The following is a 72,089-nucleotide window of genomic DNA, read 5'->3' as shown; positions in this document are numbered from 1 at the left end:
TTTTTTGACAAATCATCAGCAAAGTTTTGTGTCATTAGTTCGCCTGTAAGTAGCCTTACTAATTACTAGGAGTGGTTACTTGCCTGAACAGCAAGCCGGACACTCATCTTCTGGAAGGCGTTCGGGAAGATGTGAGCCCTTGTGAGCTTCGGGACAGCCCGAAGGCCAGCCTGTTGCTCCTCGTACTCCAGCAGCGCAGGGTAGTGGAAGTGATGGACCTCATGTCCTTCCGGTAGCTGCGATAAAAAGGTGAAGCCACTCCTCGCAAAGGGAGTAACCTGACGTAGATACGAATTACTGCTTGCCAGAAACTTTCCAACCTTCCGAAGATTGTTCCTTATGCATTTGAAGACATGCGGTGGATCAATTAGTGCCTGCACTGTCCGTGAAGGGTCACATGGATGCTGGAATGAAGTTTGCAGCTGTTTATGGTCACTGTTTATCCCTGAAAAGAACACATCAATGCAGTTAGTAGTGTTCAATTCTCAATTTGACAAATATAACTCGTGTCCCCAGATACTAACCCAAGCTCCTTAAAGCTGAACGATTTGGTGTTGAATTGTCGCATGTAACAGCCTCGACAATAGCGCCATCGTTCGAAAGGTGCACAATGCACTGGAGCAACAACTTCGCTACTATTGAACCAGGGGATGCACCGGAGGAACAAAAGGTCCCAACAGTCTGCGACCACCCTCCAAAAATTGGTCGGAAGAGAAAGACCAGGACGTGATCGCCATCTTTCTCACAGTCCGAGGGTCTTGTGTGCTCAGCGAAGTTAACTTTTCCGAGCAGAGTCATGTCCGACTCCCTAATGTGCACACTCTTTCTTACGCTCATTTCATCGAACATCAGGACACCTGTAAAAAAATACATCTTATTAGACATGCACCACATATGAGATATGAAGTCATAGAATGCAGTAGTAAGTTTGTGCATTGTTCCAAACCTCGACGCTCTCGCTCAGGAAGTACTTGCAGCTTGTCTTTGAGAATGGTGAATAGACTGCTGTCAAAACCAAAGTCAGCCTTGAGGCTCCTCAGGTACGTGTAGAGGGTGCGAGGGTTGGGCAAGGGAAGGTACTCATTCTCGTGAAGGAATGTATAGTAGTATACTTAATCTTCAGTAGCAGGCAGTCATAAATCCATGCTTTTTTGTACCTAAAGAGAGTGCAAGCTCGTTGTGCATTCAGGTAAACCGAGGCTGGTGAGTGAACAGTGCAAGTGCATAACCACAGCAAGCAGAAAAAAGAAGATGCACGACATGCATCACACCATCTTTCCTCATACCGCAATACACAACCACCGCGTTTAAAAATGCCTTGTCATTTTCAATATTAACATGCACCCCTACTCCAGTACGAGAGCAAGAGACAGCTTGCATTGTGCGATCATGCAAAGCGGGCAATTTAGGATTACTCTGACATGCAATGCTAGCGTGCACTGCTCTTAAAGAATATGCACAAGACAGTGGCACGAAAAAGATGTGCGATTATATTCATAGCTTCGTGGCAGTTATGTGCGACTGAAGATTACCTGGCAGCTTTCGGAGATTTCGCGTTTGCCTTCATGATGCACTGATCGTAAATAAGCTTCTCGCGGGTAGATAGCTTGTCCAGGTTTTGCAAGAGTCTTGCATTTTTGTTGGCCAGGACTCTCATCTTCGCAAGCTGTTTCTGACACCGTTCAAGTCGTTGCCGCGTACTCGAAAGCTGCGCCTTTAGCGCCTGCACTTCAAGAAACGAACACACTGCCTGTTCCGTTTGGCAGGCCTGATCTGCGTGTCCGCTATCGCTGGCTGCTGCATCTGTAATACAAATCAATAACACTGTTCAGAAGCACCTCAATGCCACCAGCCGCTTACACAGGGTCATGCGACTGTGGTAACAAAGTAACGCCGCGACTAAACCGGCTCAAGAGCTTACCGTCACTGGCTTCTACTGCCTAGTCGGTGTTGACATTTTGGCATTCCACTGCTGCGCATTCCGGTGACAATTCGCGCCGCCTCTTCGCTGGTTGCCTTTGAGTCGCAGGCCGTGAACGTGGTTTCGGCTTTGTCAGGTACGCCGGGAGCCCGTCAAAAATTCTTGGAATGGCGTTCGTGCGAAGCCTCGGTCTCTCTCGCTGAAGCGACACGACCACCCCGTTCACGATGTGCTCGTCGGTTCTCACAACGTCACTAGCATCAAAATGCTTTTCGCACACCCGAACGTTCTCACTTTCGAAGCCGAAACCGCCAGCTTCCAACCGCGGTATAGCTCGTTTCCATTTCTCTCGGAGTTCGGCGCTACTTGGGAAACAGAAGAGCGACGCCTTTTCTTTGTTGCTTCGGTATCTGGAGCTGCAACCCGTCGCACAGCATGTCTTAGGCATTGCTCATTCGAATTTTCATGCCGTCTACCTTGAGCACGGTGCACTGGCACATGAAGTTCGCGTTTCGCTGATGCAGAAACCGCGAGCTTTCACTACACAACGCCTTCGGGATGCCGCCGCGGCCAGTGCGTTCCGCCGGGCGCAGCGGGGCGATGGCCCCTCTAGGACGGCCTGCGCCGCGTAGCGGCCGCTCTTGGCACCATGTCAAGCTCTCCCTTAGAGTGAAGAAGTTTTGTGACCAGAACGGTATTAAGGGACTGTGGTTGTACCCACTGCCAGTTATCGAGGCATCACGCTTCAGCTTAAGCTGTTTGACCATTTGTACGGAGTGTATCGCCTCCCTGGTCTATCTCGTCTTTCAAAAGTGCCCTTAATAATGCAATGGAACTGCGTCGGTCTTCTAAAACGTCTGTGCGAACTCAACCTTTCCCTGCGCGACATTCCAATACCGATTCTAGCCCTCTCTGAAGCGGGTCTTCCGAATTCCAGGACGCTCCCAGGGTACACCCGACACGGCAACCCGAGCATAACGTCGTTTGCAAATGGAAGCGCAATGATATACATAAGGCGGGAAATACCTCACGTCGCCTTACCAGTGCAAAACCTCTGTTCCAACTCACTGGAAGTCGCTGCTATGCAAGTGTGCCTGGGAAATCGAAAACTGAGTGTGGTATCGGTGTACATAGGCCCACGAAAAAAGGTCTCCATGGAGACTTTCCTAAAGGACCTTTGCACTCGATGTCCCGCTTCTCGAATAATCTGTGGTGATTTTAACGCACACCATCCACTCTTGGGAAATAAGAGTGTAGATTTTCGAGGCAAGAAACTTCTAGCAGCTGCGGATGCTGCCGACTTATGTGTGGCGAACGATGGCAAACCTACATTTTTCAGGCCACCAGATTCATGGAGTGCAATAGACCTTGTACTTTACTCCACGGACCTTCTGGTATCATCGACCACGGCTCCAGACAGGATGGGCAGCGACCATTTCCCCATCTTCACCAATATCCTGGGATTTCGAACTGCTGGTCGACAATTCTGCAACGTAACGCGCTGGGACACCTACAGAGAAGCGTTGGACAAATCCACTGGTGAGCTGTTCGCAGATATGTTGCAAAGCAAGCGAGCAGCAACTTTGTTGCTGAAACTGCGCGACCATTTTCCTGCTCCTGACTTGAAATTGAAGAACCTCTGCGCAGCACGTAGACGGGCGTAGCGGCAAATAATGAGAACAAAAGGAAATCCGTCTGCGAAAACCGAATATAACAGGATAAACGCTGCGATTCGCCGTCATACAAAAAAATTAAGACGAAATCAATGGGCCGCTTTCTGTGAGAGTTTATCAACGTTTACGCCCTTGACAAAGATATGGGCAGTAATAAGTAGTCTTTCTGGGAAGATCCGAACACACAGGCCATTCGAAACACTCGTTTTGAAACAAGGGATAGATTTGCAAACCCTTGCAGAGGATTTCGCAGACGTGTACACATCTGGTAGATCAGCAGGAGCGGCGATTCCTCTGTCACCCCAGTTTTTTCCCACGATGAATACGCCATTCACCTTTCGAGAGCTGGATATGGCACTTAGCAAATTAAGAAGATGCTGTGCCGTGGGTCCCGATTTGATCAGCAATTAAATGCTGACATACCTACCATATGAGCGAAAAAGGGCCCTTTTGGACATACTTAATCATGTCTGGAGCACGAGAGGGATCCCATTTTTTGGAAGACAGCATAGGTGGTGCCAGTCCTAAAGTCCGGAAAGGGTCCTGCGAGCCTCGCGTCATACTGACCGGTATCTCTTACATTATGCGTGTCCAAGTTGATGGAAAGATTAATATGTACAATATTAACTTGGTACCTTGAACAAGGAAGACGATGGCCATCGTGTATGACCGGATTTCGCCCACGCCTGAGTGCCCAGGACAGTGTTTTGGACCTAATAAGCCACATCGAGCACCACCACGTCAGCTGACTCTCGACACTCGCCGTCTTCATGGACGTTGCCAAGGCATATGATTGCGTGCTTCAGGCAGGCATCGTGAACGGGCTCCAAGCCATGGGTGTGTCGGGAAATGTTCTTCGGTTCGTACATGAATTTCTCAGAGACCGCTGTGTCCGTGTTAAGCTTGGAAATGTAACGAGCGAAGAGAGACGCGTTTCCTTTGGCATCCCACAAGGAAGTGTTCTATCTCCCTTGCTTTGTAACGCTGCCATGGCCAGCCTTCTCGACACTACACTTAGCTCTGAAAGCAGTTAAAATATCCATCTATGCCGATGACATCTTCATTTGGATCTCAGGGTACCAGCACAAACGTTTGGCCTGGATAGCACAGAGCGCTATTTCAATCATTGAGCGTCACTTGTTGACACTTAGCCTTTCTTTATGAGCGGAAAAATCGGCCTTCATGCTCTTCCCGGGAGCGCGACGGAAGTCAACACGTCTGTCGCTGAATATTCGAGGTCACTCAATTCGCTGTGCAACAAGTGTCCGTTTCCTGGGCATTACCATCGACAACAAGCTATTATGGCGACGTGCGGTTGATGGTATAGTCACTGCATCAGTGCAAAGGATCAACGCTCTTCGTCGCATGGCAGGGGTCCGTTAAGGCAACAATCCTATGTCCATGCTTAAATTGAATGATGCGCTTATAACAAGCCGCAGTTCTTTTCAGCTGCCCCTGATATCACCATCATCAAGCCTGTTAGAATGCCTAGAGGCAGTGCACAGAAAGAGTCTTCGCTTGGCGATGGGAGTTCCTCAGGCGGCTTCAAGCACGAAGGTCACCAATGAAGCCGAGTCTCTTCCGCTCCGCCTTTTGGCGTCTCAGGCCTTATTGACGCAGCTGTCAAGACTGGGCGAGTCCTTCGCAGGCACGGCGCTTCTCCGGCGGCTAAGAGCAAGAAATGGCTCACATTTCAATATTTATGGTGCACATGGATCTAAAACAGTCACAAAATGATTGAAACATGAAAGGTCACCAAGACCTAGTGGTTTGAACAAACTTTCCAGGTCTGCTGTGTACGTATTCAGAGAATACATGCTGATTTTGAAGACAGTGGCAAAAAGGGAAAAAATCAAGTTGAACCTGAAGTAAGAACGTTTTCACCAAGTTTAACGGAGGCACACTAAATTTCGTTGTGCAAATATATATGCATAGTCGAAGTCACATGACAGTCTGTAGACCTCCTTTCATAACTGCACATGCATACAAGTGCTCCATGAGCAAACAGTACTGCCATACGAATAAAAATTAGGAAAGATCTGGAGCATGAGGAGCAGACCTCAGCAACAGCATATATGCTGTTGCTGAGGTCTGAAACGGCGAGAAGTTGAACTATAGTTCAACTTCTCGCTGTTTCTGATATCTTGCCTCCCCTTCCTGATTACGTTACTCCCGCAACAACGTTACAGTAATAACAGTGAAGCATTAGAGGTGCTCCACTCTCATATCTTTTTTCCCCAACCATGTCCTCGCATACAATAAATTTTCTCACAATGGATGCAGGGCGTGGCACTGTTTCTAATTTATGACTTCTACGAAGGCGTCAAGCAGCAGGGCACACTCCTCGCTAGTGGTCTCGTCGATTCTCTCCCGGAGCGTGAAGTTGGATCAAGCCCAAAGCAGGTATTGTGGGTGCTTCACTTCTTAACCACATTTGCGAAAAAATCATGAACTGTTTGCTGAAAAAATACATGCAACACGTCTAAAAAAATGTGTAGTTTATGATGCATTGATGTTGTAACCTTAGAGTTATTCCGAAGATATCTTCCGTGCTAATTTCGTGGTCATTGGGAGAATTTTAACAGAAAAGTGGTTGAGAGCAGAGATAAGTCCTTGGAGATCGTCGTACGCTCACTTCATTGCCGAGCCACGAGAGCGAAGCCTCACGAGAGGTAGAGCATGGGCGGTTTTTTTTTATTATAATAAAGAGCCCTGGCATGGGTACTGCTAAGTGGGCAAAAAGAAAGGCTAGTGTAGCTATAGCCGTGTCTGGTATACAGCAATGGTGGCGACGTGGAGACGTTAGTTGACGAAGATGGGTGAAGAGGAGGAGAACGAAAGCGAGGCTACGGCGAGAGTGGTGCAGCTAGAGTTGTGCAGACGAGCTGGGAGCACGGAGCTCGGTGTGCTCTCCTGTTCTCTCTTCCCCGCCACGCGTAGTGTTCGTTCTGAAATGCTCCGTTTGTGCCGTTGCAGAAAATGCTAATCAGTGTGGTACCACCAGCTTTCCTGCTTAATCCGCCTTCGCAACGTTAAGTTGGGAAAGCTGCTTCATTTTTTGTTCCTTCAGCTGAAGAGCCTCATCAGTGACAACGTTCAATTCTTCGATCACTTATTTGGTCGAGCTGGTGGCTTTTGAGCTCCAGAGAGAGAGAGAGAAACAACTTTATTTTCAAGCTCAGGGCTTTTTCTATACCAAGACACCAGAAAAGTATCGGGACATGCTTCGTCCAGTCAGTGAACAGTCTGCGACAATATTCTGTGATGTAATTGCCGGCAAAACAAATAAATCCTATATTCTAAAGAAGTGGATTGCGCAGGATCCGCGCATCGGTTTCCGCTCGCTTTATAACCTTAGGCGTGCACGCTTTCCTGGACATTTCCACAAACTGCGCACGAAACGCCATCGCTCATGATAAGACATTACCTTCCTGAAAAAAAAAACAAAAAAGTGTGTTTCTTATATTTTTCGGTGAGTCACAACTTACCTCGAACACGACACTTTTTAAGGTAACACGTTAAGTCCACCTCGATGAAATAGTGGCTACGGTTCTCGGCTGCTGACCCGAAGACTGCGGATTTGATTCCTTTCACGGCAGTTGCATCTCGATGGAGGCTGAATGATAAAAGCCGGTGTACTTGTAATATGCGGTGTCAGTGCATGTTAAAGATTACCAGACAGAGATAACCGAAAGGTCCGGCGCCATTTGCTCTCATGACGGCTCTCATATTCATATGGTGGTTTTGGAACAGAAAATTCCTGATATTCTTGTTATCAAGATACGTTACCATGCTTTTCGGTCCCATGACTTTCTGACAAGAATATAGTGATTTGCAAACTCAGTTTACGTGTCTTTTCAAAGGGGTTCATATATGTTGCGAGTCAGAAACCCGAAAAAGATTTGAAAGACTGTGCTTTTTTTTTCGAAGGGCTCATAAACGCGGCGCACAATTTCATGGTGGTCACAGTTTACGTTGATGACTTTATAATCTTTTCTGCTACTACATATGCATTTACACAAGGTATGGGGGAATTTCCACAGTATTACCTATTTAAGTTTAGGTATTTTGAATCACAAATTTTACATTGTAACCCGCTTACAATCAAGAATTCATAATATATCAGCAGTCGCTGACTAATACTGATATTTCTTTGTGCAAAGCCCTAAGTGCTGACTCTCAATGATGCCAACACGCTCTTGTAGGTGGTGCCGATTGATGAGCATGGCGAAGCGGTCGGCGACACGCTACTCGAAGAAAGTCCTGAAAACCACGCCCTCCCTTCAGGCGACACCATTGATTCACGTACGACTGACAAGTCAACGAATCCAGCATAGACCGGACAGCCAAACTGCATTGGCAGTAGAACGAATGCATGATAGTGACGCATGAAACCACTTTTATACATAGACGATACCGTTCTACGAAGTGTTTTAAGGTCTTGTGATCTGTATAATCTATAAAAAAGTACATAAAAATTTCTGATTTTATTATGAGCTGAAATTTGTGTAATTACTGCAAAAAAGTCTGTCCATTCTTCCGTCCATCCATCTGCCTGCTGTCTGGTCGTCTATCTGTCCTTATGTCTGTCTGTCCGTTAATTGTTGTGTCTGGTCGTCCATCTGTCGGTCTGTCTTTTCGGCTGTCCGTCTATCCGCCTGACCGTGTGCTTGTATGTCTGTCCGTCCATTCATCCATCCGTCCGTTCATACATCTAGTCAACACTTCGAGTTCCGCCATCTCGAATCTTTTCATCATATATTCCTCATATACAAGTATCGCCTTACTGCGGGCATTCCAAGGACTAAAATGAGAGGCGGTGACTATAAACAGGAGACGCACGAATCACGCCTTAACTATCTTTGCCCCCAAAACCGTTCGGCATCGGTGTCATGAGTGGTCTCTATTGGCTGGGCTATCAGTTACGTCGTTTTCAGTTTCTAACCCAAGCACACACGACATTGGCTACAATGAGAGTGATGTCATCCAACCCGTCGCCGCCGTGGCATCTAGCACGTGCGCTTCAGCTGCTACGGAGACCTTTTACATGGGTAACCACGGACAACTTTGGAGGAACGCCGACAGTGGAAACGTGTGGGAGCTCCCATTCGCCGGGCCGGTGGTGCAGTCCACACATAAGAAAAGGCCCGAGAGGCCGAGTGCAGGCAGCAACTGCGCACGTATGATCCGGCAGCCTTCCAAGCCACGCTAAATCGCCAACAAAAATGCAAGCTCTGGTGGAACGCGGATCCTGCAAACCACACCGCCAAGTTAGCTTGAGATGTCAAACGCTTGCAACAACGCGCACCGAACAAGCGGTGTTGCGGCCACAACAGCATCAACGTGATGACTGCGGGAGTGCGTTCCCCGGAGTGAATCCCTGCTTTCCGCGGGAGTTTCTCCAGCGGCAGTTTGGTTTCGGCTGTGACGTCAGTGACTGTCGGTGGTTCGAGAACAACTAGTGATAAACGCATGGAGAAAAAGTGCCGCCACATCCACGAATTGAATGATGATGAGTGGGCGAAGCTCCGGAGGTAAACCTGGTAAACCATGAATCCTCCGTACATTTTGCCCACTCAATTTTATTGCAACACTCCCCCTAGCGTACGTCGCCGCACTATATCGAACGATGACACGCGCCATATGTGGCATCATTCCTATTTTATAACACCTCGCATTTTTCATAATCAACTACACGTACCGCCGTCTAGTTTATAACATCTTGCATCTTTTAGATGGATGGATGGATGGATGGATGGATGGATGGATGGATGGATGGATGGATGGATGGATGGACGGACGGACGGACGGACGGACGGACGGACGGACGGAGGGACGGACGGAGGGACGGACGGACGGACGGACGGATGGATGGATGGATGGATGGATGGATGGATGGATGGATGGATGGATGGATGGATGAATGGACGGATGGACGGACGGATGGACGGATGGACGGATGGATATGGCTGTACCCTTTAGATCGGGCGGTGGCTAGCGTAATACTTAATGCCGGATGGATGGATGGATGGATATGGCTGTACCCATTAGATCGGGCGGTGGCTAGCGCCACCAAGCCGTAATACCTAATGAACCGAAAACTATATTTTTTTTCCTTAACAAGTGAGTTTGAGGATTCTACTTTGCAGTGAAGAGTTTAATTTTCACTCGTGCCTTGACTTTAGCCACCAATCAGATAACCTCCTTCTAGTTAAGTCTACCCGCTTAAAGTTTATTTTGCCCTCCCGGTCCCTAAACCCCAGTGCTTTGAAAAACTCTGCGCCATCATCCTGAACAATAGGGTGAAGCCCTTTACAGAACATTATCAAGTGTTCGGCAGTTTCTTCTTCCTCTCCACACGCACTGCATACTGTGTCTACCCCTTCGTATTTGGCCCGATATGTCTTGGTTCGTAGTACTCCCGTCCTGGCCTCAAACAGTAGAGAACTACCCCGAGTATTATCATAGATCCTTTCCTTGGCAATTTCCTGCTTAAAAGTTCGATAGATCTCTAGTGCGGACTTCTTAATCATGCCCATTCTCCACATGTCAGTCTCCGTTTCCTTCACTTTCTTCTTAACCGATAGTTCTTTTTGGTTTGGCCACCTGCTGTTTTCTAAATATTTACCAGTCAACTTCCTGGTTCGCTTCCTCCATTTTGTATCGACATTCTTCATGTACAAGTAGCTGAAAACCTTCCTAGCCCAACGCTCTTCCCCCATTTCTCTCAATCGCTTCTCAAATTTTATCTTGCTGCTAGCTTCCCTGCCCTCAAATGATGTCCATCCCATATCACCTTGTACTCCCTGATTTGGTGTATTCCCGTGAGCTCCTAAAGCAAGCCTACCTATTCCACGTTGCTTAATTTCTAATCTTGCTTGAACTTCTGATCTCATGCACAAGACCGCATTGCCGAACGTCAGCCCAGGAACCATGACCCCTTTCCATATTCCTCTCACAACATCATACCTATTGTAATTCCACAGTGCCCTATTTTTCATGACTGCTGCATTCCTGTTACCTTTAGTCGTCACGTATATTTCGTGTTCCCTCAGATACTCGGTCCCATTGCTTATCCATACGCCCAGATATTTGTATTTATCTGTTATCTCTAGCGTGACCTCCTGTATTCTAAGCTCACTATCTTCGTTATCATTGAAAATCATGACTGCTGATTTTTCCCTACTGAATCTAAAATCTAACCTATCTCCCTCATTACCGCAGATGTCCGTCAATCTCTGCAAATCTTCCTTGTTGTTGGCCATTAGCACTATATCATCTGCGTACATTAATGCTGGTAGTGCCTGATCAATAAGTTTTCCTTGTTTGACTAAAGAGAGGTTGAAGCCCAGTCCACTTCCCTCTAATTTTGCCTCTAATCCTTGTAGGTACATCATGAATAATAAGGGTGACAGGGGGCACCCCTGCCTAAGCCCCCGTTTTACCTCTGCAGGCTTGGATACCTGTTTTTCCCACTTTATAACTACCTTGTTACCTTTATAGACACCCTTTAAAAGATTAGTGACTACATGTTCCACGCCTAGTGTGTCCATTATTCCCCACAATTCCTCTTGAACCACGCTATCGTACGCTCCCTTGATATCCAAAAATGCTAGCCACAGGGGCCTATGTTCTTTTTCTGCTATTTCGATGCACTGCGTCAGTGAGAACAGATTGTCCTCCAACCTCCTGTATTTCCGAAACCCATTCTGCAGTTCCCCCAGCACCCCCTCATTCTCTATCCACGCCTGCAGTCTTTCCTTTATAATCTGCATCGCCAGCCTGTAGACCACTGATGTCACTGTTATAGGACGGTAGTTGTTTATGTCAGCTTTGTCCCCCTTTCCTTTATAGATCATGCTCATCCTGCTAAGTTTCCATCCATCGGGAACTTCACCATCGATTATTATTGTACTCACTGCCTCTCTCAAAGCCTGCTTAGACTTCGGACCTAATGTCTTTATCAGCCTAATTGGAATGCCATCTGGGCCTGTTGATGTACTACTAGGTACCCTTTTCTAAGCCCTTTCCCACTCTTGTTGTGAAAATGGAGCCATTGCACCACTTGATTCGTCCTTGTCTATTGTGGTGCATAAAGTACTTCTTTGTTGAATTTTTTCTGTCACCCTTGTTCTTATATATTCAATAGCTTCGTCCCCTTCTAGCCTAGCACCTTGGGCTGTAGTTATAAAGCTCTGCTCTAGGCTTGTCTCACTTCTTAGGGAGTTTAGATGGTTCCAAAATTTTGCAGCTGCCTTTCTATCTTTTTTATGTACTTCTGCCAGCCACTGAGCTCCCTTCCTTCTAATCTTTTCATTGATCAGAAGGGATGCATCCCTTCTACAGCTTAGAAAGGTTGCCCATTTTCTTTCAACATCATCTGTCGGTTCACCCCGCTGCTTAGCATGTCTGTCTTCCCTAGAGGCTTCCTGACGTTTTGCTATGGCTCTCTTAACTTCCTCATCCCACCAACTTTTGGGTTTGTGTCTTCTTTTCCGGGGTGACTTGTCACGCGTCTTAGCAAGCTCTAGCTCAAAGAGTCTAATTAGATTCGTGTATGTCCACACTGTCTTATTATCCTCCGTGATTACTTTCTCAATTTGTTTAGTGGCTATTTCAATTTGCCTTTCTGGATAAAAATTTTCCTGTAGTTGCTCATCTTGTCTCCTTCCCACTTTCACTGCTCTTCCAAAACTTAGCTTGATACGTTTGTGATCGCTACCCAGACTTCTGGAGCCACCTTCATCTATGTGCATTTCCCTGAGCTTATCATACATCCTATGTGACATCAGTGCATAATCTATCGTCGACTGAAGCCTTCCTACCTCCCATGTTATTTGCCCTTCACACTTCTCGGTACTGTTGCAAATGATCAAATCAAGCCTTTCACACATATCCATGATCATTTTGCCTGTCGGGTCGGTATACCCATCTATATCTTCTATGTGCGCATTCATGTCTCCTAGTATAATTATCTCGCACTCTCTTCCTAACTCCTGAAGGTCCTTTGATATACACTCTACCAATGCCTGGTTTTCCTCTCTGGCCTTTGTTCCCGTCCACAAGTACACGAAACCAAGGAGTGTCATTTGACCTGCCACTTTCCCTTTTAGCCATAATTGTTCCTTGCACTCCTGCTTGACCCTTTGCCAGTCTGTACTTTTATGAATGAATGCCCCAATACCACCCCCCTTTCTGCTGTCTTCTGTTCTATTACAATATTCCCACGCGTAGTCCGGATTGTTCGGAGGTTGTTCCATGTCCCTGAGATGTGTCTCTACAAAACCGTATACCATCGGCCTCTCTTCCCTTAGCTGTTCTTCTATCTCTTCCCACTTCAGCCTGTTCCTACCACCCTGCATGTTAATATACCCTATGTCTGAATTGGCTCGGCGCTCGTGGCTACGTCTATTTATGCCCCGAACTCTACCTATCTTAGATATTGGTGCCACTTTAGAATCGTATCTGTCCATACCACCTGTCGAAGAGTCTCCCTGGTTGTTTTCCTCGTTACTAGCTATCCTGCACCCCGAAGGGCTCGCTTGCCCCCCAAAAAAGCTACTGCGCGTCCTGCAAGTCGCCAACCCACCTCATGACCTAGCCGCCCATCGAAGTGAATTCTGTCTCGTTGAAAACCCCCCCACCTATGCACCTCTCTGTTTATTTCCACCACCTCAAAGCCCTTCTCTCGACTCATCCGCCATATCTCTTTGTTTGCGTTGACCACCGCTCTTTGCAGGTTGCTATCACGCACCGGTACCTCCGGTATCGTGCATATCACTACCTGCACCTTAGGAGAAGTGGCGCGCATGTCATCGACGCCTTTCGCCAGTGTGGCTGCTAGTCCTGCTGCATCTTCATTTAGGACATCGTTTAAACCGCCTGAAATTATCACGAGGTTTCGTCTATCAGCTGTCGTTTTGAGCTTTGCGCTCGCTTGCTTCATGACTGCTTCCAGCTTGCGTCCTGGGAACGCCCCTACTGCAACCCTCTTGTCACCTCTTACCCTCTCTTTGATGGCTTCTGTGCATCGATTTAAATTTGAGTCCCCGGCGATTATCACATGCTGTGACTTTTAAGGTGGAGCGTTCTGCACCTGGGGGCTACTTGCACCCGTGACGCCGGCTGCTTTGTTCTCTCCCTGCCCCACCACTACCTCGCTGAAGCTGGGCCTTGCGACAGTTGAACCGGCTAAACCTGTTTTTTCCAAGCTTGCTTGCTTTTCCTTCTCCACTGTTCTGGTTGCCGGTTCCCTACTGTTCTCTCGGTAGGTCGCTTCTTTGTTCAGCTTCACTAGCACTTCCTCGGCGGACTTCAGTCTTTCTCCCATTGCCCTCGTTTTCTCTTGCTCTGTCGCCAACGCAGTCTCGAGCTCGGCGATTCTCATCAGCAGTTCACTCTGGGCAACCATCATTTTCTCCATTTTTTCCTCGACCTCACATTGCCTACACTTCGCGTCAGCCTCTTCTCCATCCGCTTCTACGCTTGGGTCCACTTTCAAACCCACTCCACATCCTGAACACTTTACAGTCTTTTTAACCATCCCTTTCTGACACCAATTGTCCCTATACTCGATAATTACTAAACTCGAGCCCTGCACTACGAGAAAAAAAAGAAAGTCCAAGCTCTACTACGAAAATTTGCGTGTTCAATGTACGCGCACCTACCCCACGGGGTGGCAAAAGAAAAAAAAAACAACAAAAAAATTCAAACACACACACCCGCACTAACTAATAAATACCTGGTGACTGGCCCCCGAAAAAGCCGTACCATAAAATAAGTGCTACGAAGATTTCAACCGCTGCCGTATAATTATAAAGACAAGCTCAAAACATGCAAAAACACTTATCTGCGCAGTCGATCCGGAGCGCTCAAAAAACACGTCCATCCACCATGACAGCCAGAACTGAACTCAAGGCATATAGCAATTGCTACTAAACAAATTGAGAAAGCAATCACTGAGGATAATAAAACTGCGTGGACGTACACAAATCTAATTAGACTGTTTGGGCTAGAGCTTGCGAAGGCACGTGACGAGTCACCCCGGAAAAGAAGACACAAGCCCAAGAGTTGGCGGGTTGAGGAAGTTAAGAGAGCCATAGCAAAACGTCAGGAAGCCTCTAGGGAACACAGACATGCTAAGCAGCGGGGTGAACCGACAGATGATGTTGAAAGAAAATGGGCAACCTTTCTAAGCTGTAGAAGGGATGCATCCCTTCTGATCAATGAAAAGATTAGAAGGAAGGGAGCTCAGTGGCTGGCAGAAGTACATAAAAAAGATAGAAATGCAGCTGCGAAATTTTGAAACCATCTAAACTCCCTAAGAAATGAAACAAGCCTAGAGCAGAGCTTTATAACTACAGCCCAAGGTGCTGGGCTAGAAGGGGACGAAACTATTGAATATATAAGAACAAGGGTGACAGAAAAAATTCAACAAAGAAGTACTTTATGCACCACAATAGACAAGGACGAATCAAGTGGTGCAATGGCTCCATTTTCACAACAAGAGTGGGAAAGGGCTTAGAAAAGGGTACCTAGTAGTACATCAACAGGCCCAGATGGCATTCCAATTAGGCTGATAAAGACATTAGGTCCGAAGTCTAAGCAGGCTTTGAGAGAGGCAGTGAGTACAATAATAATCGATGGTGAAGTTCCCGATGGATGGAAACTTAGCAGGATGAGCATGATTTATAAAGGAAAGGGGGACAAAGCTGACATAAACAACTACCGTCCTATAACAGTGACATCAGTGGTCTACAGGCTGGCGATGCAGATTATAAAGGAAAGACTGCAGGCATGGATAGAGAATGAGGGGGTGCTGGGGGAACTGCAGAATGGGTTTCGGAAATACAGGAGGTTGGAGGACAATCTGTTCTCACTGACGCAGTGCATCGAAATAGCAGAAAAAGAACATAGGCCCCTGTGGCTAGCATTTTTGGATATCAAGGGAGCGTACGATAGCGTGGTTCAAGAGGAATTGTGGGGAATAATGGACACACTAGGCGTGGAACATGTAGTCACTAATCTTTTAAAGGGTGTCTATAAAGGTAACAAGGTAGTTACAAAGTGGGAAAAACAGGTATCCAAGCCTACAGAGGTAAAACGGGGGCTTAGGCAGGGGTGCCCCCTGTCACCCTTATTATTCATGATGTACCTACAAGGATTAGAGGCAAAATTAGAGGGAAGTGGACTGGGCTTCAACCTCTCTTTAGTCAAACAAGGAAAACTTATTGATCAGGCACTACCAGCATTAATGTACGCAGATGATATAGTGCTAATGGCCAACAACAAGGAAGATTTGCAGAGATTGACGGACATCTGCGGTAATGAGGGAGATAGGTTAGATTTTAGATTCAGTAGGGAAAAATCAGCAGTCATGATTTTCAATGACAACGAAGATAGTGAGCTTAGAATACAGGAGGTCACGCTAGAGATAACAGATAAATACAAATATCTGGGCGTATGGATAAGCAATGGGACCGAGTATCTGAGGGAACACGAAATATACGTGACGACTAAAGGTAACAGGAATGCAGCAGTCATGAAAAATAGGGCACTGTGGAATTACAATAGGTATGATGTTGTGAGAGGAATATGGAAAGGGGTCATGGTTCCTGGGCTGACGTTCGGCAATGCGGTCTTGTGCATGAGATCAGAAGTTCAAGCAAGATTAGAAATTAAGCAACGTGGAATAGGTAGGCTTGCTTTAGGAGCTCACGGGAATACACCAAATCAGGGAGTACAAGGTGATATGGGATGGACATCATTTGAGGGCAGGGAAGCTAGCAGCAAGATAAAATTTGAGAAGCGATTGAGAGAATTGGGGGAAGAGCGTTGGGCTAGGAAGGTTTTCAGCTACTTGTACATGAAGAATGTCGATACAAAATGGAGGAAGCGAACCAGGAAGCTGACTGGTAAATACTTAGAAAACAGCAGGTGGCCAAACCAAAAAGAACTATCGGTTAAGAAGAAAGTGAAGGAAACGGAGACTGACATGTGGAGAATGGGCATGATTAAGAAGTCCGCACTAGAGATCTATCGAGCTTTTAAGCAGGAAATTGCCAAGGAAAGGATCTATGATAATACTCGGGGTAGTTCTCTACTGTTTGAGGCCAGGACGGGAGTACTGAGAACCAAGACATATCGGGCCAAATACGAAGGGGTAGACACAGTATGCAGTGCGTGTGGAGAGGAAGAAGAAACTGCCGAACACTTGATAATGTTCTGTAAAGGGCTTCACCCTATAGTTCAGGATGATGGCGCAGAGTTTTTCAAAGCACTGGGGTTTAGGGACCGGGAGGGCAAAATAAACTTTAAGCGGGTAGACTTAACTAGAAGGAGGTTATCTGATTGGTGGCTAAAGTCAAGGCACGAGTGAAAATTAAACTCTTCACTGCAAAGTACGAATCCTCAAACTCACTTTTTAAGGAAAAAAAATATAGTTTTCGGTTTATTAGGTATTACGGCTTGGTGGCGCTAGCCACCGCCCTATCTAAAGGGTACAGCCATATCCATCCATCCATCCATCCATCCGGCATTAAGTATTACGCTAGCCACCGCCCGATCTAAAGGGTACAGCCATATCCATCCGTCCATCCGTCCATCCGTCCGTCCGTCCATCCGTCCGTCCGTCCGCCCGTCTGTACGTCCGTCCGTCCATCCGTCCGTCCGGCCGTCCGTCCATCCATCCGTCCGTCCGTCCGTCCATCCATCCATCCATCCATCCATCCATCCATCCATCCATCCATCCATCCATCCATCCATCCAAAAGATGCAAGATGTTATAAACTAGACGGCGGTACGTGTAGTTGATTATGAAAAATGTGAGGTGTTAAAAAATAGGAATGATGCCACATATGGCGCGTGTCATCGTTCGATATAGTGCGGCGACGTACACTAGGGGGAGTGTTGCAATAAAATCGAGTGGGCAAAATGTACGGAGGATTCATGGTTTACCAGGTTTACCTCCGGAGCTTCGCCCACTCATCATCATTCACTTCGTGGATGTGGCGGCACTTTTTCTCCATGCGTTTATCACTAGTTGTTCTCGAACCACCGACAGTCACTGACGTCACAGCCGAAACCAAACTGCCGCTGGAGAAACTCCCGCGGAAAGCAGGGATCCACCCCGGGGAACGCACTCCCGCAGTCATCACGTTGATGCTGTTGTGGCCGCAACACCGCTTGTTCGGTGCGCGTTGTTGCAAGCGTTTGACATCTCAAGCTAACTTGGCGGTGTGGTTTGCAGGATCCGCGTTCCACCAGAGCTTGCATTTTTGTTGGCGATTTAGCGTGGCTTGGAAGGCTGCCGGATCATACGTGCGCAGTTGCTGCCTGCACTCGGCCTCTCGGGCCTTTTCTTATGTGTGGACTGCACCACCGGCCCGGCGAATGGGAGCTCCCACACGTTTCCACTGTCGGCGTTCCTCCAAAGTTGTCCGTGGTTACCCATGTAAAAGGTCTCCGTAGCAGCCGAAGCGCACGTGCTAGATGCCACGGCGGCGACGGGTTGGATGACATCACTCTCATTGTAGCCAATGTCGTGTGTGCTTGGGTTAGAAACTGAAAACGACGTAACTGATAGCCCAGCCAATAGAGACCACTCATGACACCGATGCCGAACGGTTTTGGGGGCAAAGATAGTTAAGGCGTGATTCGTGCGTCTCCTGTTTATAGTCACCGCCTCTCATTTTAGTCCTTGGAATGCCCGCAGTATGGCGATACTTGTATATGATGAATATATGATGAAAAGATTCGAGATGGCGGAACTCGAAGTGTTGACTAGATGTATGAAAGGACGGATGGATGAATGGACGGACAGACATACAAGCACACGGTCAGGCGGATAGACGGACAGCCGAAAAGACAGACCGACAGATGGACGACCAGACACAACGATTAACGGACAGACAGACATAAGGACAGATAGACGACCAGACAGCAGGCAGATGGATGGACGGATGAATGGACAGACTTTTTTGCAGTAATTACACAAATTTCAGCTCATAATAAAATCAGAAATCTTTATGTTCTTTATTATAGATTATACAGATCACAAGACCTCAAAACACTTCGTAGAACGGTATCGTCTATGTATAAAAGTGGTTTCATGCGTCACTATCATGCATTCGTTCTACTGCCAATGCAGTTTGGCTGTCCGGTCTATGCTGGATTCGTTGACTTGTCAGTCGTACGTGAATCAATGGTGTCGCCTGAAGGGAGGGCGTGGTTTTCAGGACTTTCTTCGAGTAGCGTGTCGCCGACCGCTTCGCCATGCTCATCAATCGGCACCACCTACAAGAGCGTGTTGGCATCATTGAGAGTCAGCACTTAGGGCTTTGCACAAAGAAATATCAGTATTAGTCAGCGACTGCTGATATATTATGAATTCTTGATTGTAAGCGGGTTACAATGTAAAATTTGTGATTCAAAATACCTAAACTTAATTAGGTAATACTGTGGAAATTCCCCCATACCTTGTGTAAATGCACATGTAGTAGCAGAAAAGATTATACAGCCATCAACGTAAACTGTGACCACCATGAAATTGTGCGCCGCGTTTATGAGCCCTTCGAAAAAAAAAAGCACAGTCTTTCAAATCTTTTTCGGATTTCTGACTCGCAACATATATGAACCCCTTTGAATAGACACGTAAACTGAGTTTGCAAATCACTATATTCTTGTCAGAAAGTCATGGGACCGAAAAGCATGGTAACGTATCTTGATAACAAGAATATCAGGAATTTTCTGTTCCAAAACCACCATATGAATATCAGAGCCGTCATGAGAGCAAATGGCGCCGGACCTTTCGGTTATCTCTGTCTGGTAATCTTTAACATGCACTGACACCGCATAATACAAGTACACCGGCTTTTATCATTCAGCCTCCATCGAGATGCAACTGCCGTGAAAGGAATCAAATCCGCAGTCTTCGGGTCAGCAGCCGAGAACCGTAGCCACTGTTTCATCGAGGTGGACTTAACGTGTTACCTTAAAGAGTGTTGTGTTCGAGGTAAGTTGTGACTCACCGAAAAATATAAGAAACACACTTTTTTGTTTTTTTTCAGGAAGGTAATGTCATAGCGTGAGCGATGGCGTTTCGTGCGCAGTTTGTGGAAATGTCCAGGAAAGCGTGCACGCCTAAGGTTATAAAGCGAGCGGAAACCGATGCGCGGATCCTGCGCAATCCACTTCTTTAGAATATAGGATTTATTTGTTTTGCCGGCAATTACATCACAGAATATTGTCGCAGACTGTTCACTGACTGAATCAAGCATTTCCCGATACTTTTCTGGTGTCTTGGTATAGAAAAAACCTGAGCTCGAAAACAGAGTTGTTTCTCTCTCTCTCTGAAGCTCAAAAGCCGCCAGCTCGACCAAATAAGTGATCGAAGAATTGAACGTTGTCACTGATGAGGCTATTCAGCTGAAGGAACAAAAAATGAAGCAGCTTTCCCAACTTAACGTTGCGAAGGCGAATTAAGCAGGAAAGCTGGTGGTATCACACTGATTGTCATTATCTGCAACGGTACAAACGAAGCATTCCAGAACAAACACTACGCGTGGATGGGAAGAGAGAACAGGAGCGCACACCGAGCTCCATGCTCCCAGCTCGTCTGCACAACACTAGCTGCACCACTCTCGCCGTAGCCTCGCTTTCGTTCTCCTCCTCTTCACCCATCTTCGTCAACGTCTCCACGTCGCTACCATTGCTGTATACCAGACTCGGCTATAGCTGCACTAGCCTTTCTTTTTGCCCACTTAGCTGAACCCATGCCAGGGCTCTTTATTATAATAAAAGAAACCACCCATGCTCTCCCTTTCGTGAGGCTTCGCTCTCGTGGCTCGGCAATGAAGTGAGCGTACGACAATCTCCAGAGACTTATCTCCGCTTTCAACCAATTTTCTCTTAAAATTCTCCAAATGACCACAAAATTAGCACTGAAGATATCTTTGGAATAACTCTAAGGTTACAATATCAATGTATCTTAAACTACGCATTTTTTTAAACGTGTCGCATGTATTTTTTCTGCAAACAGTTCATGAAGATTTTTTTCGCAAATGTGCTTAAGAAGTGAAGCACCTACAATACCTGCTTTGGGCTTGATCCAACTTCACGCTCCGGGAGAGAATCGACGAGACCACTAGCGAGGAGTGTGCCCTGCTGCTTGACGCCTTCGTAGAAGTCATAAATTAGAAACAGTGCCACGCCCTGCATCGATTGTGAGAAAATTTATTTATGCGAGGACATGGTTGAGGAAAAAAGATATGAGAGTGGAGCACCTCTAATGCTTCACTGTTTGTAACGTTGTTTTGTGAGTAACGTAATCAGGAAGGGGAGGCAAGATATCAGAAACGGCGAGAAGTTGAACTATGCTGTTGCTGAGGTCTGCTCCTCATGCCCCAGATCTTTCCTAATTTTTATTCGTATGGCAGTACTGCTTGCTCGTGTAGCCCTTGTATGCATGTGCAGTTATGAAAGGAGGTCTACAGACTGCCATGTGACTTCGACTATGCATGTATGTTTGCTCAACGAACTTTAGTGCGCCTCCGGTAAACTTGTTGAAAGAGTTCTTACTTCAGGTTAAACTTGATTTTTTTCTTTTTGCCACTGTCCTCAAAATCAGCATGTATTCTCTGAATACGTATACAGCAGGCCTGGAAAGTTTGTTCAAACCACTAGGTCTCGGAGACCTTTCATTTTTCAATCATTTTGTGACTGTTTTAGATCCTTGTGCACCGGAAATTTTAGCAGCCTTTAGAACAGGTGGGAAGGCCCGTGTACTCAGATTTGGATGCACGTTAAAGAACGCCAGGTGGTCGAAATTTCCGGAGCCCTCCACTACGGCGTCTCTCATAATCATATGGTGGTTTTGGGACGTTAAACCCCACAAATCAATCAATTAGAAAAGGTGGAAAATTTAAATTCAAGGATGCTTGCCCCTGCAGCGGGACTGATCAGCTGTCTTCTTGTGTCTCGTGGTCTTGCAAAAAAAATTGACGGCAGATCTAAAAGGTGAATGATGATGAGATTGGGCGAAGCTCCTGGAAGGAATATCGTGAAATTTTCTTCTGTTGATTCGCCTGGCGATATGCGCGCTTCCTCGCCGCTTCCCATTGTCGAACGTTTTCAAGATCTGCTTCGCGACGTTGACGTGCTGCCTCGGCCTCTTGTTCCCGTACGGAAGGATCTTGCCGACGCTGGCGTGCCACTGCAGCTTCTTGTTCACGTACGGCGGGATCTTGCCGACGCTGCCTTGCTGATGTGGCTTCTTGTTTCCGTACAGCAGGATCTTGCCGACGCTGCCTTGCTGATGTGGCCTCTCGTTCCCGTACGGAAGGGTGTTGCCGACGCTGACGTGCCACTGCAGCTTCTTGTTCACGTATGGCGGGATCTCGCCGACGCTGCCTTGCTGATGTGGCTTCTTGTTCCCGTACAGCAAGATCTTGCCGACGCTGCCTTGCTGATGTGGCCTCTCGTTCCCGTACGGAAGGGTCTTGCCGACGCTGACGTGCCACTGCAGCTTCTTGTTCACGTACGGCAGGATCTTGCCGACGCTGCCTTGTGATGTGGCTTCTTGTTCCCGTACAGCAAGATCTTGCCGACGCTGCCTTGCTGATGTGGCCTCTCCTTCCCGTACGGAAGGGTCTTGCCGACGCTGACGTGCCACTGCAGCTTCTTGTTCACGTATGGCGGGATCTCGCCGACGCTGCCTTGCTGATGTGGCTTCTTGTTCCCGTACAGCAGGATCTTGGCGGCGACGTCACGCAGCTTCCCGGTGCGCTTCTGCCTCGCGTGCTCTCACTTCAGGGCCCTGTCTGCGAGCACGCGCCGCCGCTGCCCTGCGCGCCCGCCTTTCGGCATCCTTATCCATACGAGCACTCACCGACGGCAACGAGCATCGGCAACTACAAACTTGTATCGATATGGTTTTGATTACAAAACCATTGCTTTAGAAAACACCTGGCGTCTTTCGTTAAGCAGCTAGCGTCTTCTTTTTGTTTTGCTTTAAAACATCTGGCGTCTTTTCATTTTGCCTTTAGAAAACATCTGGCGTCTTTCGTTGGTTTATTTCATCAATCAACGGCGTTTTAAACAAAAATGTTTTTATTGTTTAATAACGCACAAAAGAAATCTCACCAGGCACTACCTTGGAGGTATACAATGGCTGCTACTGGGAATGAGAGACAGCAGAAGTCGGCTTTTAACACTTCTAGTTCTACTAACGTTTCCTACTGGAACATGCCAGTGGCTGCTAATGGGGAATGAGAGACAGAAGAATTAGGCATTCAGTTAACGCGCACGCTGCGAATTTTTTTATTGTTCAACAACGCACAGGAGAACTCTCCCGCCGGCACCGCCTTGGAGGTCAAAGCGTAAGACTGGTTACACACTACGACTACGACTACGAGGGACGAACGGGTGCCGCTATAAGGAGCTTCGCCCCTAAAAACCAGATGGTCGAAATTTCCGTAGCCTTCCAATGTGGCGTTTCTCATAATTATATGGTGGTCTAGGGACGTAAAGCCACCCATATTAACACAGAAACAAATTTTGCACTACCGATCATTTCGCATCGAAAGTATCGCAGTGATGATTATTGGTAAATAAATTTATTAAGGTAAACTTTTTGAAGCGGAAACTTTTGCGAAGGCTTTATCACGCTGGTTACGACGTAATCGTAATTAAAATAAAGGATATAATTTTTGGCGCCATGTATTTTGTGTCCGTTACTCTGTGTGTCTAACTGTAAAAGACGTGAAATATCTCGAATTTGAAACGTCACTGTGATTGTAATAATGCACCCGCCATGGTGGTCAAGTAGTTGATGCTTGACGCCTGACCCATGGGCACCGGAATTGAATCCCTGACGTGGCGGCGACATTTTTGGTAGAAACGGAACTGCTAAAGGTCGTTTGCTTACATTTAGGTGCAGGTTATAGAACCCGATGTAATCAAAATTTCCGGAGCCTTCCTGTGCGGAGTCTCTCCCAATCGTATCGCGGTTTTGGGGCGTTAACTCCTAATAATTATATTCGTAATACAAGAACACTGTGCAATATTCACTTACCTTGGCAGCGGTTAAGATGGCAGTGAAGTTTACGGTGTACCAAAGGAAAATAACCTGTGCAAGAAAAAAGAAAAAAAGTACCCGTATAACAACGTCTTCCGATCTCCTAAATACACTAAAACTTGCACGTGTACACCTTAACAATTATTTAGCTCAAATATGAGGTGATTGAAATTCAGAGTTTCCCCCTACGACGTACATCAAAACTATCTCGTGATTCTAGCAAGCAAATCTCCCGTACTGAAGTATCATTTATTTTTATGCCAGCCTCCAATAAAAATGCTGCAAAAAGCCTATGTCCAAGCCGTAATATGCAGCGATTGGCCATGCGCGACAAACTACTGTCGATGTTATCCATAATGTTAGTTGTTGAAATAGTGCAGGTTTATTCATCAGGATACAAAATGCTGTCTCCGATTTCTGCTTTAGGCTACTTAAATGCATAATAAGAATTTTCAGGAAAACAATCTGTGAGACAGTGATAGTTCTATTGTTTTTAAGTGGACAGGAACATGAAGAATAAAATAGCTGCAAGAGGTGTTTGTTCGGCAGATTTCTTTTTCTGATAGGTAAAACCGAGCACTCTACTGCTTATTTATTTTTATACATGCCTTGCAAATGAATGTATTACTATCATTACGTTTCATGAAAGGTAATGCAATTGTTTAGAACTACTAAAGGAAGTGTTCTTGAGCATCAAATTAAAATTCACCTTGCAAACCAATCTATAGAAATATATAGCCAACATTATCTTCACCGGTGTATGTGTATTGTTTCAGCTTTCGCATTTCTTTTGGACAAATATAAATTTTACAATGCATTCAAATAGTTCTCTCGGAGCATAGTAGTGCGTTATCAGCATATGAATAAGCCTGGCTTACGCCAAAACAAAATCCGTCAGAGCAACAGGTCATGGAGAGAGAGAAAAATAACATTTATTTGCACTCGTGTATACTACAGGGTAGGAGGCTTTGGCCTGTGACCCCATTCATCCCCCTAGCTGTCGGCCGGAATACTCTGGGAGGAGGGGGGTGGGGTGGGGGGGCACGGCGCTGCGCTTTTCACGGGGCTGCAGAAATTAGGTGCCTTCTTTTTTCTAACCACCACCCTTGCGTATTGGCGGTGGTCAGGCCGGAACCGATGACTTTACGCTGTTCTTCGGCGTCGTGGCTGCATAATAAGGCCTCCCAGGATTCTACGTTTCTCTTTGGATCAATGTAGGAAGGGCTGATCCAGACCATGTGCACTAAATCTGCAGTGCTATTACAGTGTGCACGTCTGGGGTTAGGCACTTCCGGGTGCCATTTGCTGTACAGGTGAGGGTTTGGAAACACCGCGGTTTGCAATTTTTGCCACATAATTTCCTGTTTTATTGTTCAGCTGTTTAGCTGCCTCTGGATAACTTTTACGTTGGAATTTGTAATGCGAGGTGATTTTTTTGGAACGTTTGTAGTTCGTCTCCTGTGGGGAAGGATGCTCGAGAAGCTTCGGCGGATCACCGGCCATCAATTCCGATGTCCTGAATATTGAAAAGTGAGACTTCGGGCGAACGCGTGCGCCTTCTCGTTCCACTTCAGACCTTGATGGACCGGGGACCGTTTCAGTTAGGATAGCTCTGTGGGTACTGGTCCTTGTCTTAATTAAGTCTTTGGCGGCTTCAGCAGAGACTTGCCCTTATCATAGTTCTTAATGGCTTACTTGGAGCCGCTAACAATCACTCGTGTGCCATTTTGCGTTATTGCCAGAGCGATCTCAAGTTTTTTTTGCCTCTGTGGCGATTGTGCTTGTAGAGGCACTGGTCCACACTCCACGAATCCAGGCCCCCACTCTTGCGAATCACGCACTATCGCTGTGTATGCTCCCCTTCTTCTTTCATATTCCGCAGCGTGCGTGTAAAACGCACCAGATTGGCGTTCAAGTCTCCCACGCCGGAATTCAGCTGTTGCTTTGCGTCTCCCTTCGTGAAGAATTGAATGCAGGTTTTCCGGCAGCGGGGTAATTTTGAGTCTGTCCCAAGTTGATTTAGGTATGATAGCTCTTTGTCTGAATCACTCGGTGGGCTCGAACCCCAAGCGCTCCATGACTTTCCGTCCGGTTCTACTTCTCAAAAGTCTTTATTGCTTTGACATCGTGGCGGCTTCTGTGAGTTCATCCAAAGTATAAGAGGCACACAGCCCAAGAAGTTTTACTGCAGAGATGTTCGCGGAAAGCTCCAGTGCTGTATTGAGACCCTTGCTTATAATAGCTTCAGCTCTATTTTAGGGCAAAGCTTTTTATAGCGACACCCGATCGTCCCTCGTAGCCATTGTAGTGTGTAACAAGTATACCATTTTCACCTCCTCAGTGCTGCCGGTGAGAGATTTCTTCTGTGCGTTGTTCAACAATAAAAGATTAGGCTCATTGTACATGCCAATGGCTGCTAAGGGGGAATGAGAGACAGGAGCATTCGGCTTTTAGTTAACGCGCACGCTGCGATCCCCATTAGCAGCCATTGGCATGTACATTGAGCACTATCTGACAAGAAAGGGTTGCTACGTTATACTCGCTCGGTGTAACCTCCTTAGTTAAGAAAGGTTTAGCGAGCGTTGAGCCGCAATGCCTTGAATACAATGAACTAGCATATACCATGAATGAACTCGAGGTGGTTGAACGTGGGAAGTAGATACGAAGTACAAGCCGTAAGAAAGTGTGCGTGTGCTACCTCTCGTTTAGTACTTGGAATGTCCGCTGGATGGCGGTGCTTCTATATGAGGAATATATGATGAAAAGATGCGAGATGGTGGTGCTTGGAGTGTTGAATAGATGGACGAGCGGACACATAGACAGATGCATGGATGGACCCATGAACGGACGCAGGGGCGGATGCATGGACGAGCGCAGGGACGGACGCACGAACAGGCGCACGCACGGACGGGCGGATGGACGCATGGACGGTCCCACAGACGGACGTATGGACAAACGGAAGCAAGAACGAATGGACGGACGAATCCTTCGCCCCGCTCTCCATCATTCACTCCGTGGATATGCTGCCATTTTTTCTCTGCTCCACCCAATTTAACACAATAGGCAACGTACAGTACAGGGCTTATCACGAAAGCTTGAACATATCTCAAAGCACTGGCTTCCTTCATCCCTCTCCCTTCTCGTTAACGATTTCGGCATGCCAGGTGGCTTTACCTGGCACCTACATGCATCACTTATGCCACGCTGTTTGTGTCTCAAGCTCTTAGCTCGTCAGTTTGTGAATTTCAAGGCGCAAATTGATAAGCGTTTCTATTTCGCTAAAGCAATGACTTTCAAACTTACAGCATCCTTGAGAGGGTCGCTGTGGGGTGGATGTTTGAGATACTAGAAGGAAAACAGTAAACAAAATAGTGAAAATTAAAACGTGTCAAGATATGAATAGTGTAGCTCGAAAGCCATTGAGCTTGCTAGAACTAGAGCCATTGAGTTAGAAGCTGTTGAAACAGCTTGTTAGAACGTTATTAAATCAAGACACATTATCAGATTGGAGCCCATTTACAAATCGCATTGCTCATAGATTCTAGCAGAGATCCTAAGTTTTCTGAATGAATAAGCAAAAAACAATGAATGTGAATACCATTCAAATATTGATTGCATATTGGGCTTGTAACGTGACAGTAAAATTAAATGAGCGGCCGCACCAGCGAACTAAGATAAGTCAGTTAGGTGGCATCAGTTATATCTTGTTTTACAACGCCATGAATATTTATGCAGCCGCTAATAAAAATAAAACAGATGGGGCCCTTTTGCCAATATTAGCCTACTTCATCTTAAGCTGGGCACTTTGTTGATTTACTGGAGGGTAGAATTATGAATATTAGTGATTTGAAGTGGTGAAGCAGATGAGACAAGAAGTTTTTGTTACTTTAACTGTGTGTTTTCTGTATACTGTCCTCCTGAATCCAGTACCAGAACCCACGTGTACCCTAGTCACCGCGACATAAAGTCTTGATATAAGGTTTACCCATGTGAGCAAACTGAAAGCAGTTTCTTACGTCTTGCCACTTGTCCTGTCCCCCTGAGGCCTTTTTCAGCAGAAACTGCCGGGAAGTAACAAAGAAAGTGTCGTACCATAATCAGTTTTTATAATTGCGATAAAAATTATATGGACGCTCTCTGCTGGATTTTGCCGACGGCAACCCCGTCACACCGTATATATATATATATATATATATATATATATATATATATATATATATATATATATATATATATATATATATTATGGGCATTTGTAACTTACATCGTCCTCATCCCTGCATAATCACAATCACCATCATCCGCTTGTCTCTTTGCCCTCATTGCCACTCTGGTTCATCATCATCGTCATCGTCTGTGTGCTGGCTCTGCCCGTTCGTTTTGCGAGGTCTTTCCTCAAATAAACGCTGTCGCAGCCAAGACTACCGAGACTTCATACGTGGTGGAGGTGGATTTTCGGTCCTCGGACCTCTCGCAGCCCGCTATACCCCCTGGAGCTTCGTTCAGGCCGCCGCTTGCGCCCACAGTCAGGCAGCATGTCCCAGACCGAGCCTGCCGGCACTGATGTCATCAACCACGCACCGCCGCAAGCTGCCCCTCCTACTTACATACACGGACATCAGCGGGAACCCCCGCTCTTCGCTGGTAGTCGTGGAGAAGACGTAGAAGACTGGATCGACGACTACGACCGCGTAAGTGTCGCTAATCGGTGGGACGAGGCCGCCAAACTGCGTTACGTCCCATTTTATCTGACCGGAGTCGCAAAGACATGGTATTTTAACCACGTCATTGACTTACCCGACTGGGCTACCTTCCAGCAGCAGCTGCGGCACGTCTTTGGGACACCAGACATTCGATCCGCCGTCGCGAAGAGGACACTCGATACTCGCCGACAACATCGCGGCGAATCGTATACTTCATACATCGAGGATGTCCTCGCACTCTGCCGGCGTGTCAATAAATCCATGCCGGAATCGGACAAAGTGCGCCACATATTGAAAGGCATTGGGCCTGTTGCCTTTAATGCCCTCGCTGTGCAAAACCCAGCTACCATCGCTGATGTCGTTGCGACATGCCAGCGCCTTGATGCGCTGGACTCCGTCCGCCTTCAACCAGACATCGGCGACCACCACTCCACGTCAGATGGCCATCTGCGTGACCTCATCCGGGACATTATACGCGAAGAATTGCGGTCCATGGGCTTCACACCTCCTACACCGCGACCTACTCAGCCTTCGGGAATGCCCTTACGTGGCATCATCAGGGAGGAACTTACATCCCTGACTGGCTCTGCGCCCGTACAGCCACCTGCTTCTCACCCTTTAGCCACGTACCCTCAAGTTGCTGCCGTGCCTCCCAGCGACGTCCACGCGACATTGCCACGGCCATCCTACGCGTCAGTTGCTGCCGCTACCCCTGTGAACTACCATTCCGTGCCCCCTGACCCTTCGGCCCACCTGACCGCGCTATCTCCAAGTGCCCCGAATGCCTTCTATTCTCCACCGTGGCGCTCGTCTCGCCCTGTATGCTTCTACTGTGGCTATCGCGGCCACATATCCCGTTTCTGCCGGAAGCGCCAGCAAGATGAGCGTCGGAACGATGTGCGTGAACGGGATTTGTACAACGGGGCGTCTTATCAAGGTCGGCGTTATTCGTCTCCCCCGCACCGGTCTCCATCTCCTCCTGCATCGACTGCACCACGAAACAGCCGAAACACGAGACGCCGCTCGCCTTCGCCCTTCCGCCGTTCCACTTCTCCACTTCGGCCCGCCTCATTCGCCTCTGATATTCGTTCGGAAAACTAAGTGATGCAGTTTGTCGAGGAAAAACTGCATTCGGAATTAGAACTGAAATTCCTCCATTAGGCCCGTGTAACATGGTTTCTGTGGAAGTGGAAGGAGTGCGAGTCGATGCTTTGGTGGACACAGGTGCGACATTGTCTGTGATACGTGCTGATTTGTGTGAACATTTAAGGAAAGTAAAGACGCCTTACGATGGTCCCACGTTAGTTGCTGCCCAGGGGAACATCATTCGCCCTTCCGCGCTTTGTACTGTGCGTGTTTTCATCGACGGCATCCGCTATCATGTCCAGTTTGCTGTCCTGTCCCGCTGCTCTCACCAACTAATTTTAGGGTGGGATTTTCTATCATCTGCTTCCGCGGCGATTTGTTGTGGACAACGCGTCGTTCACCTCGCTGACACCGACTACATGCTTGACGACGATAATCAGAAGCCACTTCGTCTGGTCGCTGCGAAAGACATCGAACTCCCGCCACTACAAGAGCAAATTGTCACCATTACGTCCAACGGCATCTATCACGGGGATGTATTGGTCTCACCGTCACCACTTTGCGTTCGCAAAGGTATAGTGCTTCCGTCTGGTGTCGTTCGTTTTTGCAATGGCTCGGCACTTGTCACCGCTGTCAACTCTACACCGGTGAAGATCTTACTGCCACAGGGCACTACTGTGGCCCGTGTTGCTGACTTCGAGCCTGTACTCGTCACGCCACTTCAGGCCATCGCATCCAAAGAACCTTGCCTCGGTGAGCATGTTTCTTCCTCCGCCTTTACCACCACTATCAGCAGCGAATTGACATATTCACAGAGGCAGCAGTTGCTCGCATTGTTACAGAAACATGTAAATTTTTTCGATATTTGCTCGTCTAAGCTGGGCCGCACTAATACTACAGCACATCGAATTCAAACTGTTGGGACATCTATTGTACACCGCCGACCCTACCGCGTGTCTCTAACCGAAAGAAAAATTATAGAAGAAAGCGTTGCGGACATGCTTAAACGGGAAGTCATCCGTCCCTCATCTAGCCCTTGGTCGTCTCCTATTGTTTTGGTCCATAAAAAGGATGGCTCTGTGCGGTTTTGCGTGGACTACCGGGCGCTCAATAAGATCACACGCAAGGACGTGTACCCTATGCCACGCATTGACGACGCCCTTGATTCCCTACAAGGCGCGGAATTCTTTTCAAGCATCGACTTGCGTTCTGGGTACTGGCAGATCCCCATGCATGAAGACGATAAGGAGAAAACGGCATTCGCAACCCCCGACGGGCTATATGAATTCAACGTGATGCCTTTCGGGCTCTGCAACGCACCCGCGACTTTTGAGCGCATGATAGATACCGTGCTGCGTGGCCTGAAATGGAAAAGTTGCCTTTGCTACCTGGACGACATTATTATCTTTTCGTCAACGTTTCCTGAGCACCTAGAACGATTGGATCAAGTTTTGACGTGCCTTGCCGGCGCCGGGCTTCAAATAAACACGAAGAAATGCTCTTTCGCTAGCAAATCTATCAAGGTCTTAGGACACGTCGTTAGCAAAGATGGCATCCGGCCCGACCCTGACAAGATTTCTGCAGTCCTTCACTTTCCGCGCCCCGAAAAACCAAAGGAGCTTCGCAGTTTTCTTGGCCTTGCCTCCTATTTTCGCTGGTTTATCCAGAACTTCGCTTCTATTGCTGCTCCATTACACCAACTACTTGCTTCCAACGTCCCCTTTCTGTGGTCTCAAGAATGCCAAACAGCATTCGACCTGTTGAAGCGGGCACTCACGTCTGAACCTCTGCTCTGCCACTTTGACGAAGCCGCACCAACTATCCTCCATACCGACGCTAGCGGCCTTGGTATAGGAGCCGTACTTCTACAACGCGACAAGTCTTCCCTAGAGAAAGTTATTGCATATGCCAGTCGCGTACTCACCGCTGCTGAAAAGAATTACACTATAACTGAGCAAGAGTGTTTGGCTGTGGTTTGGTCGGTTCAGAAGTTCCGTCCCTATCTCCACGGGCGTCCCTTCACAATCGTTACGGACCACCATGCCTTATGCTGGCTTTCTACACTGAAGAACTTGTCCGGACGCTTGGGTCGGTGGATACTACGCTTGCAGGAGTACGACTTTGATATAACTTACAAGTCAGGCAGAAAACATCAAGACGCCGATGCTTTATCTCGTTGCCCGCTTCCAACTACCCATATGAGCGTTGGTGAGAACTCAACCACCACATCTACCAAAATTCATACGCTCGCATCAATAACGCAACCCTTTTCGGATGACGAGCCAACATTTATCTCCCACCAGCGGTCCGATTCATACTGCAGACGCATCATGGACCACCTTTCGGGAGTTTCTCATCCACCAAACGCGCGACTCCGTCGTCAACTCCAGCACTTTAGGCTGGACAATGGGGTTCTCCACCGCCACGTCTACCACCCTGACGGTCAGCGCTGGGTTCCTGTACTGCCACGCTCTCTCCGACTTCAGGTGCTCGAAGCCTTCCACGACGACTTGACTGCTGGTCATCTTGGTTTTAAAAAAACTCTTGACCGCATTCGATGTCGTTATTACTGGCCTGGCCTTTCTTCTAGTGTAGCTCGGTACGTCGGTTCCTGCTACCCATGCCAGCGTCGTAAACTCCCCACGTCGGCACCTGCTGGACCTCTACAGCCACTTCCGTGCCCTTCAATGCCGTTCGAGGTTGTAGGTGTTGACCTTTACGGGCCTCTCCCCGTCACATCTGCTGGCAAACGATGGATAGTGACTGCCGTGGACCACCTTACACGCTACGCTGAGACTTCCTCTGTTATTACAGGCTCAGCTGTGGAAGTTGCAGACTTTATTCTTCACGCAATAATATTGCGTCATGGGGCTCCTCGTGTACTGCTTAGTGACCGCGGCAAAGTGTTCCTGTCACAAGTTGTAAATGAAGTACTGCGCGCATCTGGAACTACTCACAAGACAGCTTCAAGCTACCACCCTCAGACAAATGGTCTCACAGAAAGATTTCACCGAACCCTTGCAGACATGATAGCCGTTTACGTCCAACCCGACCACAAAAACTGGGACACTCTTTTACCATTCCTGACATTCGCTTACAACACCGCCGTTCAGCGAACAACTTGCTACTCACCGTTTTACCTCGTGTACGGACGCACCCCGACTACCTTTCTCGACGTCTCCTTCTTTAGCAGCCATGGGAATTCATGTCAGTCTTCTAGCGAAGAATACATTTCCCGCCTGGCCCAGTCTCGCCATCAGGCTCGCATCAATACTGAAGCGAGACAGCACGAGCGGAAGATCATCTATGACGAATCCCACCGCGTTGTGTCTTTCCAACCTGGTGACGAGGTGCTGCTTTTGACACCTATTCGCACTCCTGGTCTCTGTGACAAATTCCAACCACGCTTCATCGGGCCATACATTGTTTTAGAACAGACTTCGCCGGTTAATTATCGTGTGAAACCACTCGTCGCCCCAACAGACCGCCGCTATCGCAGCACAGAGATTGTCCACGTTTGTCGCATGAAACCTTTCACGCGACGTTCCCCATCACTTTGACTTACGGCGGCCAGGGTGTCCGCTTTCAAGTGGGGGGGAATTAGTGTGGGCATTTGTAACTTACATCGTCCTCATCCCTGCATAATCACAATCACCATCATCCGCTTGTCTCTTTGCCCTCATTGCCACTCTGGTTCATCATCATCGTCATCGTCTGTGTGCTGGCTCTGCCCGTTCGTTTTGCGAGGTCTTTCCTCAAATAAACGCTGTCGCAGCCAAGACTACCGAGACTTCATAATATATATATATATATACGTATCTATATATAGATATATATATATATATATAAATTCAAGTAAGAAAACTTTTCAAAAAATGACTCAAATGCGCGGAATCGTACGTCCCACCTCTTGCATGTTAGTGCGTGGCATTAGCCACTGAGATATGAAGAAGCACATCCTCCAATATTAAAAGAGCAAGCTGTTTATATCTATCACATATCGCTGGTGGTGGTTATCTTGGGGGAACTATCGTGTTTTCAGCATTGCCTGCGACATGGCGCAAGGAGCGCGCGTCGCCAGATCGTCACGACGCGGCTACGCGCACTCATGCGTTCATCTCCCATGCCTACTTTGCCCCACGGAGAGGGGGGGAGTAGATGATCACGCGTGCACGCGCTTATCTCGCGGTGGGGAGAATCCGCGCCTTGGGCTTTCACCGGAGTGATTCTGCTGTAGTTACCGGGTGCAAAAAGGTCCCTGCACTCGCTGCACAGTCTCCGTTTGAGAAAAGGACTCGCTTTTCAGACACAGTGAAGTAACAACTGAGACAGTTATGAGCGTTCATTTGTACCTTGGACACGTTTCATGCGAAATTTTTGCGTGGGCGATGCGGAAGACGTTTTTATCTGCTTGCCATTCTTCGCGTACATTACTTGTTGCTATCGCAATCATTGCTTCGCCTTTGCGGCAAAGCTGTGACTTTTCAACACAGGTAAGCCAAGATGAGACATGCTACAACTTTTCTTGAATGATGCTTCGTTAGAAAATAAACTGCTTCCTTCGCACATTGAAGTAGTGCTAAGGCCAGTCATCACATGGTTTGTGCGCACAAAGCGTAATTCACTCTTAATTAGCCCGAGGACTTACTGTCCGATATATTTTATCAGCTAACGTGCGTGGCATAATCATGTGGGAGATTTGTTCTTGAGGCACAACAGCTGACGAAAATTAACAATTTTGAAGTACTCATCTGCGTCGCATTGTAACTACTTACTGTTTTACAAACTTTGCTTCTGTACATTCTGGCTATGCGGAATTATGCGAAATGTACAGGCTCCTGCAAAGATGTTTTGTTGCACTGGGTAATTTTACACCGAGAGCTGCATCGCTAGCTTGGCCACGACGTACCCGTGCTCTCGATTACGCTGAGATTAAATCATGGGTTCGGACAAAAAAAAAACCATAGTTTCACCACAAAGACGAAGCAATTAACGCGAAAGCAATCAATTGTAACGCTATACGAAGTAAGGCTGTCACCAGCTTTTTTCTCGCGTAACTCTAAAAAAAACGCTCGTTCAAGAAAAAATACGGCTGATCCAGGGAAAGAAGATGATTTCGCAGTCTCTTTGCGTTGAGAGCGCAACACGCAGAAGGGTATACAAGCCGTCCGCTGATGCCGGGCGAGATAGCCCGCGCGCAAGCGATCGCGACAGTGCCACTTTGCTCGAAGATCACATTAGCTGATCTCACGACGCCCACCCCACTCCCGCGTCATTCGTGCTCTTTCAAGAAGGACGGGAAATTTACTCTCTGCTTGAGCAACATTTGACAGCAGGTCACACGTGCGGAGTGATGTAATCGCATGCACCCTTCGAGCGACGGCAATGGGCAGGCTGATTCGGTCTCTGCTTTATCCGTGTTCGTCTACCAGCCATTAGCGCGCTCTATACGCGCGGTTAGAATACCTGATGCGTTGGAGGGGGGAGGTGGTATCAACGTGGGCTTTATACGGGACATGACGACGACAGCGACAGCAAAGACACGTTGAAAGCATCCATATCATTGCTGCCGCCATATATAAAGTAAAAAAAGTAGCAAAGTTACCATGCACGCTGACAAACGGACGTAGCTACTTGCAATTAAATACCTCCAACATGCCCCCTCCCCCCTGTATCCTTCGTAGCTTTCAGCACGTTCACAGGTAAGAAAGAAAAAAAAGCACTTAAAACACGTGACAAAACTTTACAATTCTGCCCTTATACTTGACGCATTGTAAACATGTTTACCATTTGACTCATGTGCATTGATTGATTTGTGGGGTTTAACGTCCCAAAACCACCATATCATTATGAGAGACGCCATAGTGGAGGGCTCCGGAAATTTTGACCACCTGGGGTTCTTTAACGTGCACCCAAATCTGAGTACACGGGCCTACAACATTTCCGCTTCCATCGGAAATGCAGCTGCCACTGCCGGGATTTGATCCCACGACCTGCGGGTCAGCAGCCGAGTACCTTAGCCACTAGACCACCGTGGCGGGGCTTGACTCATGGGCGAATAAACCCTTTTAATGAATTATTTCCATGGTTGAGCTCACAAAGATTTTAGTTCAGTAATATAATGCAACATAACTTACCCGTCTCTGAAAAGTTATGGAAATAATTGTTAGTGTACCTTGCTTACGAAGAATATTTGGGAATAAGCACTATAAGGTTACATTGTGCGCCAAGTTTCTTTTATAGAAATGTATTATCGGACAAGAAATGACATGCACGAGCCTAACATTGCATGCACGAGCGTAACTTCAAAACGGAGTTAGTTGAAAACAGTAATAAACTAGGATGATTAGAAATGCAAGTCACAGCAGTTTGAAGATAATGGTGGGGGCATCACTTGCAGTATTTATATTGCGGTTGGTACTATATATTATCTGTATACTCAAGGGAATGTTTACATGGAATGTGTAATAAAATAGAGAAACGAAAACGTTTAGCCGCTATAAATAGGCGTTCCTACGATGGACATTCAGTATCAGTAACTTTATGAATTATTCAATGAGAATGGCAGCTTCATCAGGGGGAACGTGCAGTGTTTTTTTTTGAACATCCAAGACACTGCTATAATTGGTTTGGTACGGATAAACTTTTATTGGGTCCAATAAGTGCCCAACAAAACAAGGGAAATACAAGCGCTGAAACTACAGAATAAATAAGTAAGAATTTGTGCTCGCTCTTTTGAGAAACATGGATTTATTCGCATGCAGACCTGGTTTGTACACATGCTGAACACAGTAGCTGTTGTGCAGGTGTGCGTTTCGCATTTATGAAAGAAAAATAACTTTCTTCATCTTGAAAGACGAAATTGGGCATCAGAGGTGCGCTTGTTAGCCTCTATATCACCAAGCTACTAACTGTATACCCGCATGAAAACTACTCGACGAAGCAACTTATTAGCTGCGTAGTTGTATAGAGTTGTGACAAAGAGTTATTTGGTTCATATTACGAGAAGCTCAACAACTGTTCAGTATGACTCATAAAATTGGCCGCAGCGAGGTATGATCGCTTCACTAAAATGTATTTGTAGTATGTTGTTTCATTTTATTTTGGTAAATATAGCTTCGGCAAAGTTTTTTTAAGTAGCCTTGAGGTGCAACATTATACAGCGTTCTATTTGATTCATCGGGGTCACCTATCCACTGATTCTAACGCTGTGAGCTTCTGTGGCCATTTTATATCGATCACCTTAAAGCTACAACAATAAAGTTAAACGCTATACATAATCAGATGATTTTAAAAAATAACTAAAGCGTGAACACACGACACAGTCAAGCACACACACACCCAGGCATGAAACACGCACATGCGTGTTTGATGCCTGGATGTGTATGTGAATGAATGCGTCGTGTGTAGGCGCTCAAAACATTTTTTGAATAGGCAACTAGCCCAACAACAAGTTCTTTCACATGCAGATGACTTGACAGCATAGAGCTGCTACGAAAGAAATTCCGAACAAAATATAGGGGCACTCTGCAACTTACGTCTTGCATGCAAGTGTAGAAGGCAACCATGTTGTCAATGAAGTCGAAGGTAATGAGGAACATCTTCATACAGATTGCGTATAGCATTGTTGAATAAAAGTTCTAGAAGAAAACATCATACAACACAGAAGCACAAGCAAGTGATCAGATACTTAAGATACAAGGCAAAGTTACTACGTGAAAGACACGAAGCTTCTGAATGGTTGAGGGGCACAAGTATAACTGGTAGCAGGGATGCGGTTACCACTCCTTCAAGTTCGGGAAATAATAGGCGAGAATACGGTACTTTCGTGCATTACAGCTGTGATATCGCAAGAAATTAACATTAGATAACGCTGTACAGGTGCTACAACGTCAAAACTTTATCTCTCTCACACGTTCTTCAGGTCGGTAAAATCGGGTGCGTGGTGTATAGGAGTGACAACAGCTCGCAAAAAATGCACCATTCTTTGCTATTTGTTTGTAGTATAGCGCCATCCGAATATCGAGAAAATTGGGGTCGAAGGCTATTACCACGTCCTCTCGTTCCCGTTCATGCTGGTAGCGATAGTACATGACTTCAAATTTTTCGATGGCCATCGATTCAATGCCCACTTGCGTTGGTTTCGATGATCTTGTGTCTGGCGACATGAATCATTATTTCACTGGTCGATATGCCAGTCAAGACACTCCCCATAGATGTCGCTGTTTGCTGGTGTGACTACTCAAAAATTGAAGGACAAGCAGGATGCACCGCATCTACAATACGAGAGTTTGACTATAGATCTTGCCAACTCTACGTGACTGCCGTTCGTTTCTCTTGCTATTGACTTGGTCTTAAGGGGGTGAAATCAAATCTCCATCTGTACTTTCAGATAACAGCTTTTTGCTGCAAATGCGCACATAAGTTTATATCTGTGCAGCTATGTTAGACTTGCAGGCATTTTGCATTGGCGGTTAGAAAAAAAGGCCAACTACCAGGCATGAAAATATGGTCGACATTCCACAAGAATACTTTCAAATAGCAAAGCACTTTTGCGGCCCAGTCATCTGTACCTCTTTTCCTTCGCCGATGATCTCTTCGCCATTGCCGAGTAGAATTACCTGGCTTAAATTATTCCTTAAAAAAGTGTGATCTTCCTTCTCGGGACGGCTTCAAGCTCTCCCATAGTAAGGTACCCTGTGCTCTAAATCGTTACCCCCTTTTTTCTACCCCCCCCCCCCCCGATGAGACTTACTTTCGGCGTTACGTTAACGCCCTCGGAACGGCTTCAAGCTCTCACATAGTAGAATACCCTGTACTCTAAATTGTTACCCACTTTTTCTAACCCCCCCCCCCCCCCCCCTGTACCAGTTTGTTGCACACTCCGATTACACGTTGTGGCCCAGTGTGAGGCCTACGCGACGGCTTAATGCTCTCCCATAGTAGAGTACCAAGTACTCTAAATTGTTAACCCCTCTTTCTAAACACACAAATCTGATTTGATGCATAATTTGTACACTTAGTCGTAGGGATGGCTTTCCGCTCTGCCAAGGTAAAGTACAAAGTACTCCAAATAGTTACACTTTTTCTAAACACGGCTTCTCGTTCGGCATGCGAGGAACACGCGCCGCTTTACCAGAAACATATCAAATTAGTGAGTCGTGTAAGTTTCAAGAAATGGCAGGATCAGCCAAATTTTCGTCAACAGGGACTCATCCTGTGTGAGGCCCAAGGGACAGCTTTATGCCCTCCCATAGTAGAGTATCAAGTTCTTTAGATAGTTTAACACTTTTTCTAAACACTGGTTCTACTCATCTACCCTCTTAGCTTTTTTTCAAACACAGGAACATCACACTGCTTTGGCAGAGGCACCCGGCAATGCAGTATTGTAAAACTGATGGTAGTGTCAAAACACATAGCCCAGCAAGTATACGCAGCAAAATCGAGCCCGCCAGTTTCAACATGTATTTTCTTTAGTTGGGGCAGCGGGGTCACGCATAAAACCAACATGCCTGGGGGGATATGAAAGCACCCAGAAAGCGTTCATTGAAAAGGCACCCAAAGGGAACACACTTGAGCGGGTCGATGTGTTCAGGATGTGTTTATTTTTCTTAGTATCTCGGCGGTCGATGCCTTCAATGCTGAGGCCGCTAACAAGCATAGTTTTTTTTTTCATAAATGCACTAGAGGAAACTATGGCGCTAGTGCCTATGGGAGCTGGAAATCACGGTGCATTAGCCAGCAAGGTGATGGTGGGCAGCTCACAAATGCGTCCAATTTTCGTTTTTTTGGCTCCTTTTAGATTCGTGGAGCCTGAATTCACTTTGCCGTGAGAAGAAGTTCAGCACAAGTGCAGTGGTTATGCGTCACAACCTTGACTTTTTAAGTGTGAATACACTTTATAAGTGACCCCAAACCATCCACCGCCGTCGGCGGCGTCCGCAGTCTTCTCTCTATCTTTAAAAGAAAGAGGACTTGGCGGGCCGCAGCGCGACGCTCTACCGAATAAGCCACGGACGCGACGCTGATATCGGTGTCAGTAACGCGCCCTATACCCCCTCCCCCTTCGCTCGCTGCAGCTGCGCGCGCACCCCTCTGCGCGCGCACCCCTCTCTCTCGCGCGCCCGCCTTCTCTCTCAGTCTCCCGTCGAGAGCGGGTCGCGAGGGGGAGTAAAGTTAAAATCCGTTGGCATTCGCCAGTGAGTTAACGTAAACTCCCCCGTGTGATCAAATTGCGATTCCCAGGAACCATTACACCATAAAGGCACCATAGTGTGATTAATAAATATAATAGTGTGAATTAATAAATACCCCTCATATCATCACCCCGTGTATTCGCACTTAACCATGTTCACCCTCGGAGAAATGCTTGGGAGTTTTTTTTTTAGGCTTTCCAATTCTTATCCACTCACGAAGTTCACAGTGGTCAGTTCTTTTGTTCGAAAGGAAACCAAAACTCCCCAACGAACAGAACCAGTGTGCGTTCGAAGTCTGTCAGCTCGAAGACCAAGCAGATTTGTGCACTACCCATCATTTCCATGGCGTCTGAACGATCGCAGCACCATAGTCTCTTCTAGTTAACCTTAGGAAACTATGCTCACAAGAGCGCAATCATGGCCTCTGGCAAGTGACGGGTGCCTGTATCAGAGTACGTAGTACTCTGAATTAACCGAGTTTTTAAGCGGTGCTTCTGAGTTGAATTTTGGTGGTCACAAGGCTATAGTTCGCGAAAAACTTGTTGCTGTTAAGTATTTAATGTGGCTTTACACCGATACGGTCCTAGAAAATCGTTGTTCACCTGCGCATTTGTAGGCGCCCTGTTTCATAGCATGCTCTGCCAATCGAGGCCTTCCATGCAATGCACCGCTTCTTATAAGGCAATCGGATCTTTTCATAAAGAGTTCACTTGTCATTTCACGTTGGTAAATTTTGTTGTGGCCTGGACATGAATGTGAGCCAGTATAGTTGTATACAACTTTCACAAGTCCCCAGCATTCACTCTTGTAAGGCGGATGCGCACAAGCCTGCACCAATTGGCGTGCACTCACGGCTCACGTTATGAGCCGAGCAGCCGGTGACCCCACCTTCGGAGTAAACTGCTTAGTGCATGAGTGGAACTATTCCGTGCTTCGGTCACCTGGGCGAGGCCTTTTCTGACTTCTTAAGATACGACTCTGTATAGGCCGATGTTAGCTGCGTATAGGTACGCCATCACGTCACGCCAATGTCTGATCAGATCTGTTTAGCTTCCCTATGGACACTAGCGACAGCTGATTGCCTCCCGATGTAGCTTACATAGTACTCTAAATCGTCAAAACTTTTGGTTATTCCGATTACACATGTATTATCATTGTCTTTTTCCTGGACACAGGCACATGTCGCCGCCAAACGACGTATTTTCCGGCTTACCGGTGGTACGGGATCAGGAGTGGCGGTTCGCGGCTTGACGGCCTGCGAAAAGCAGCAAAAAGAGTATGGCGCGTTTTGCGCGAAAGGGCGAAAATGATCAACAACGCTACCTTCTTTTCCAGATACAAGTCAGTGTGGGGGACTACGGGTTATACTTTCAATTACCTCAGCTTTCTGAACGTGCACCTGAATCTCAGTACACGGGTGTTCTTTGAATTGGCTCCCAACGAGATTAATATACATTGCACTGCGGTGCCACTGTTAGAATTTAAACTCGCCCACTCGAGGTCACAAACGGGACATCCTGCAGGCCAAGTTGATACAGTGCGCAGTTCTTGGTCACGGCGTAAAAAAACTAAATTTGTGATTAGCCGCTTATATCCAGACTCTACTTTAATTCAAAATAAACAGCATAGAAATTCGAATTGAAGATAACCGAGCCATGTGAGAAAATAGGCCACAGATTTATTGCACTGAACATTGCGATTTGCAACAAAACGAGTGCTCATAACAGTGTTGCATGTCCTCGGAAAACATAAATATACCTGAACCACATGACGGCGTTGTGCATGCGGCACGACAGAACTGCAGGAAGAGAACACTTCATAGTCTTCGCTGAAGTATTTCGGGGCGATGGATTCAAAAGTCTTAATAGAACAAGATATACAGCGAACGCGGAGCATTGAACACACCTTAAAGATTTCTCCTTTGAGATATCTAATGCCGAATTTGCGTTTCCGTGATCTGAAAATGCGCCCGCAAAAAAAGATTAGGAAATACGCCGTGCCAATGTCGTCCGAAGACTACGCTTCAGGATATTACGCTTAGGTGCACAATAATGATGCCCAGGTGGTCATAATATCTGGAGACCACCACTGCGGCGTTTTCTGAACCATATGGTGGTTCCCACCGATTACCACTGTATTACCAACGTTCCAAAAAGGGCTGGCCTAATAGGCGGTTTTCTTCAACAAAAATCGTCGCTTATTGCTTATATAACTTTAAAAGCAAATTCTGCCTTTTTTGTCCAGTATACTTCCGCGAGGTAGCAGCTGATGTTGTAAGAAGCCAAATAAGGTGGCTCTAACGACTGAAGTTTTATTATCAGCACTCGTGTTTAGGGGATCGAAAACTCGCAGGGTCCCTCACGATTCGTCTAAGGTGACCCGAAAGCAAAAGGCGCCTTCTCTTTCTCCTCGCTCGATTGTATTAATCCCTGCCCCACCTCACGAAAAGTCTCTGCACCTGATCACGTCAAACATTTCGGAGATATGTGACGTTAAGATGTCATGCGCTGATTCCATCACATGATGCTTTTTGGCTTCACTCTTGTTGACGCTGATGGTCACGTTTTGTGTTTGATAATACATCTACTACTTTCGCAATAATACTCAACAATCTATAATGACACTGTATGCCGTCAATAATTTTACTTTGTAATTTTGAAGACATTTGCTGACCTTTTCATCATTCCTAAGGAGGAGGTTGATTGATTGATTTGTGGGGTTGAACGTCCCAAAACCACCATTTGATTATGAGAGACGCCGTAGTGGAGGGCTCCGGAAATTTTGACCACCTGGGGTTCTTTAACGTGCACTCAAATCTGAAAGGAGGAGGTCACGAAACACCTCTCAATGACATATACGTCTCAAAGTATACTACAATTTGATTATGTCATCAGCATTGTGAATGTTCGTATCCAAGCCCATGCAGAGCTTTCGCAGTATTTCTTTGAACCTTTTAACAAGTACATCTGGTGTGTACGCTGCATATAACCATAACATTGTTGAAAAAGTGTCTCCTGCTGGCGATTAAGTCCGTCCTCGTCGCTTAACAGAGGGGCTCGTGCAGCTTCTAGTACCCTTTGTTTACTGTCAGTTTTCAATTTTACGCCCTAGTCTTCTACGATATAAAGGTTCAATACGTTCCTCCACTCGATAAACCTCACACGTACTTTGCGATACTGCATGTATTTTTTAGCGATATATAGAAACAATGTACGGGAATAGGCTATACTACTTCAGAAACATATTTGGGAGGATATGTTAAGACTTACGCCAAATTTGACAGCTTGGAGGAGCATGAAGTCTGTGGCCAGGCCTACTCCTGCAGACGCAGCTGAAACACCAGTCAGAATAGGAGTTTGGTATAAACAGTTTATGTAGTCCCATGTGTGGGCTGCAAAGAAAAAAAAAAGCATGTGTTGTATGTGCATATTAACACTGAATACTCAGTGCTGTCTAAATCTAAATGTATAGGCGAACAGGTACAATGCCACATAACTTGTAAGAATGGCCTCTAATCTCAAGTAAAATAGCCGCAATCATTGCTAAAACGAAACAATCAATAGTGAAGACAAATCAAGCAAACTAATGATGGCACTTTGAAACACAAAGCACACAGGATGTGCAAGCAGGCAGAACGAGTGCTCCCCTCAAACTCAGTTGCAAGAAAAGCACTCTTCTTGTGTACTTCTTTTCCATGTATCGTGTGTGTTTTGCGCTTTGAAGTACCACTGTGGAACCTTTGAAAACTTGCCCAGGTATCTGTCCTTTAAGCAAAATTATTTGTGTGATGCCTCAGAACATGTACTAGTATAGTAAGCTTACTTTTCTCGTAGACACGGTATTGGGCGCAAGGTGTGCGAAATACCGTTGCTAAGAAAGACAGTTACGAAATCCTCTTAATAATCAACGGGGCAACTGGATATTGTCGCCTATAGCTGCTGTGGGCTCGTATCAGTCTTCACTGCTTGTGATCCTGCGCAGCTTGTGTTCCTGTGCAGCGGTGTAGACAGCGGCATCTCTGGTGCGCACGGATGGCAGAAGTGAGGCGGCGTGTGCCAAAATCAGATAATACACAATGTGTCCCAGCTTACTAGCGGCTAGTATTAAAAAACATTTGGGCACCTAAAGAAAGGGTAAGGCTGAAAACAAAAATTTAACAGTGCAGTTTGCCTAGATGAAATAATCCGACGGTGCTGAACAAGCACTACAATTTTTGTGTTCAAAATTTTTGCTAGATTTACTATCCTGAAACCTCAGTAAGCAGTCCTTCTTAATTATGTACGGTACATTAGCAGTTATTTTTAGCATAAATAAAATAATCCGATGGTCCTGAACAAGTGCTACAACACTTGTTTTGAAGGTTCCTCGCTGGATTTACTATTTTAAGAGTTAAGTTATCCTTGTAAACCACACAGCTTCCCGATTGGAAAAAAAGTAATATCTTGCTGCATATTGACCAGAACACTACTGGGCCTATTCGACGCGCCTAGTGATTGCGCTTGTATTAACCGGTGAAAGTTAGCTGAAACGCTCCGTACAAAGAAAACACGTTTATCTGCCGATGTTAGTGAAACTAGGCTGACAAATGAGAACTATAGTAGCGTCCTTCAGCATGTGCATGTTGGTTCTGCCTTATTACCTTCCCCATCCTTTTCTTTTTTCACCACAGCTACTCACCAAGCGAGAGCGATATTAGAAAAAGGCGCAAAAATATTCGAATACACAGGAATGGTTATTGCATGCTATATAGTCGCGGAAGTTCGGGCGAGTGCAACTGCACCGGGTAACAAAACGAATTCAGTGGGACATACAAGCAAGAGAGAATAGGCCCAATGTAACTTATAGCAATGTTTTATTACCATTGATCACGCATCACTGTAGGAAGTGACATCATAGGGAAACAGAGTGGCAGCCTAAACACGTGACCTCGGCCTAGCCATTTTCCTTTAGTAATTAAGAGTGCGTAGCGTCGCAGCCGAGAAGCACTTGCTATAGTCTGTATTTTTGCTAAAAATTTACTTACGGAAGACGTTCTTTATCATTTTGATGAGAGGAAGGACGATCATGACGCAGTTGGTAATCTGTGATTGTACAGTGGACGAAATAGTGGTTTTTGCTTTGATAAGTAAAACCTTGTGTTGTAAGCGCTATTTCCTCAAGTGGTTTATCAATGCAGTGAATTGGCGAAAATATGGCAAGTCAAGTAGGCTAACTATCCTAACTGAGCGTTTTTAGAACAACCAGCGCGTTTGTGCAAGTACAACTGGTCGGAGAGCTAGGACAATTCAGACGTGAGAAAAACGAATGGTGCGGTCAGTGAGACGCAGGCGATGGAGTCCAAAATTGAAGACGTGCAAACTACGACAAATGGCACCGCAGTCGGCCTTTCCTAAATTCATGAGACTGCTCACCAACCTTAGCTTGCCAGTTTGACTACGCTTACTATTTCATGCTATATCGTGCGAGCGCTATAAAGGCTGCTTCACAATGTCGACCTCCTGTGCTTTTGGCGACACTGGGCTTGAGAGGTAAAGTAAATAAATAAATGGGCGAGGAAGGGGAAGGGCAGCATATATATTTTTACGAAACTTCTGGCTATCGATTTTTTATCTACAGTATTTAGAAGAGAACACATCTGCAGTTGAAGATGAGAATATGTTGACACTAACGTTAACTGTGTAAGTTTTGAAGAAAGCAAGAACGGAGAAATCAGGAAATGACGGCTTCATGCAAAATGAAATATATTTAGAATCAGCTTCAGATTTACAACGGGAAGCACTACAGCATTGCTTACGAAGTTCATTGGTTGGTTGTTCCGTTAAGTCTTGGCTTAACCCACCACGGAGAATGAGCCACGAAATGGGCGGTATCTAGAGATAAATTGATTCACTAGCCAAATACGTTTAGATATGGATGTTTTAAAAATAAACGCATTGCTTTTCACATCGGCTAATAGTGAGCCAGTTGATGAAAGGACACCAATCGAAAATCGTATGTTTAGAGCGGAGAGTCCAGAGGACGTTACACGTCTCGCCTTGTCAAACAACAAATAGTGTTTATTGAATATGATACTCACCGCTGACACAGCGCACACAAAAGCAACGACAACTGCCCCGGCCATCTCTCCTTCTTTTTCTTCGTCTCAGAGTTTACACAACAGATAATTGTATGGGAAAATTAGAACAGCAGGTAAACTTTAGGCGAAGAATCACGCATGAAAAAAAAGTGTTTCTGAAGCATGAATTGTTTTTAGCTCCCGTTATAGGCAACACTAGAGTGGCCTCGAAATAAAAAAAAAACCAGCAGATCTCACGTACCATGAGAATCAACGTTATGCGAAGCATACGCATGAAAAGGTGTATGTCGTAAATTTTTATTGAGCGAAAAGTCGCAAAGTGGCGTCACAGATATGTATGAGTACACGCACAAACATACGTTAAACAGCCGCATAGGTTTTATATAATCAGTTGTTGAAAGTTCAGGTCGTGGGATCGAATCCCGGCTGCGCCGGCTGCATTTTCGATGGAGGCGGAAATGCTCTAGGCCCGTGTGCTCAGATTTGGGTGCACGTTAAAGAACCCCAGGTTGTCGAAATTTTCTGAGCCTTCCACTACGGCACCTCTCATAATCATATGGTGGTTTTGGGACGTTAAACACCTCATATCAATCAGTTGTTGACAGTTGCGTAACATTGCTAACAGCAAGATAAATATTAGCAACACCAGACGTGGTAAGCCGATGAGAAGCGGTGGTGATCGTGAGGACGGTATGCCTGGACGCTGCTACATAAATCACGTTCAGTGGATGGCGCTTCAGTATACAAGTGAAGTTAACTGCACGTGATGGCTGTATCATAAGAGAGCCCATCTGATATTTATAAAATTTGATTGCCAGCACATTGCGGTTTATTTGAAAGGCTGTTCCAAAACCTGGCGTGGCTCTGTGGTAAAATGCGTCATTGCCACGCAAAATGGTTGGGTTGGGTTCTAGCTGGGACCCTGACATTTATTCTTTGCATTCTTCAGGTCAATGCTGCCGATGTCAGCTTTTTATTACACCCAAGCGTTCAAATTACTTACGTGCGTTCTCGCCGTTTCTCAGTGATCTTGCCATTGAATTATTTGGGACATATGTGTACTTGCCCGCTGGTTTGTGCCACTGTTTGGCGGAAGGTGTTTGACCATGTAAGCGATGGAATTGTGATGATGTTATCATAACCAGCGAGTCTTATTAGTGAACCCCTCTTACCCTCACACACCTATTTTGATTCACCCCAAATTAAGGGGGGATCACGATATCACCCAGACGTAGGCGGCTTGGCAGATGGATGGATAGATGCGCAGATTGACGCTCAAAATGCCTGCAGTGTGCAAAAAACTGCTTCGAGTAAAAAAAAAAAAGCACTGATGGGTGCACTCGAACGAGAACATCTTAGCAGTGTTTCAAGAAGAAAACGAGATCATCCGGGCAAACAGTCTAAAGTTAAGAAAATTCGCCCTCTGGCCCGCCGAACCCTCTGTACAGGACCATGTGTTGAAGTTAAGCTTGATGATTTTGCCAAATTCAGCATTGAGGGGATCCGTGACAACTACAATAGCACATAAGTTATGTGTTTAGGGTGACAGGAAGCGGGAGGAAACAAATATCGCAGTGAACCACCCAATGACTAGGATGAAATAATAGACTTCATTAGTGACCACATAAGTGGGCATGTGTGTATGGAGAAGTTTTGGGTAATAGCGTTTCTAGAGTTTCACTTCGAATTCTTTTTGATATGTTCGTATAGTGATATGTATACGGCTGGCTGCGCAGTTTACTGCGATTTGGATGATTACACATGTGATTACATCGAAAAATCCATGCTCTTGCTCGTCACTTGAACATGACAATCAATCACCACGGATCGAGTGCATAGGCCGAGATTACGGTTATGCTTTACTACCGGCTGAGAATATGTATTTGTGTATCGTGTTGTAAGGTTTTGTACAATATATCACCGAGGTCCTCGCTCGTTCCTTTAGAGGTGGATGGCAACGGTGGTGGTGCCACGCAAACCTGCCTCTCAGTCACTCGGCTAAATCAAGGAGAAGCATTCTGCAGTTCAACATGCAAACCGCATTCACACTACGCAGCCGGATATTTGGGAGCCCAAACATAATAGTGGAACTGCGTCAAAACTGGACTGCCTCCAACCTTCTTATGCCATCGTGCCCGCTTACTGCAACCTCAGTTAGTTAGGCGGCTGACAGCAATAATTAGGGTCAGTTTGTGTACCCTGATTTTCACATACCCCCAGATTGCTGAATATTATGGAAACCAGAAACCTCAATTTTGAACATCGAGTATATAGTAAGTGTGCCAACAAGTTACAACAAGAGTACTGCTTCCGAGTAATCTTATATTTGTTCACATCACTGATAGCTGTAACTTACGCTGAAGCCTAATTTATCAGTTAACAAAGTGACGTTACAAGAGCAGATACAGGTCTTGCGGTTAGTTTCGTGGCCTGGGTTTCACGCCACTTCTAATTTGAGTCGATGCACCACGTTGCGTGACAACTACGTCGTCTCGCACTGCGCCGGGGGTGTTTAGCTGAGGCAGGGCTTGTAACAATGTCCAGAATAAAACAGATCCTCGCTCAGTAAGCTTTCTGGCATGCATGTCGTCATGGCTGCATCCGGTTTGCCGGCAGCCAGTTCATACATCTACTCTCGAATACGCGAGTGCCACACATTTTAGTAATGAAGTGTACTGGGTCAAATGTCACCAGATGTCATTGGTTCGACCAGACGGTACCTAGTGGTGTTTCAAACTACCGATAGTCGGTTACAGCCTAAGAATAAGTGTAAGCTCCGCCCAAAATGGTCACTGTCCCACCCAGGTGGAATTCACATATATATATCTGAAATGCAGCGGGTTATTTACCCGACGTAAGCAGGTAACACAGATTTCAGGCATATCACTTGACCGTAAAGGTTCGTGTTCATTTAGCTGGTAAACGGTCGAAAATTTTTACTTGGCTTCTTTCATCAGAAATTCCGCCGTCACTGTTTTACGAAGCGCTCAAGGAATGATAAAATTCACTTTATAATATGCGCAGTATTTGAATGATCAGCGAAAATGTGCACAATTCTGTGCTAGCTAAGCTTTTTAGCTTCGCAAGCAGTATACCTAGCTTGCACCTAAGCAGCTTGAGCTTAGTTATAATGAATTCTGATGCCATTTTCTTTAGAAATAGGCAATTACACTCACACAGAGTACTTAGTACTGTAGATTGCAATCGATCAATCAATCATTCAGTCAGTCAATCAATCGATAACTCAATCAGTCATTAAAACTATTGGGTAGATAATGCGGCGTGCGCGACACAAACAGCTTCGTATGGAACGCGAGAAGAAGATAAACAAGAAAGCTCCAGAAAAAAATAAAACCGGGAGGCAGGAAAACAAGCGTTCAATCATGCCGAATAGAAGTGTATTGATAATATTTCAGATATTTTGTTAAAGTCTCAACAAATTAACCTTAGGATACGTCAAACAAATAAACGCTTGGGTCTGCTTGGGAGTCTTTAGCGTGCACTAAAAAGAGCACGCCGAAGGCTGCGTGCTCCCGACACTTCAAACCGTCATTTCTTCCAACGTACGATAGGCGTGCAACATGACGCCTCATAGCACAGAGCAGGAAACGAGGTGTTCCTCGACAAGGCTGCTGAGAAACGAGGCGTCCTTGACGCGCGGGTGTTATGACGTTGATTTGCAAGGCAGCGAGGCGGGATCCTGCTTGGACGCCCTCTTGAAGTAGTTCAAGATGTCGGTGAACCTGTCCTTGCCCGCGATGGGACTGCTTGTGACGGAGCACTTCCTCGCCCAATCCTCGCACTCCACATCGAACAGAGCCAGTCCCAATGGCATTGTGGTGAACTGCTGCCGGATCATGCAGTACTGCGAAGAGACGAAATGAATGGGGATAGGGATAACCTGATTTTCTAGCGATTACCATTAGGCAATCAAACAATAAGTATGCCTTATTCTTTAGAACTGTGAAAATGTTGACAAAATGGAAAGAAATGTAATTGCGAAAAACTAAACAAAATGTAAACAGAAGGTTTACTGTGAGCGCGAAGCAATGATTGCGATAGCAAGAGATAGCAATGATATACAAAATAAGGCGAGCACCTCGCTCTTTCGGGGTCCGTTCTTGCATAACTCTACAAAACGCTGGAGCAAGGGAACATGGCTGCTCTTAGATGAGAAGTGGTTTACCTCCAGTCTGTAGTTTCAATTTGAAGTAAGCGGTGACACACAGCATGTGCAAAGCTAAGAAATGATGTCTTTCGAGATAGCGCGTGCCCTCAGGATCAATGCTACCCGAGCGAAGCATCTCCCACTCGTACTTCTTCATGCTCCTTCGCGACTCGTAGCCGCCGGCTTGTTTCATCGCTGCGTGGGCAACGCCAGTCTACGCCCTTCGCGAGCTTTCACTCGCACGTAGAACATACGACGCACAGGTGATGTCATTTTGAACTTTATACGGAACATAACGGCGACGGCAAAAAGGCTCCTCGAGTGTCCACATATAATTGCTATTTCAATGAAACCATCCATTGCCAGGTCTAGAATAAGCGTCCTACCTTGATATTACGTGAGACTTCATTACGAGCCGTAGAGAAGTGTGGTGCGTGAGCTTAGCCAAAACTAATGACGTAGCGCGTCAAATGTGTGAGACACAAGACAAGACAAGGGAACGGACACAGGTGTCCTGTGTCTCACATATTTTACCGTCTCTACGTCATTTATTAGGTCTTACCAACACGCCCAACTTCATAGTCTTAGCCAAAACGTCGCGGTGTAGGACTGGTTATTCTGCAGCAAAAATCACGTTGCGTAAAAAGTGACTGTCACACAGAAAAAAAGCACACAATTTTTAGAGCCCTATTGTTGGTGTAAAGTATTCCGTTGCGTCTCTTTCTTCGGCTTGTGGCGTTCACATTGCTTGTTATGTTTTTGCTTTCATTCGTTAGCTGGATATTGCTACGCAAAAGATTCAATAGAAAAAAAGATTTACAGAGAATCAGCATTTCATTTGTACCTTTTCACTGACTGTTTCGTTTGTCTCGTACGTCGACACCAGCTGCCGATTTCCTGGAGAAATCGAAATGCCCGTGTAGTGGCCCGGTTTGATAACTTTGGCGTTCGCATACAGTGCCATTGGGTCACTGCAGAACTGTGAAATGGAGGCCAAGTAGTGACATTTAGTGAATCAGGAACATTAAAGACACGAGTGACACACTGAAAGACAATAGTGTGAGTGTGGATGTTCTCTAGTAGAGTAATGTGCATTATAACACAGAAGTAATTGACTGAGGGCACGAAAGCAAGGGACGCTTAGAGTGGCAGACCAAAAGGGGGAGGGGGGAGTAGGGGCTGTGCAAGAAACCACTTACCCCCCCCCCCCCACACACACCCGCGCGCGCGGTCGCAACGGTGAAGATATCGCCTCTCGGGCTGTTAAAGACGACACTTTTCACTGGGAGAACTGGGGCTCGTGAAGTACAAAAAATTTCACCCCGTAGACTGATAGCGGTGAACAGAAGGGTCGGCCGTCAGTATGGTGATTTTCCGTAAGGCACGTCGGCATGTAGTGTATGATCGGCCTCGAATATTCCAGCTGCACAGAAGCCGCCGAACACTGAAGTGGGTCGAACTCTTATGTGCTTTCTAGTGGGTCAGCCCAAAGAGAACGCCGCTCGCGCGGAGACCCCGTGTTTTGGCCGTTACTGTCGCCATTGTGTAGACTCGCTGTGTGCCGGCTAATAAACGCCATAACAAATTGGTGGAGAGTGCTACGATCTCCTTTGATGCCCTTGGAACTACGCTCACGTACGCTGCAATCTACCATGTCCCACGACGCCTCTCAGCAAACGCCTCCTCCCATGCCACCCCCATGTCCCGGTGTCCCCAGGATCCGCGATCCACCCATCTTCACGGGCGCCGATGGCACTGACGTGGAGGACTGGCTCGCCATTTACGAGCGCGTGAGCGTCCCCAACAAATGGGACGAGGACGGCAAGTTGACAAACTTGGTGTTCTACCTTGCGGGCGTTGCAAGTTTGTGGTACACCAACCACGCGTCCGAGTTGGCAACCTGGTCCGGTTTCAAGACTGCTATCACCAACGTTTTTGGCCGCCCTGCCGTTCGCAAGCTGCAAGCCGAGCAGCGCTTACGCGAACGCGCTCAGCAGGCCGGTGAGTCATTCACCAGTTACATTGAAGATGTCCTGGACTTGTGCAAGAAGTCGAACGACAGCATGTCCGAATCAGACAAGATCCGGAACGTCATGAAGGGCATTGACGATGATGCCTTCACGATGCTGCTTGCCAAAAACCCAGGCACAGTAGCTGAGGTCATCACGCTGTGCCAGAGCTACGAGGAGCTCCGCCGGCAGCGTTCGATGACCCGTCGCTCCACACCACGAGGTGCAGGGCTTGCAGGCTTGGAAGCGAGCTGTGATCAGGTGGCACTGCTGGCAGATCTCAAGTCCTTCATACGTGAGGAAATCGCGCGGCAGTTCTCTCTCCTGCCCTTTGCCCACCCACCGGCTGCTCAACAATCGGCCACTACCATTCTTCCACCCATCCGCCGAGCGATTGAGCAGGAAATAGCGGAGGTCATGCCTGCGTACCACCCACAACAACTTCCGGCCCCTGCACCCCCAAGTTACGCCCAAGTGGTCGCAAGGCCGCCTCCAGTCGTTCAAGCGCCTGCACCAGTGACTTACGCCGAAGCTGCCGCACGACCTCCGTCCTTTGCAGCGGGTATGCCGGCTGCATATGTTGGCGCAACCCCTCAGCCTCATTTTCAGCCCACCATGCAGCCTTTCCAGACACCGTTCCGGGCGAGACCCACCCCGGCAAACCGATGGCGCACACCCGACAACCGGCCCATCTGCTTTGCTTGCGGTTACGCCGGTCACGTAGCCCGTTATTGCTCTCGACTACAGCCGGCTCCCACTTCTCCTGTTGCTGGCCACCTTAGCCGTTCGTATAACGAGGAACTGCCGTCTGTGCCACTGTCGTCTCGCCCAGGTCCGTCTGCTCGAAGGTCGCCGTCTCCACGACGTCGGTCTCTGTCCCCCATGCGGCCAAGCTCTTCTGCTCATGAGCGGGAAAACTAGTCGTCGCAGTCCCAGAGGCAAGGACTGCGACGCTATCGCATTGTGAAAGCCCTCAGAGCCGCCCATCTAATGTCATTGACGTGCTTGTGGACAATGTTCATGCATCTGCTCTTATTGACACTGGAGCTGCGGTATCAGTTATGAGCGAAAACCTTTGCCGCTTGCTTCGAAAAGTGACGACGCCGATTTCTGGACTGTCCCTTCGTACCGCTAGCTCACATCGTATTAATCCTACAGCAGGCTGCACAGCTCGCGTTGTCGTTCAGGACGTTCTGTATGTCGCCCAATTCATCATCATTCCTGCATGCTCTCATGACGTCATTTTGGGATGGGATTTTCTCTCCCGCAACGACGCCGTCATTCATTGTGCCGCCGCCGAAATTGAACTCTCGCCCTTCTCGCAGTTGACGCCAGAAGACGGTCCCTCGACACTGAACAAGATTCTTGTGAAAGACGATACTATAGTGCCTCCAAGCTCGACGATGGGCGTATCGGTCTACTGCACCGGTCTCTCCGACACAATTGCACTTGTTTCGCCATCCTACCGTGCTTCCAGGAGGAAAGGGTTGCTAGTACCTTTCGCGACCGTGCAAATCACCCAAGGCAACGCCGCTATTTTTGTGACCAACCCATCCCCGTACACTGTTACCTTGGTTCAAGGGGAATGTCTCGGCAGAGTGGAAGCAGTCGACGACGCACAAGTCCTGGACGTACCCGAAGACTCGCGTTGTCCCGATTCACGTACCATCAGTGCTGTTTCTACTTCTGACCCATCATCTCCTGATGTATTTGGCCCATTCATTGATGACAACCTTACGTCAGTGCAGCGTTCCCAGCTTCTAGACCTGTTGCAAGAATACCGTTCTTCTTTCGATGTCGGGCGAAGTTCTCTCGGTCGCGCGTCCACTGTTACGCATCGTATTGACACTGGTGCCCATCCACCATTACGGTAACGTCCATACCGCGTGTCGCCTGCTGAACGCCGGCAAATTAACGAGCAGGTTGACGATATGCTCCGACGCGACGTCATTCGGCCCTCGGACAGTCCATGGGCGTCTCCTGTTGTTCTTGTTGCGAAGAAAGATGGTTCTGTGCGGTTCTGTGTGGACTACAGACGGCTCAATAAGATCACTCGCAAGGATGTCTACCCACTGCCGCGCATCGACGACGCAATTGACAGCCTTCACGGAGCCCAATTTTTTTCTTCTCTCGATCTGCGCTCGAGGTACTGGCAAGTACCCCTGGCTGATGATGCTCGACCGAAGACTGCCTTCATCACACCCGACGGCTTGTACGAATTCAACGTCATGCCGTTTGGTCTGTGTAATGCACCTGCGACATTTGAGCGCATGATGGACACCGTACTGCGCAACTTGAAATGGCACACGTGCTTGTGTTACCTAGATGACGTTGTTGTCTTCGCTCCAGATTTCTCCACCCATCTCCAACGTCTAAAAGAAGTTTTCGCACGTGTGAGCAATGCCGGCTTGCAACTAAATCTGAAGAAGTGCCGCTTTGCAGCACGCCAACTCACCATCCTAGGGTACGTCGTGTCCAAGGATGGCATTCTTCATGACCCAGCCAAGCTTCGGGCCGTGGCCGAATTCCCAAAACCTGCGTCCGTCAAAGAACTGCGTAGTTTCGTGGGCCTGTGCTCATACTTCCGACGCTTTATACGAAACTTCGCCACGATTATATCACCGCTGACGAAGCTCCTCGGAAGTAACGGGCCCCTCAATTCGTGGTCGTCAGAGTGCGACAACGCGTTCTTGAAGCTCCGCCACTTGTTGACGTCTCCTCCCATTCTCCGCCACTATGACCCTACGGCCCCAACAGAAGTGCACACGGACGCCAGTGGTGTAGGCCTCGGCGCTGTCCTGGCGCAGCGCAAACCCGGGTTCCCTGATTATGTTGTGGCATATGCAAGCCGTACGCTCACAAGAGCCGAGACAAACTACACCGTCACGGAAAAAGAGTGCCTGGTGATCGTCTGGGCTCTTACAAAGTTTCGACCTTATTTGTATGGTCGCCCATTCGATGTCGTCACTGACCATCATGCACTATGCTGGCTGTCATCATTGAAGGATCCCTCAGGCCGCCTCGCCCGTTGGGCTCTTCGCTTACAAGACTACGACATCCGCGTCCTCTACCGCAACGGACGCCAGCATGCTGACGCCGACACCCTCTCGCGCTCCCCTCTGCCTGAAGCTAACGTGCTCTGCTCAGTATCCTCGGTTGTTGTTTCTGCCATTGATGTTGACATCATCGCTACCGAACAGCGAAAGGATAATTGGATCGCCCAACTGATCGACTTGCTCTCTGATCCGTCCGCAATGCCATCCACGCGTGCCTTGCGTCGTCGAGCTCACCATTTCGCCATTCGTGACGGCCTCCTACACCGACGCAATTACGACGCCGATGGCTGGCAGTGGCTACTCGTGATACCTCGCAGTCTGCGGTCGGAGATATGTGAATCCTTCCATTCTGATCCACAGTGCGCGCACTCTGGGGTATTCAAAACCTACCATCGCATTAGACAACGCTACTTCTGGCGCGGGATGTACCGCTACGTCCAGCAGTTCGTTCGCTCCTGTCTCGCTTGCCAACGCCGCAAACCGTCCGCACACATGTCACCAGCCGGTCTGCAACCGCTACCTTGCCCTGACCGTCCGTTTGGACGCATAGGTATCGATTTGTACGGACCACTTCCTCTGACGTCCGCTGGCAACCGCTGGGCCATCGTCGCCGTAGATCATTTAACGCGATACGCCGAAACCGCCGCTCTCCCTGCGGCTACTGCGCGTGATGTTGCGTCCTTCCTACTACATCGATTTATATTGCGCCACGGTCCACCCCAGGAGCTTCTCAGCGATCGAGGCCGTGTCTTCTTGTCGGAAGTAGTCGATGCCATTCTCACTGAGTACCATTCTGTCCACCGCAAAACTACTGCTTACCACCCGCAGACGAATGGTCTGACCGAACGCTTTACCCGCACCCTCGGCGACATGCTGTCGATGTACGTCGCCGCCAACCACACCAATTGGGATACCATACTGCCCTTCGTCACTTACGCCTACAACACCGCCCCTCAGAGCACGACTGGTTTTTCACCTTTCTTTTTGCTGTACGGAAGGCACCCGTCACACACCATCGACACGATACTCCCGTACACGCCGGATCCATCTGAGTGTACACCTATTTCCGAGACCGCCAGGCTTGCTGAAGAGTGTCGCGAGCTTGCCAAGACTTTTACGATGCATGAGCAAGAGCGGCAGAAGAGTATTCGTGATGGCTCCGCCACTTCTGAGCCCACCTTCCTTCCTGGTTCCCTTGTATGGCTCTCAATCCCAACCTCTGTAGCTGGCCTTTCTGCCAAACTGCTCCCGAAATATGAAGGTCCCTACCATGTGATCGAGCGCACATCTCCGGTCAACTATCTTATCGAGCCAATTGAACAATCTTCGGACATGCGCCGCCGCGGGCGCGACATAGTCAACGTGGAGCGTCTGAAGGCTTACTATGACCCGCTCGTAGTGACAAGCTGTTAGGTCGCCAGGCGGCTCCCTCTTCGACCCCGGGGTAATTGTACAGAAGCCGCCGAACACTGAAGTGGGTCGAACTCTTATGTGCTTTCTAGTGGGTCTGCCCAAAGAGAACGCCGCTCGCGCGGAGACCCCGTGTTTTGGCCGTTACTGTCGCCATTGTGTAGACTCGCTGTGTGCCGGCTAATAAACGCCATAACACAGCATTATCATCGGTGGCCGCGTTTGTTACTGAACTTCATTGTTCATGAGGCGTGCTCAGGCTTATCAGAACATTTTAAAATAATCTGGAAGGCTCCAAGATATTCAGAAGTGGCTTCCGCAGGGCAGCGGCTACACGTGTAATCAACTGGCTACGTAAAAATGTAAAATATGGATGTCACGTATGTATCCATCCCGAAATGCAGATGTGTGCTATGGTCTTGGAATGTCCTGTCGACTAAATTCGTCACGAGTGTAGCAAATCACGCATGCAGCGTTGTGTATAGTTCTCTCAAGTATGCGGTGAGCTTCCTAATGGTGTACGTCTGTCTGCTTCTTGGATGAATGTATTTTTTGAGAAGCACCTTTGTAACATAGATGGTGCCTATCAGCCAGAAAGTTCAATCTTTGTTTCGGTTAAACACCTTGTTCACTTGAATGCAGTACAGACGTTCTAAATGTATAGGTTATTTTCCTACACTTTACGTCTCGTAGAATAACTTTAGCCTTCGAGATATTTAGACTGCTTTCCTTCTTTCTTTGTTTTCCGCCAACAATCCCTAAACATTCGAGATCCGTAAACTAGCCATATTTCGCGGTGTCTCGAGTAAGCTCCATGTTGGCAACTTGGGTTTAGTTTGCGTGCATTACCTTAGAGGGCCCTTTAGTGCGGTATTTAGTGAGGTGTGGTGCGAGGTAAATAGTAAATACTCAAATAATCTTGACTCTATGCAAGAAGCTTGTTAATAACATAGACTTGTCGGTACTCTCTTGGAAGTATTGGTATACCTCGTTATTTCGACGATACTTATTTTAGACGTTGCAAAAAGATGTTACACAAGGTATACAACAATTATCTTGTTGTATACCTTACGTCCTAATTCTTATGTTCTACTGCGCCGTTGAGATCCTATTGATCATACGAACTGTTGATTCCGGGTCGCGTACTGCAACAGAATAAATCATGTGCTTGGTCTACAATCAATCAGCAGCGTTTTCTGACGGTACTAAAAAAAAGTGTTACGGGGCCCCTTATTTATATATGCGTCAACTTTCCTTGGAGCGTCCTGCGAAGCGCGACATTCCAAGGAGCGCTACAAGTGTCGCGAGTCGCGACTCACCGAAAACACCGTAGGTCGGCACAACGTGTGGAGCTCGCTCATAAAATATATTTTTTCTCCTCAGAACTCAGTCGGACTCTCATCCACCGAACTATCACGCGACTTGACTCGTTTAATTTCCCAGTCGGACTCGCTCGGACTCAAACTCTCCAAAATATTACTCAGCAGGACTCAGACTCGCGGCTCAATCTGAGTCTGAGTGAGCCGACTCCCGAGTCCGTCTGCATACGAATGGTTTCTTCGAACTTGGTGCAAATGCACTTTAACACCAATATATCTCGCATCTTTAAGTATGAGATATCGGTGATGTCAGTACAGCAAGAAATCTTTTATTGAAATAGGTTACACACATAGTATATTTTTTTCTCTGAAATTCTGGGGAAATAGTTTTCGGAGTTGGGGGATGGGTGACGGCACCGCCTCATTTCTACCGTAATTCACGCCTTTGAACAGTAAATATTGAGCTGGCGTATGAACGTTGCTGCTTTAACGTAGGCGTGAGTCGTCATGAGTGTGAACGTGTGCCTACGGTAGGACGACAGGAATGCTCAAGTTAGGTAAACAAGAAAATACTATTTTTTGTTCTATAGCGTTATTGAATTGGCTACGTAGCAACAGAACCTTGTCCTCTATTCTATGTGTTCACTCACAGCAGCGGTTGTGTTGGGCCGGCGCAGGTGATCAACACACTTTGCGTCCAGTTCTTTGCCAGGCGTCAAGGCAGTGGCCGCCATGTATACGCGTGTGCACAGAGAAACAGAAATGAGTAAGGTGACGTTAATGGTCCATGGCTGTGCGCTCATTTCTCTCATAATCTCCACCTGTGAGTATCGAAAGAGGGGAGAAAGGGTTCTCAAGAATCAGTTTAAAGGAACACACAAGACAATAAGCCGATGTGGACTATTGAAACGGCGCTTGATAAACGTCGCACAGTTTTTAAAAAAAATCATTCTTTAGTATTCAACACCTACAGCACAATTAAAACTGCCCACGTTCGAGGGCGACCTTCTGACATGGCTTTTCAAACCCTTTGCTCACGTTACTTAAAAACGATTCTTGCGTGGTTATCGGTCACGTGAATTTTCTTTTTGCATGAGTGAGAATGAATTGCACTTCGCCCTTTTTGCACTTCTTACTTGAATTATTCCGCCTTGTATTCGGTCCATAACCCGGTCACAAGTCAGAACGAGGTTGGTCATTCGTACACCTCTCAATGTTTTGATTGTGTGATGCAGGGGAATGTCATTTTCGGTCATGTGCTGTTCTAGTATCTGTCAATAGTTGTACCGAGGCCCTACAGCAACATAGAGCCTTTTTTTTTTCGAGAAAATACCACAAGTGGCGCACATTGTGTCCGGCTTTTACTTTAAATTACCAGTGCTTAAGGTCTGCTGTGCCTTATCACGTGGTTGTGACGATGAAGAAGGCTGTAGTGAGACTGAAAGATACTGATAGTTTGACTTATTGTGTCGAGATTGATCTTGACAGTGTCTATTTAAACCGACAAAAATACAGCCATCAGTGGCTTAAATGAATCACGAACAGTAGAAATAACGAGAAAGAAATTGAACATAGAAATGCACCGGACCCTTACAAACTCAAATATGGCAAGCATGTCATTTTCGTAAAAGGACAGGTCTTCCCTAAAAAAAAATGATACATTGACACGTGGTCATCCTACGAACACTTATGGCTCACCACTACGTCGTCTCTTCGCTTTCCATAACTCCGGTGCGTATTATTAGATAGATATTAGGTACTATATTATAACTCCATAACTCCGGTGCGTATTATTAGGTAGATATTGAGTATTATCTTGTTTCAGGGGAGAAGCCGGGTGTCATTATGTGCGGATATGAGATGGCATGCATATAATTGTAAACCCTGATGTGGCTATACGGCACGCCGTCGTAAAGGGCTCCGGAAATCTCTCGCCGCGTGTACCTCTAATACCTCCTCCATCGAAGCATGACAGCAACGGCCGAAGTCGAACCCGTTATCCTCGAGTGAGCAGGCCAGCATTGTAACCACTGTGCTACTGTGTCAATGTGGCGCACGATAGCATGCAGATACACCCCAAAATATATGGAGCTGCTAACAAGGGGCAGCGCCAGGGGTGGGCATAAGGGGGGGGGGGGGGGCTGAAGCACCCTTCCCCAAATTTTTGCCTTCCACCATGTTACCCCCCCCCCCCCCCCACACACACAAGAGGGAACATTGTCATAACACAATGGCCATGTTCCCCACCTTGCTCCCCTGATTGAGCTCACTCGTCATGGGTGTCCCCCGTTCAGGTAATCCTGGCGCCACCTGCTGCGGCTAACACTGAATGACTGATGTTTACCGTAGTCAACTCAGGGCCATCGTGTTTGCTGAGATCAGAAGACTTTGTCTAAGTACTGTCATGTACTCCTTCCGGGGCATTTATCAGAAACTAGTTCATACTAAGGGGCACCGCAACGTGACAGAACCGTCGCTACTGTAGCCGTCTGTTTTCCAGACTGCAGAAAAAACCGAAGCGCCACTGATTGAAGACGAGATAAACTTTCGTTTCTACATTTTGCAATACACTAATGTCGCGCCATGCAAGATCATTTGTACACAGTCAGTATGGACGACTTAAAGAGATTAAGAACTGATTACTCTCTACAGGTTTTACGGTGCAACAAACAGGTTCTTCTCATTAGTGGATAAACTTGCAATGGTTGATTACAAAATGACGTGGATATTTTGCAAGAAGAATTTTTCGACCTGAGAAGCCTCTTACAGCAACGCTGAGAATTGACAGCAATTCAGATAGCTCTCCTTGCAAACTGTTTATTATGCTCGACATAGTACTTTCGTTTCAATAAGTTTTCTGACTGCTTGTCACGTAAATTTATTTTCCCTCCTCGCGAGTCAGGTGCTCATTGCACATATACAACTCGTCTACGAGTGGCGCTTGCGTACCAGATAAGTTACATGCTACATTAGCCTCCGTGGTATGCTCATTTCCGCAGCTGATCGCGGAGGCCATGTGTTACCATTAGGGGTGTGCGAATATAAAATTTTTCGAATACGAATCGAATACGAATATTCATGTTCGAATATCGAATCGAATATCGAATATCAAAGGACAAATGCCTTTACAGTAACCATAATTTAAGATGTATTTATCTAAAAAAATACACAACAGCCTGTCTGTTAACACAACATACACTGTTATTTGGAACACAATGCAAGTAATGGCTAGCTGTTATCATGAAACATAATGACTACATGTTATCATGAAGGAATATGAGTTGCTCCACATGATCAGGCAGGAGGCGCTCCCTCCGAACAGAGACAACCTCCCCTGCCACTGAAAAGGCACGCTCGCTAGGAACTTAAGTGGCTGGTATGGGCAAGTACTGGGGGCGAAGCTTTGCCAGACTGGGGTATCTGAAGGTGCCGACAGTCCGCCACCACTCACATGGGTCACTGTCTTTCTTCAGTACGGCTACTTCAGAATACGCTTTAATTTCCCATTCTGAAGTAGACAGTGGTGTACTTGCTACTTGACTATTTGCAAGATTATCAAATGCACTCCAAACATCAGAGTGAACGCATAGTGAACGTGTGGTAGTGCAGCACGCTACGGTGGCATACGAAAAGCGTGCAATACGTTTACACGAACGTCCACTTTGCTGCTGATTGTTGAACGTCGCTGGCCGACATAGTGCCTCCGTGCACTTCTGACGCTTATCGCCCCTCTTGGCACCGTTTTAATATACCTGAACCCAGCGGAAATAATAATGAAGAGTTATTTTCCGCATGATGATCCAATCAAATATTCGATATTGTCGAATACAGTTTTTTCGTATCGAATACGAATAGTGCGAATTTAATATTCGACGAATATTCGAAACTTTCGAATATTCGCACACCCCTAGTTACCATACATGAGCAACAGATCGTACGGCAAGTGAAGAAGGCGCGTCTGTTGTGCTCACTACAAATGAAAAATTATTGACACATACTAGTTAAAAAAAGATTTCAATATAAAAGGGGGTACTGTATATGAATATTGTTATTGAGGCCATTAAATTTGTGCGGGAGTAAAATGTCGCGTGGTCATTATAATTTGCATTTTCGCTTTTTTTTTGCACGAGAGGCACGAAAAGCGGGTTTACTGAAAAATGAAAATGCCAATCAGCATTTAATGTGAAAAGGGGGGTTTCTTTTAGCCACTAATACAATCTTTCCGTTAGTGAGGTTATCCAAATTTGGGCTCTGGGTCTGTTCTTTTAAATATTGAATTTATGCCACTCATGTGAAAGTAAATGTATGTCCCATCATTCACATCACAAGACGTGCCATTGATATTTTTTGCACTTGCCCATCAGATAACGCAAATTCTGGCACGCACATCCAATTAAGGAAAGGGATGGGGACGCAACCATAATGACATAACTGCCTAGCGGTTGAGATAGATGCAGCAAGTTCCTCGCCAAAAAGTCCTTGCACGTTGGGCCACTGTTGTAATATTAGACGAATATCTCCTTGCCTCTGCATACGTAACGGGACATACGAATGGCATAACATTCGCCTATGAACTGCTTATAGCATACATAAAAATATTTGCTCGTCTAATCAGAGGCACTCAGCATCTCATGAAAAAGACAGCGTTGCAATTTGCTAAAACACGCTTTGAGCAACGCTCAGTGAAGTTGCAAGAATGAATCCTTCGAATAGCGTGAAAAAGAAATGAGGTAAGCGCGTACGAGGTAAAGTGATTCTCGCACTCACCATGCCATAAAGGTTCGGGTTCTTACTGGTGATCTCGTAAGGCGCTCCTCCTGTGATAAAGCACTCGAGGTGCGCTTCGTGTTCGTCAACTGTCAAATGCGTCACGATAATGACTGCGTCCGCAAGAAAGGCGCTGGAACAAATGAAGATGGGGACATAGTTATCCAAAATTTAATAATATGGAGCTTGTACGCCCCAAGAACCGTGATATGATTATGAGGCGCGCCATAGTCGAGAGCACTGGAAATTTGGACCATCTGGTGTTCTTTAACGTGCCCTGACATCGCACAGTAGTTCACAGGCTTCTAGCGTTTCGCCTCCATTTAGAGGCGCACTGAAGTCAAACACCAATTTACGTTAGACTGAAAGCTGAATCTATGACAACATCTAAGACGACAATATTATCAGCAACAGTGCCCTACTTACCGAGAAATTAAAGTAAATGCGCAATAGCACAAGTGCCGCAGTAGGACATTTTCAAAATGATCCCGATGACATCAGATAGACAGCCTACAATCAATCACTAGTAATCAATCTAGATGTACTAAGTAAAGAACGTTCCGCGCATTAAGATACTCAATAAAATGCTGCTTGTTCGTTTCTGTTCGATTATTGCAAAAAATAATCGTCGGACGTTATCAAGGGGAATGGTTCAAAAATTCTATTTTCGCGTGGTTACACGGGACAGGTGGTGCCTCGTATTACACGGGACAGGCAGTGCCATCTACGGGGTTCAGTTGAAACAAAAGCGTCTACAATCTCCAAGCCTATGGCGGGAAATTGACCAATGGCCGTGATTACTGCTGCGGCTCCCACTGCTTTCAGTCTGCTGCTACTAGCGCAGTAAAGCCGGGCAACATTGTGCATGGCAACAGTGGCATCAGACGGTCCGGTCGGTCCGCATCTTGAGGCGGGTAATTTGAAGTGCACTAACCCAATGCGGAGCACTAAAACGTGATTTTATTTTGAAATTGGCCCTTACTTGGCCCAAAAATAACACTACTAGGCTTCTGGACCGCCATTCCAACAATCAACGTCGACTTTGATTGATTGATTTGTGGGGTTTAGCGTTCCAAAACCACCATATGATTATGAGAGACGCCGTAGTGGAGGGCTCCGGAAATTTCGACCACCCGGGGTTCTTTAACGTGCACCCAAATCTGAGCACACGGGCCTACAACATTTCCGCCTCCATCGGAAATGCAGCCGCCACAGCCGGGATTTGAACCCGCGACCTGCGGGTCAGCAGCCGAGTACCTTAGCCACTAGACCACCATGGCGGGGCGATTAGTTGACTTTAGTGTTTTTTATGTCCGACTGCCTTGGCCGGGACGAAACCTGTGGTCTTCACCTCGGAATCCAAGCCCCGTAAACCTCTTTTCGGTGGAGGCGGAAGTGCTTGAGATCCACGTACTTCCAATTAGGTGCACGTTAAAGTATCCTGCGTGGCAAAAATTACCGAAGCCGTGCACTAGGAGACCCTTCCACATGGTAATTTTGGAACGTAAAAAGCCACAATTATTGTACGAGTGTCACATCGGTGGGATTTTTTTTTGTTCGAGAAGGGACTGCTCTTGGGTGACAGATGTTTTTTTTCAAGCGTTTCATAGATCATTTCTGGTAATTTCTGGTTAATCCCTATAAGTAATAAAGAGCAACTGATGCGGCTGCGTTCTGGTGAAAGTCTGTTTGCTACGCATGAAATATCGAGATTAAATATTCTAGGAATAACAATGCGAGATCCGCTATGCACAAAGCACTGATTTGGATCTCTGCCCACGCCTCTTAACATGCAACAGTACATGCCGGAGATCAAACAGCTACTATGCCAATTTATTGTACAGTGTGAGTGAACAGAAACGTAAGCCGTACGGCATTCACATTATTTGCGCTTTCGCATTTATTTTCAACTGGTTGTAGCCTGATGGTAATAGAAAGGTAATAGTCTTCTATGATAAAATCAAGAACTATATTGCATTTTTTTTGATGACTTGCACGTCAGAGTGGGCAGAAAGCAGTGTGTCGTGCTGTACGCATTTCTTTCCAGCCATCATGTGCTGCCGAAGGTTTGTTATTGTTACTGGTCAGCGTGTACCAAACTGGCTACCGGTGCTTAGGCGATTGGTGGCGTGAATGGCTCTTTGTACGACACGGAAGCACGATATGAGAAGCAGTCGTTGGTGGACGCTTACGACATGCTGGTGGCGAATGAGCGCAGCACGGGGGTCTTGGTGACTTGCCAGAGATAAAAGCCTGCGACTACAAATCTACGAGTGGGTTTTTTCTGCCTTGGATTGGCAGCCTTCAACTTTTCTTGTTCGATCCGGATTGCCTGTAGAAAACATGAAGAAAATGCTTTATTTATTTATTTACTTATTTACTTATTTCGTTTATTTATTTGTTTGTTTGTTTCTTTCTCTACTTGTATATGAATTCTACATCACCTAAATGCGCACTTCGTTTGGGGAATAGAACCAATTTCAAATAAATATAGGGTCTCGACAGTCAGGCAGATTGACTGCAGTTAATAAAAATCGTGCTGCGTAATTTTTGGATTTCGCTTTGCAATTTTAGCGTCTTATTTGAAGGGTCAGTGTGCCATTGACAATTTGAGAAACTCTTGATGAGTGTGTTGGGTAGATTATTTGACATGGAACTCTGAACAAGATCAGCTATTTCGGCTAGTTGTTTAAATTCTATTGTATTAAAGGTTGCAGCGCAAGCACGAAATTGCTAGAAGAAAAATGAACGAAGGGCGAGGAATGGAAGGCAAGGAGGATAACACAACGCCCGTGTTGTCCTCTTTGCCTTCCATTTCTCGCTTTATGTTCACTTTTTTCAAGCACTTTCATGCTTGTGCTGCAATCCTTAATACAATTAAACTCTTAGCAGCTTCATAATTGGGATCGTAAGGTTTGTTGTTCAGGAGAGAAATTAAAGGTCATCTAAATTTCATTGTTGCATTTCGCGCTCGAACTTCAGCGCCCTTACGTGTAACTTCACTTTGACGTCACAGACTTCAAAGGTTCCATTTATTTGTGTTTTGGCTGTATTTACCGAGTAAAACTTTGGAAAGTTTCCAGTGTTTAGTCTTTGGTTCAAATAGAAAATAGTGTAGAGACAGAAAATTTCTCACCGCTAAATACTCCTACCATCTTTGAGGCGCCGGGAAAGTGAAATATTTCATGGTGAGTTGGTATATTGTGTTCTTGTGCTTTTCCCCCTCGCTTAACAAGTATCTTTTACTGGAAATTTCGGGACTGTCTACGCTTTAAAACGGTTAGCACGGTGTCGGGAGAAATTTTTTACCTCCTCCTACACGCTCCTTTCGGTTTACGATCAGCGAGGTTAGATGAAACTGAGTCGTATATTCATGCTAGTGGAGCTCGAACAAGAAAATCCAGAATATATTCGTTCGGTCTTATAAACTTAACAATATTCGACGTTGTGCACTTATGCAGGATAAAATAAAATTAAATAAACGCGATTGAAAATTCAGCTGAGTTACATGTAGAGCTCATCTCCACGCGAAGCTTGAAAAAACAATGTAGACTTTATTTTTATCACCTACTAATAAACCTCTAATAGCGAAATGACAGAAGTAGAAACTTCAAACAACTTAGATCCCTAAAAATTGACTCACTGTCTCATTTTATATCTTCTTTAGGAAAATATTGACCGCGTATCTTCGTGCTTCACCGCAAATGTCGTCGAAAGACGATAACCTTCTTTCTGGTGGCGCTGCGTGAGATATGGCGCCATCTGGCAGTAATTAAAAAAAAAAAACTAAAGTTCTTTTGAAACGCAATGTCGCTGGTAAGTGCCAGCACATGTTTTAGTGAAGCGTAGGAAACGCCCGCTTTTTCGTTCATGCGTCGCATTGTAAGCGTAGCGTAATAAACGCTGTGGTTGTCAGAAATACGTATTTATACATTTTCAAAGAAAACGCAGTACCTAATACTTACGTATTGATGTTGCGGCTCAAGTATGTGTAATAGCTTTCTAAAGCGTGAGATCGTTCTCGCGAATTCGGGTTCTCGTGAGACGCACTCACCTTGAGCAGGTCGAAAGCCTCCTTGAGTATTTTATCTCTTTCGCTAAGCTCGTGGTCTTGAACGCCTATGTCGAAGACGCCGTAATGAAACACGTTCTTCAAAGTCCAGTATTCTTCGAGCGTAGACCGGCCCGTTGTGCTGGTCACATCCGCCAGGGCAGCTGTGCGATTCCTGAAGCATGAGGTAATGACCATCATTAGATTATAGAATAAATCCACCAACAATAAAGTAAGCGGAGGTACTAACCCAAGAAGAAAATGAAGGTAGGAGATGGTATGAAGGACGGTTGAAGCATGCATGCAGTCAACGTAGAAGTCAGAATGCCAAAAGAATTAACCAAGCTTTCCCTAAAAACTTCAGAATAATAAAGAAGTGATTTCATATTAAACTAACAACCACAAGGGACAACATAACTTTCAGAGCTGTCACAAAGATCTCATGTCACACTTATCGTATGTCACAAAATGGACTTCTTGATATACGAACCTAATGGAATTGAAGATTGTGAAGCAGCAGTTAAAAATGCGGTAGCATAAAAGCAGTTAAAAAACTCTCCGTGGGAAGGAACATAATGCATGTCATCAGAGATAAACGGAAACTATAGTACTAATTTTAGTTACCCTGCGAAATTGGCCAAGGACATGCATCCAAAACTGCACGTAAACTACATTATATTGTCCCAATTCAGAGAAACCAAAGTCGATCATGACGCTGATGCCCTAAGCGTAACTATAATGAGGTGAGAAAGGACGCGCAAGTCACGTCTCGAGAAAGAAAGAGTCGGAGAAGACTGTAGAAGTACTCATCCGACGAAAGATAATAAATTTATATTTTAGACGCCGGCAACAATCTACGCAGTATGCATTCCAACTCAAGTGCAGTGAATTTGGGTGAGTCAAATAATTCTTTATATCGAACTGTTTTTGGAGACGACTATGCTTTAACGGCGATGTATATGAATATCTACTACCACACTGATCAAAAATAGCTGAAACACTTTGTATATTGAATACTGGGCCATCCGACACGCGCCGAGATGTCAACTTTCCATAATAAAAAAAAAAGTTCATTTTTAGGGAATAAATTGCTAGGGTATCGGCAGAGTCCTTAAATGTCTCGTCTTGTCGGCTTGTCGTGCCGTCATCACGGATCATCACAAACGTACACATGCAGGAAAAATTTGGAAAATCGCTGTTTTCGCCAACGGTCCACACTGTGCATGCTATGAGCTTAAGGTTCATCGTTACTGCCTCGATCATTATGTTTGGCTTAGCAGCAGTGTTAGGATCCCAGATGAAATTCGTCCAGGTGTTCAACTCTCTTATCTAAAACTAGAGACACAAACGCGCATCTCCACCGTAATCTATTCGGGACATCAGTTCTTGATAGATATTTATAATATCTACTATGTGATTGTGCGTTGATGAGTAAAGCGGGAACGAGTAATGTTTATGCTGTGGAAAACACCAGCGCACGCTGCCGGCTTCGCCACTAAGATTCGCATTGGGGGAGTTAAACCACTCTGCTCAACACACATCTTCACCTCAACTTTTGCTCGCGGAAAGGGACTTTTCTGAATGCATCTGGAGGTTTGGAAGGGTGTCTTGGTGTACGAGCTGGTAATATGCCAATAACAAGCGTAGACACTGAAAAGAATAACGGAGCAGAAAGAACAACACACTCGAAGCGCATTAAAACACTCTGATGCGTTTGCGTTCTTTCTTTATCGTTCTTCTTTTCTACGCCTTGTGTGCCACCTTCAATAATGACATTTGAAAGGGGGAGCGTTGTAATTAGCGGGCAGAGTAGAGAGAACTTGCGCATGGGGAATGCTGATGGCGAAGGCAGTCTTCGTCGATGCAACCGCTCTGTTCAGCAACTTCCTCGTGAGCCTGCTGCTGTCGTCGGTGAAGGTGTCCCCACCATGAACGTAGAACGGAATGAAGGCGTAGTCGCAGGAGCTGGTGTCCACCTGGTCGTAGTCTTGCTTGTGCGCGCCGAACGTGCAGAAAAGCGGAGTCTCGCCCATGGGTCGTATTGCTGGCCCTGTGGGCGCTGTAGGGGCGTGAAAGTACAGTGCTTAACCGATGATTGGACGGCTATAAAGAAGCAGAACTTCGAACGTGGTGATATATACCTGAGAGTGAAGCAATAGTTGCACGACGCTGTACTAAAAAGAAAACACATATTTCTCGTCGCACTTTTACAGGAGGGAAGATGACCATTGTTCGGACACTCTGTCGACGGCCGTCGTTATCAAATGTAGGGATGATCTCGTAGTCAACAATGGGTGTGCATGGGCATCACATGTCTTCGTTGTGGAATTAATAGAGAGGTTGCGAGCACTGGAAAGCGACACGCATGTGACTAGACAACTCGAAGGCAACGTTTCTAAGCGTGGCCGACGCTTTGTATACCTAAACAAAGTCGCTACATTTGTAATACATCAAGAGACGCTACGTAGAGACTTTCTAACAGACAGTCCCCTTGGCGCCGCGATAGTACTCTCTGGGCTGCGCTAAATAGGCATGACCCCTAAATATCCCGGAATTGGGCTGCAGAGGCTGTGACGTTAGCTTTTGTACTTTTGAACTCAGTAGGAGAAATGCGGCCAGAACTAAACAGAAAATGTACGTGCGTCGAGTCCTGCTCTCTGCTACTTCTTGCTGTCCCATGAACGACATCATATTCAAGTAAATTGTTGGCAAACAATTAAAGTCCCCGAACTACCGTTACTCTTTGAATTTAACGCCCTCTTTTGTCAGCCGGGAGGAAAATGGAAAAAAATTTGTACGTTGTAAAAAATAGGGTTATACGCGATTTCAATATGCCTACGCATGCCTAATTAGCATTTTGATAATTATGTGAGTACTAGTGGAGTTGCGAATGTAACCTTTTTCATTAATTAAACTTCATCAACTAAACATTAGTCGCTTGTCCAGTCTACTAGGAACAATATCGGCTAGGTTTGCTTCGCATAGCACTGTCCGTCTCTTTTCTAATTCATGGAAATGCTCATCGCGCATGAATGGTCGATGAAAAAAAAACAAGAGCTAAGTGGCGCACTGTTTCATAACGCTCTGACCATGGTGGCAATAGAAAAATGCTAAATCCTTTTCTATTTTGTCATAGATGACTCTACTGACCTCCTATTGAACTACAGGCTACAGCCGCTTCAAAAGAAACACGATACAGCAAATAATGTAGAGAGCACGTTTCTTTCCATTCCCACTGTACGCGCGGTTGGTGGCGCAGGAGGGACAGAAGCACTGCAAGGTTGCTGTGGAGCTAGAGTGGCTTTTGCATTACCACTGGAGGTCCCTGGAGCTGGACTGGTTGGTGCAGTCGTAGGCGCTCGGGTAGGACTCAACGGTGGAGCTGAGGTAGTGCTTGGAGAAGTACTAGGGTGCGCTGGAGCTGCAGTGAGTGGTGTAGGTGCAGGCGCTGGTGTTCCAGGAGGCACAAGAAAGATACAAAGCGTTGGTCAAACCTCTATTTGAATAAATATTGAGCATATCTTTGGACGAAGTGACAAAGCGTTTTCTTTCTTCAAAAAGCGGCGTCGATATTACAACGTAGGAATATTTTGTGGACGCATGCTTTTCACACTAATACACAAAAACGTTTGAGATCAAATGCTGCGAATGGTCTTGTCTGATTATATTGCCAGAATCGTCCTTTTCTCTAAATTCGTTAAAAGTGAATACGGTCCAGTAGAGACAATAATTTTCCTCACAACATAAGGCTGGTCTTGAGACACCTGGGCGTGAACAGCAAAATATATTTTTTGCGTACATTAAAAGGGCCCCCCTGCCGTGTCTCTCATGAGCCAATGTCATGAGCCAATGTCTGTCATGAGCCAACGGTTTAACTACGCAACTACTGATGTAAGCCGACAGCCGTGTTTTTCGGCATGTCACGCTGTTCACTTTGGGTGTTTGGCATCACTTGTAGAGAGAAAAGCGAACAATTCGTAACTGCATTTGAAATTTAGTTGTAAGTTTTCTGCTTCACGTTGCGATGTTGAGCACACATGATCGCAGGAGCCACCGATAATTTAACAGTCAGCCAAATTTGCTGGTCATGTTTAGAAAGTGCTGCACGGCTCTTCAATGTGTTTTCTACACTGCGTGCTATACCTGGGGATGTTTTAGTTCGAGGTGTCGTTGAGGGCGTAGTCGCTGGCACACTCGGTAGTGGAACTGGAGTGGGTGGTGGTCGTGGCGTCGTCAGTGGCTCAGGGGTAGGTGGCCTAGGGGCAGGTGGTCTAGGGCTAGTAGGGCTAAGGTGAGGTGGCCTAGGGCTGGGTGGTCCAGGAGTAGGTGGCCTAGGGCTAGGTTGTGGAGCCGGAGGTGGCAGTATCGTGTCCGTTGTGGACGTCAGAGTTGACGGCACGTCTTCTGTGGTCGACTCGTCGGTAGAGCTCGTCATCTGTTCGTCGGTCATTGAAGTATCCAGTGGCTCAGGGGTAGTTGGCCTAGGGGCAGGTGGCTTAGGGCTAGTAGGGATAGGGCGAGGTGGCCTAGGGCTGGGTGGTACAGGAGTAGGTGGCCTAGGGCTAGGTTGTGGAGCCGGAGGTGGCAGTATCGTGTCCGTTGTGGACGTCAGAGTTGACGGCACGTCTTCTGTGGTCGACTCGTCGGTAGAACTCGTCGTCTGTTCGTCGGTCATTGAAGTATCAGCTTGCACCGTTGGTTCAGGTGGCGCTGGACATGAGAAATAGAAAAAAAACGAATATGGGAGGAAACGTGACATTTCATAGATATAGAAAGTAGTATAAAGCAGATAATCAAATGAAAGCAGGTGTGAATTGCAGCATAAGCAAACCTAGTAGCTTATTTCGAGTCCTTCAACATGACATAAAAAAAAGCAATAATGCTGGGTGCATCTGTGTGACGTAAGCTTGTAAATCACTTCGTCACATTTGCCACACGATTCAAGCGTTTTTGTTCTGATAACGCTCATGTTGTTCATAAACATCAAAGAAGGAACTGATACGTAGACCTCGGCCGTGCTTAAATTGGTACTTCACTTGACCTAGGCTGCAGTGGAGCATGAATGACGCCAATAGGCAGAGCCACACATTATGTGTAATGACGAGTACTTACACGTATAATAAACATTAGTGAATCGTTGCTCTAACTAATAACACTGGTGTCATGAACCCTACACCAACGTATTGTGGCGCTGTGGGAACGCATTGAATGTATTTTAATATTAATACATAAAATTCGGCAGATTTCACGTACCTGAGAATCGACGTTATGTGAAGCACGGGGAGGGAAGGTGACCGTGTTGCAATTTTTTTATTGAGCGGCACGTCATGAAATGACGCTAAATATATGTACAAATGTTGCACGCACAGACATAAGTTGAAGAGTTGCACCTGTTTATATAGCTGGTTGTTTGCACTTGCGCAACGATGCCAACTGGAACGTGCGTGTTAGCTACACCAGAAGCTAATATGAAGCGCTCATGTTCGCGAGGATGCTGGCCCTGGACACTGCTGAACTTCAGCGCATGGCAACTAACCACAATTGACGTTAACCCGACGTGACGGCTGTATTAGGAGTACA

General features: G+C 46.5%; 2 protein-coding genes and 1 long non-coding RNA gene across 5 annotated transcripts in view; 1 reads left to right on the top strand and 2 right to left on the bottom strand.

Annotated features, from left to right (window-relative positions):
* The window catches only part of LOC142803783 (uncharacterized), a 99,987-nt gene extending 91,890 nt beyond the window's left edge, over window positions 1–8,097 (top strand). For all 3 annotated transcript variants that reach the window (XR_012894286.1, XR_012894285.1, XR_012894284.1), the window contains 2 exons: window positions 5,878–5,997; window positions 7,800–8,097. This is a non-coding gene — a long non-coding RNA (uncharacterized LOC142803783). The remainder of the gene's footprint in view (window positions 1–5,877; window positions 5,998–7,799) is intronic.
* Window positions 8,098–18,631: 10,534 nt separating this feature from the next.
* LOC142802829 (uncharacterized) lies at window positions 18,632–44,695 on the bottom strand. Its single transcript, XM_075887881.1, has 9 exons — window positions 44,677–44,695; window positions 42,923–43,044; window positions 40,867–40,908; window positions 36,996–37,097; window positions 27,685–27,729; window positions 26,972–27,013; window positions 23,666–23,719; window positions 20,686–20,805; window positions 18,632–18,888 (listed from the first exon to the last, which is right to left on the bottom strand). The coding sequence occupies exons 1-9, from the start codon at window positions 44,693–44,695 to the stop codon at window positions 18,757–18,759; spliced, it is 678 nt and encodes a 225-aa protein (XP_075743996.1). The 3' UTR covers window positions 18,632–18,756.
* A 4,601-nt stretch (window positions 44,696–49,296) lies between these two features.
* Window positions 49,297–50,871, bottom strand: LOC142803233 (uncharacterized). The gene is made up of 2 exons (XM_075888344.1): window positions 50,742–50,871; window positions 49,297–49,594 (listed from the first exon to the last, which is right to left on the bottom strand). Exons 1-2 carry the CDS (start codon window positions 50,859–50,861, stop codon window positions 49,394–49,396), a joined length of 321 nt encoding a protein of 106 aa, XP_075744459.1. The 5' UTR covers window positions 50,862–50,871; the 3' UTR covers window positions 49,297–49,393.
* Between the last annotated feature and the right edge of the window lie 21,218 nt (window positions 50,872–72,089).

This window comes from Rhipicephalus microplus, chromosome 3 (genome assembly GCF_043290135.1).
Source record: "Rhipicephalus microplus isolate Deutch F79 chromosome 3, USDA_Rmic, whole genome shotgun sequence".
NCBI lineage: Eukaryota > Metazoa > Arthropoda > Arachnida > Ixodida > Ixodidae > Rhipicephalus > Rhipicephalus microplus.
Note: the sequence above shows the minus strand (reverse complement) of the source record. Positions and strands in the feature narration are given on the sequence as shown.

Coding starts and splice junctions, on each gene's coding strand:
- LOC142802829 (XM_075887881.1), bottom strand. Junction 27,730..36,995: donor TCTACACTTGCATGCAAGAC/GTAAGTTGCAGA, acceptor ACTTCCCGGCAG/TTTCTGCTGAAAAAGGCCTC. Junction 23,720..26,971: donor GCGACCCTCTCAAGGATGCT/GTAAGTTTGAAA, acceptor TTTCTTGCACAG/GTTATTTTCCTTTGGTACAC.
- LOC142803233 (XM_075888344.1), bottom strand. CDS start 50,861: ATGGCACTGTATGCGAACGCCAAAGTTATCAAACCGGGCCACTACACG. Junction 49,595..50,741: donor ACGAAACAGTCAGTGAAAAG/GTACAAATGAAA, acceptor GTCTCTTCGCAG/TACTGCATGATCCGGCAGCA.